This window comes from Paramisgurnus dabryanus, chromosome 21 (assembly GCF_030506205.2).
Source record: "Paramisgurnus dabryanus chromosome 21, PD_genome_1.1, whole genome shotgun sequence".
NCBI lineage: Eukaryota > Metazoa > Chordata > Actinopteri > Cypriniformes > Cobitidae > Paramisgurnus > Paramisgurnus dabryanus.
The window spans coordinates 19,356,480-19,428,568 of record NC_133357.1 but is presented as its reverse complement, the minus strand read 5'-3'; the positions used below and the strand labels follow the sequence as shown (position 1 = coordinate 19,428,568).

At 37.2% G+C, this 72,089-nt stretch overlaps 1 long non-coding RNA gene across 1 annotated transcript; it reads left to right on the top strand.

The window, feature by feature from the left end:
- The first annotated feature begins 33,569 nt into the window (after positions 1–33,569).
- Positions 33,570–56,338, top strand: LOC135775721 (uncharacterized). Its single transcript, XR_010543920.1, has 2 exons — positions 33,570–34,417; positions 55,183–56,338. It is a non-coding gene; the product is annotated as an uncharacterized lncRNA (long non-coding RNA).
- Positions 56,339–72,089: the final 15,751 nt, after the last annotated feature.

Genomic DNA, 72,089 nt, shown 5'->3' with positions numbered 1-72,089 from the left:
ATTACATCGGCGGCCGCTCCGTTGCTAAGACGACGGATGTAATTTGCTCATGTTTGCGCTGCCTATTTTAATTTTGGCTTAGTTACCGGGACACGCAATAAACAAAGAGTCCAACGTGCTTTATCGTACGTTGTGACTATAAATACTTGATCAAGTTTTCATCTCCTTAAAAAAAAATTGAAGTCTTACCCTCGGTGCTTTCAATTAAAAAAAAAAAAAAAAAAAATCCACGTACGTGAATAAAATGGAAAAATACAATAGACAGCTTCTCTAATTGCAAATCATTTCCTGGAGATTAAACAAAAAGGCCTTATCAGATGGGAGTACTCACTCGACCACCGCTTCGCTCTACATAAAGGAATTCTACTCTTTATTAGGCGGAATCAGACAGTAATGCAGCGTATCAAAGTGTTTTTAATACGGTTACCTTAAAGACTGCAGTTAGCTATACATAACAGGGGCGCGAGTCTGTTACGTCCTGAAAATGATACAGGAAAATACATTTTCATTCATACAAATAAAGAACGAAATCAGTTATAGCTGATAGTTCTTTTTCATTCACACAATGCAAAAACACATTTGATCTGTAACTGGTTTGCTCAGAAAATAATGTTTAAATCTGCCCGCGCGTTCTCCACCATTAATATGTAGCGATTCAGCGGGAGGAGGGGAATAAAGTTATTTGAAACACTATAAACCTCCGACTGTAATACTACGGGGATTCCCAAGAGAATCTTAGATTTTAGCTCAAAAGGGAATATTATGTATAACTTACTGTAATTAATTATACAAGTTTATCAGGTTTTACCTGGCGTAGCAGAATTAATAATAACAATTAATTAATATGTTCGTCCACCGAAGACATATATCCATAATCGTATATTAACGTCTAAGAAATGTTAATTTCATGGCCTTTAAAATTAACCTTCTTACTGATATACAGTGCTACTCGCAGCGTGTAGCTGGATCAAAAGGCAGAAATAGTGACTTTAATTTCGTGAGCATTGGACACAGAAACAATTCAATTGTGAAAATGCAAACCGGTTTATTAACTACAAAACGAAGTACACACAATGACTAACTAAACATACACATATACAATAACATAAAACATAGATGAGAAAGAAAAGACTGAAAAGCTAGAGAGAGAGTAAAAGATTGGCAAAAACACTATTGCTTAACATCTGCACAAACCATCGGAAAATCTCTAAGGATCGCCTTAATTTTCATAAGGGGTAAAGCTTAAACATCAGCGAGTAGAACAAGGTTAATACTTGCATTTGGCTCTTTGTGATGTAATACGAAGTGTCTGGTGCGCGCGGGTGCGAGCAGAGAGAGAGAGAGAGAGAAAATCCAGGTGTGCTCGTAAGTCCGTTTGGTTGTTCCGTATGGCGGAGTGTTCCGCGTAAATTGTCCGAACTCGAAGTGCAAAGTGCAAGCCAGGAAATTACTGTCCCGAAGAGTAGGACAGGGCTCAGAGAAAAGATGATGAATCCGAGGGACTCTGGGTGAGTCTCAGCGAGTTTCCAAACTGCGCTGACGAATTGAGCGATTGAGCGCTGAGCGCTGAGCAACTGAGCAACTGAGCTTGGACGATAGGCCGTTTTGACCTTTCACGCGCCCAGCCCATTTTAGGTGAAATGACCAATGTGCGAAGTGTTCGATCGCGCGGGAAACAAGCCTTTGTTCTTTCAGACATCACATTTGCGTAAATGCCAAATGATAAAAGTTTGTTTCCATAACTCTTCAAATCGATATTAAATGACATTGATGCGGCTTATGGTAATATGATACATAGAAATGATTAGGAAATAAAGAGTGGATTAATTTGATACTAGACAAGACATGGGTTTAAGATCACGTTGAATAATAATTTCATACCTAAGATATGAACCATGCTACAGTGAACAAAATCTAACTAGAGTGTTAACACACAGTTACATCACACATACACGATCATGCAGTAAAGGGATATAAAATATATACACATTTAAACAGCTCATTGTGATCTTTAAATGTGGTTTCATCAGAGACATATAGTCCGTGCCCCCCCTGCTGTGTCTCTGGCGACTGTGGACTCTGGTGGAATTCCTTTGAAGACGGCATTTGTTTTAATTGTCGCCCACTTTACAGCCTTGATAGGTGATAGAGGAGACAGGGTTATCTAATTATCACAATTTTAGGGCTGTTGAAATCCAGATGCCAAATGGCCCCAATCTGACTCCGAGCCATTTGCTACAGCGCTAAAAATAACCAAAGAGTTTCAATATTTTTCCTATTTAAAACTTGACTCTTCTGTAGTTACACTGTGTACTAAAACTGATAAAAAAATTCAAGTTGTGGTTTTTTAGGTAGATATGGCTAGGTACTATACTCTCATTCTGGCGTAATAATCGTGGACTTTGCTGCCGTAACATGGCTGCAGGAGGCGCAATGATATTACGCAGCAGCCAAAAATAGTCCCCATAGTAACTTTCAATAGCAGGGGACTATTTTTGATCATCTTTGACCCATTATCAGGTAGCACAATACAATGCACTCAATATAAATAAGACCACATTGGTTGTATCTTAAAATGGTGCATGAGATCCTAATGGAAGAACCAAATTATTAATCAATCTAAAAACGGCCTGATCCTAGCCTCCCTGACTCTTAGCATTATAACCAGATAATTGAATTTACCAATTACTTAAATTATTCTTGGATAAAACATCAAGGTCACAATACCTCGATAGTGTCTGTGTTTCAACAGATCGTTCGTCATTTCCTCAACTGCAACAAAATCCATTCATTAACCTGAAAGTGTTGCTTTGGCATATAGGAGATTTAGGAAGACGGGATATTTGGAGAGGCTCTAAATGATGGAGGGAATAAAAGGAGAAGATGAAAAGTGACACAGTCCTGTCACTTTCTTTAATGGAGCGTCATGCTCTGTGTCGTGCAGGCGGAGGGACAGAGAGAGAGGATGCAGGTAAGTCAATGCACTCTTGCTGTCGATGCACATTAGAGAAATAATCAAAACAGGAACAACACTGCTCCTCTGCTTTATGAGCACAATAACATTACCGTATTAAAAGATTTAAAAAAATCAATGGAGTTGTGCAGGGAATCATAACCAAATGGATTTTGAACATTTTGAAGGCCTACTTACTTTTCAATGAAGTGGAAAGTTTTCTATATAATGTTAATCTAAATGAGAGTTATATTTTGAGGTTTTTCTATTTATAAGTTTCACATGTGTGGAAAGTAAGGTATGGCATTAACTAATACTGAGTTCACACTGCATGATTTCACCTCTGATTTTCACTCCTTGACAGGTTTTGGGGAAATCACTGAAATGCCCAAAATAATAAATAATAAAAAAATGACTGAAAATTACATTTGCAGCCTGTGTAGGTCAATAAACAACAATAGCACAGGTTAACTTTATTTTTTAATTAAAACTGTAATTTTTAGGCATGCCATCTGCAACTGTGGGTGCCACCGGCACACCCATGGCTAAGCCATTGCATGCAAAAACTCCAGTTTCATGCATAATCTTGCATTATTTCCTGTATCACTTCTTGCGTGTGTTTGGTTATGAAACATGGTTTGAGGACCAGACAGAGCTGTCACTGATTTATCCTGTTGCAAAGTCATGCAATGTGTAATGCTGCGTTTACACCAGCCGCGTTTGAGGCATCAAAAATCGCGTCTAACGCACCTAGTTTGCCGCTTGAACATTTTGAATGCATTCACACGTCTAGAGCGAAGTAGACCCGCGAAAAAAGCAAGCGAAAATCCGCTTCTTGTGGGAGAGGGAGGTGCTATGGATTTTGTCTGTTTGCAAGATGGCTGATGTTGATTGTGCATTTATGGAGAGAGTTACCGGTTTGTATTTAGTCACCTTACTATAGGGGGAAAATAAATGGCACGGGTCGATAAACGTCACGTGACTCAAAAGTGAAATGTGTATTTGCAACTTACTAGGTTGCCCAATGTCTTCCAAGCGAGGTCCTTTTTATTCCTGTCTCTGTAGAAATAAGAACTTGTGTCATATAGCTCCGGGTGACTGCTTACGAACAATATCAAGCCTTCATGCTGAATGAGTGACTCCGGGCGGGGCTGCCGCCACAGCAGCAAGCAGGCTCCTGATTGGTTAACGCGGCACGAAAATCCGCCAAAGTTCAAAAATTTCAAAATGGGCGTCAGCTGCAAATTCGCATCAAACGCAAATAAAACAAAAAGCACCATTCGCGGAATCGCATCTTCTGTGCTGCGCTAAACGAATCATTCGCCCCACGAGACCTCCAGATGCATCAACGTTTACATTGACTTAACAATGAAATCACTCGCGCTTGACGCCTCTATGTGGCTGGTGTAAACGCAGCATAACTCCCTGTCGCCGATCCTTCGTGCAAAGTGCACACAGCAGCAACTAAATGAACAATGATACAACAACTTTGAAAATCATGCAGTGTGTATCCGCCTTAAAATACATTAAGCTAACAATGAGCAACATACTTTTACAGCATGTTATAGTCGTTTCTAATGTTAATTCAAATACTGTGTCCAGGATTGCGTTTATTCATATTAGTACAATATGCCTTAACTAATGTCATTCTGATTGTTATACCCAGATAACAACTGCCTGAAACTGATAACACAGCCTCATCTGGGTACAGGTCATCTTGACAGTTGTAATTTAGCACTTACAAAAAAAATTCAATATAAATAACAATTTAATAACATATATGAAATATAGAAGATTTAATGTGCATTTCTTACATATGAGCTAATAAAATATATTCAATCAATATTTTATGTCTGTATATTCACTCATGTGGAAACAAGCCAAGTACAGTAATAAGTGGGAAATTATTAGTATTAGTTAGCTTGAAAATGAACATCTGCACAAATCCTACTGTTATGAGCCATCAATGTCAGGATCCTGTCAGGACAGTACCATGTTTTGTGTGAAGACACGTGACCTTGTTTACTAGGCCATGTGCTCGTCGATGACCCTGCCTACTCATTCACCTGTTTCCCTCTTGATTTGCTCCCTTATTTAATGCCCTTGTGTTTGCTGTCCTGTGCTCGTTCGTTTTGTACTTTCCCCTGCATGTAGTCAGAAGTCTAGTCTTTTAGCCAGGTAGTGTCAATTGCCAAGTTAGGGTTAAGTCTATGTATTTGGTTCTACGTTGTTTGCCCCCTTGAGGGTTGTGTTTTCCTGTTTTGTCCTTGTTTAAATATTTAAAATAAAAAAGTATTTCTGTTATCCCTGAATCGTCTGCGCTTGGGTTCTGCCTCCTGTTCCTGACAATCAAAGTATGAAACGTGGTAAAATTTAGGTTGAGAGGAGATTGAATCAGTGATCAATGAAAACGATTGTGCAGTAATTTAACACCGTTCTTGTAGCCAAAATGAGCTGTTGTGTTTATACTTAAGTTCATTGTGTTCATTGTCGTCTGAGCTGGTGCCAGCATTTTTTACACTCTAAAAAATGCTGGGTTAATTTCAACCCAGCGTTGGATCAAAAAGGGACAAACCCAGCTGTAGGGTTAAATCAACCCAGAACTTGTTTACATTTTTAGCAACAATAGCCCAGCATAGGTTAGATTTGACCCTTCTTGCCACATGGGACACCTAGATATTTTAGGAGAAATTTGTGTTGGATGCCTTTAAATACTGCCTTTGTAGGCAGCTCGGTTTCAAAACAGAGAGAGAGAGAGAGAGAGAGAGAGAGAGAGAGAGAGAGAGAGAGAGAGAGAGAGAGAGAGAGAGAGAGAGAGAGAGAGAGAGAGAGAGAGAGAGAGAGAGCAAGAGACAGAGAGGCGTACACATGTTGCTGACTAAGCTCACCTCCGAGCTCTGATGGTTTCACTCGCACACATAAAAGTCAACGAGGTCACTTAAACAGATCAAGAGAGAAATAGTGAGATTGAGAAAAGAAATCTGACTGTACTCAAGTGTTTGGGCAAAGGGCAAAAGGATAGATCAGACAGCAACTTTACGACAAAGAGAGAGAGGGAAGACGCTTTCTCTCTCCAAATATGCAGTAAACGATAAAATGGGAAGTCAGCGCAAAGCAAGAAAAGACAGAAAGAGGTGGCAGCAAGGGCAGAGCGATAGAGACGGCGAGCACAAATAGGAGAAGGAATAGGTGCTTTCTGATAGATAATTCACTTCATTTTATACACTTTTGTAGTGATAAGAAGATGAGTCCCTGTGGACTGAGATGAGGAGGTTCTGTGAGGAGAGAGAGAGAGAGAGAGAGAGAGAGAGAGAGAGAGAGAGAGAGAGAGAGAGAGAGAGAGAGAGAGGATGAAGGCTCATGCTAATACTACTAATGAGAAAGAGGTTGGTGTGGATTAGACTGTTCTTCAAATGTGAGGAAGGATATTATTTAAGGATATTATTTATTATTTAAGGATATTATAGTTCCGCGGTGTACCTATAATTTTTGTATTCTCTAGTATTTTAAAGTTCCATAGTATATAAAATTGGTCCTATTCTGTTATGCATTGTACCTAAGCCCTTTTGAGACTATATTCACAACATATTACTGACTCACCTATACCATATTTCTTAATTAGGAGACATAAATATTTAGCATAGTCTCACAGGAGACACTACTACAATGTGAGATATTTTTGTAACAGTACTGCGTGAATTACACTTGAGCTTATAAGTTTTCATACCTCTTGCAGGATCTGCAAATCTTTATATAAAAGGGATCATATATATTGCAGTTTGATTTTAATGCTCCTGTATAGCCTAGTGGTAGAGCATTGTGTTAGCAGTGCAAAAGTCATGGGTTTGAACCCAGAGACACATACTGATAAAAAAATTATTATTGCTTATATCTTGAAATACACTGTAAATCGCTTAAATGTAAATGTAGTACAAGCTATTTCTTATAACATATGGTTCAAAAGTTTACATACACTTTACTCCTAATACTTTATAGTGTTACCTGCTCAATGACTGTTTTATGTTTTGTGAAAGTTGTTCATGAGGATCTTGTTCATCCTGAGCCATTAAACTGTCCTCTGGTCTTCAGTTCTCCACATTCTTTGCTTTTCCAGTATCTTCTGAAAATTTGACTCCTGTCCAACAGGGACTGTGTCATGTTGAGATTCGTCTTCTTACACTGAGGACATCTGAGAGACACATACAGTACACAACTGGTTATTTTTTGACAAAGCAGTTATTATTGTGTCATGTGGACTGGACTAATATAAATAATATGTTAAAAACAACATGGAACAAATACATTAATTCATGTACTGTATATTTAACCAGGCTTTGACAGTCATAAATAAAAGTCAAGTTAAATGAATACAACAAAATCATATTTCAAACCAGAAATGTTAAACTTCAAACTTTACTATTTAAATATAATTCAAACATATAAATATGCACATAAATGTGTGCATATAATAATTGCATTAATGCACCCATTTCAACACTGGAATGTTCTTCTACTTAAAAAAAAGAGGTCATTTTTTGCTGATATTGTTTTTCCTCTTATGGCCAGAGAAAAAGGCCCAGTAGACCTGATCCCATTATGGAGATGACAGATATGTAGAGTGGCTGATATGAAATTGACCCCCGCCTCCCCATCACAGTCTATAAAACACCGTCCCTGCTCTGTTGTCCTCTACAAAGGTGCCACTCTAAAACATCTGAACTATTTAATATCACATCCACCCATTCTTAAAGAAATGTCCACATCTTTATAGTCATGTAGAATTCATTATTCAATAAATTCATTTTAACAGTCCGTCTGCCATCCTGCAGAGCATTACCATTTTTGCAGTCCTCTTGATTCTAACAATTTGAGTTCTGGAAGACATTGAGGGATGCAACTATCTTGACAAGATTTTGAAAAATAAGATACCTTGCTTTAGGTCAGGGGCAGGTTTTTTGTCAATTTGTCTATGTCAGTATACGTCGCTTTAAGTGAGTCCATATGACCACATTTTAATGTTTTAAAGCCATATACCCATACTGTAATACAACATTTCATTTTCAGCTTTTGCCTGGCAATTTCTGAAATGAATGCAAATAAATTATTCAGAGAACAATGCATATGCTACTCGTTGGATGATATACAGCACATACAGTTCATGTAGCGACTATATAATCCCCCGAGATTTTGCATTTGCTTTGTTTCTCATTTGTTCTCGACATTTCAATACAATCTCAGTTTTTTGTTACTTCCTTGGTCAAATTTTCATTTATTATCTGCTGATTCCTCTTGCATTACTTTTATATTGTTAGCAATTTCCAAATGGACTTACAATAAGAGGGTTTTTGATCAGCAAATGTGGGACATACTATACTGTATGAAGAGCTCAGGTGCAAAACCATCTAAGTGCGTCTGACTCTCAATGGATTCTTCCAATAAATCTGTGTTTCTGAATTGCCTGAGGCCAGAATTAAGTGCATTTGAAGTGAAAGTGTTTGATGAACATTTAAACCAATTAGTTAATATCGTTATCCCAGACAATCCAGTGTAATGAACTGAAATAGTTTTCTTTATTCAGTAAAGTAAAATGGGATTAACAGTAATTAAGTATGTGATATTGTAGAGTAAATGTCTTAGACTGAAAGAGGAAAATATTTAAATGGTGTGGAATAAAAGAGCTAAACAAAAACAAGCTACAAAACTTATAAAGTCCCCTTTAAGAAGAATTTATTTGATGTCATTGGGATGTCACTAAACTCCCCAAACAGAATTCATTGCTGTCAATGTAGTGAGGTTTAATGCTGCTTGTTAAGGGAGACCCTTGACCCAAGTGTTTAAACTCTGTAATGTACATTTCCAAATTGACCTTCCCTCTCTGTCCTCTCTATATCAGCATTATAATTCATCATATTTTTGTGTAAATTGTATAAACTGCATTCAGTCATTATTATATGGGGCATTATGGCCAGTTAGATTTATACAGTCACTCTACACGTCACACAGCCTGTGCTTTCACTACAGAATATTAAACTCTTTTGCCTTCATAAAGGTCATAAAGGCAAAGGTCATCATACTTCTTGCGTTTTTAAAAATAAGGGATCCAAAAAGGTATTTTGTCCAGCCCATCCTCACCCCATGGCGTCAATATTTGACACCACTTGACCATGCGTCAATATGTTACGCGGAGGGTATACCCTTCGCGTCATTTTTTGACGAACTGGGGACTTCAATACTATTGAGTACGTTGCATTCTCTTTCCTATTTTCGTACCATTTTCTTACCATTTTCGCGTCGGTTTAGGGTTAGATTTACATAATGACATCCCTACCCAAACCTATCCCTAACCCCAATGTCAGGCGACAACTGTTTAATTTCGCGTACCTAATAGTATTGAAGTCCCCAGTTCGTCAAAAAATGACGCGAAGGGTATACCCTCCGCGTAACATATTGACGCATGGTCAAGTGGCGTCAAATATTGACGCCATGGGATGAGGATGTGTTGATTTTGTCAGGCTGTGTGGCTCCATAAAGAACCTTGAACATCCACAGAACCACAGTGTTGCCTTTTTGTTGTAGTTAAATGTTCAACAGACTATGAAAAGGTAAGAAATAAATGGTTATTTTAAGATATTTGGGGAACCAAAAATGGTTTACCTATAGCAGAAAAACCCTTTAAGAACTTTACTTGGTTTAATAATACAGCCTCTGGTGATTCTTTCAGTGTCATCCAATGTCTTTCATCCATATCTGTGCAAGTGGGCTTAGATCAGACAAGCAGACGTGACCTGGAGCGAATTGTTTAAATGAGGGACTCTTGGGTAGAGCATTTTTGGTTCCACAAAGAAACATACAAAATGGCAAAAGACAGTGTTTGCACACACCAACGTCTTCTTTTATTTTCATTTTCTTCCAAGAACAGAAAGCTAAGGAGCATTTCCTTCTGCATAATGTTTGATTCCTGTTCTTTGTTTTCGTAAACTTTGTTTGCAATGGTGGATCCACCACTTTTCTTCATCTATCCTAGAATGCGAATATCAAATGACGCGAATAAGTGCTGCTCTGAAAAGCCCTGATAAATTATTTAAATATGAAATCATTTGTACTGTGTATGTGTCAATTATCACGGTCGAGTAGGGATGGGACGGTATGAAAATTTCATATCATGATTATAGTGACCAAAATTATCACGGTTATCAATATTATCACGGCTTTGTTAAAATGAGATAGAAATGTTCAAAAAGAACTGATACACACACTGAAACATTTGAACAAGTTTTATTTTTGAAAATCACAATATAATAATTCATGTCCCTGAAATTATGTCTGTGGTAAAAAATTAATAAATCTGTCTAATAAGTTTACCGTGAATGAATACAATACATTATCCATTAAATGCCTTCTTGTGCAAAAAAACATATTGCACGTGCACTCCTGTGTCAAACTGATTCTGGTTGGACAGGATTTACCGCGAGTTTTCAGAATCATGGTAGTCAAACATGGTTGTAATGATAATACAATTTTAAACGATAATACTAACCATCAGGACATTTTATCATGGTTAATTGCGAAACCGGTAATCGTCCCATCCCTACGGTCGAGTATACTCTGAAAGCTGTGTGGACGCATGTATGCGCAAAACAGACAACGAAAAAAGTATACACTGGCCTTTGGACATCAAAACCCAACATCAGACTGACATCAAAACCCATTGTCTGACTTACATAAAAACCCTAAGCAAAACTGACATCAAAACCCAGCCCAATGTCTGATTGATGTCAAAACTCAACTTCGGACTGGCGTCAAAACCCAACTTTGGATTGCCGTCATACTCTAACACAGATTAGACGTCAAAACCCAACATCATACTGATGTCAAAGCCTAAGTCAAACTGATGTCAAAACTCAATGTCTGACTGACGTCAAAACCCATTGCTGACTGACGTCAAAACCCATTGTCTGACTTAGATAAAAACCCTAAGCAAAACTGACGTCAAAACCCAACCCAACCCAACGTCTGATTGACGTCAAAACCCAACCAAACGTCTGATTGACGTCAAAACTCATCTTCGGACTGGCGTCATAACCCAATTTTGGATTGACGTCATGCTCTAACACAGATTAGATGTCAAAACCCCACATCAGACTGATGTTAAGCTCTAATGTCGGTCAGACGTCAAAACCCAACGTCTGACTTACATTAAAACCCAATGTCTGACTGACATTAAAACCCTAAGCCAAACTGATGTCAAAACCCAACTTCTGATTGACATCAAAACCCAACGTCAAAACCCAAAGTCTGACTGACAACAAAATGTGACCTTCCTTACCATGTTTAAAAGATTTGGTTGCTAACAGCAGTTAACTTACAGGCTGTGAGTCCAAAGCGGGAGGAATTATGATAATGTCGGTCTTGTCTACATTACCAATCCCAGGAAGTAAACTGCTGCCTACAATCTGTGTGTTTGTTGTAGTCCAAGAAAAGAGATTTACGTTGGAGACAATAACTTGGGTCGCGTGTTTGTACCTTTTGCATATTGTTAACATGTACTAATAAACACTTACACACCAAAGGAAATCTAAAAACGTGAATCGGACAATAGGTGCTCTTTTAAACCCAACATCCGACTGATGTCAAAACCCAATGTCTGACTGACATCAAAGCCCTAAGCCAAACTGACGTCAAAGCCTAACATCTGATTGATGTCAAAACCCAACCCAATGTCTGATTGACGTCAAAACCCAACGTCTGACTAATGTCAAAACCCAAAGTCTGACTGACATCAAACCCTTAAGAAAATCTGGCGTCAAATCCCAACATTGTATAGAACGTCATGCTCTTAGTTTTGATTAGACGTCAAAACTCAAAGTCAAGACTGATGTCGAGCTCTAATGTCAGTCAGACGTCAAAACCCAACTTCCGATTGATGTCAAAACTCAATGTCTGACTGACATCAACACCCTAAGCCAATCTGACATCAAAACCCAACGGGTTGACATCAAAACCCAATATCCAATTGATGTCGAAACTTAACGTTGGACTGACATCTACGTCTAACGTTGGGCAGAAATTCTGTTTTTGGTTGTAAATTAAAATTGTGTTGATGTCAAAACCTGAAAAAAACAACATTTCATAATATTTTTTCATTACACTTTTTTGAAACAGAAAGATTTTCTGGATGTTAAAGTTTCTTTGTGGAACCACCCTACTGAAAAATCCAGCTAAGACCAGCATAAGCTGGTAGCTGGTTTTAGCTGGTTTAAGGTGGTTTACGCTGGTCCCCCCAGCCTGACAAAGCTGGTCATGCTGGTGGGCCAGCTGGTCTTCAAGCCTGACAAACTAAGTCCAGCTAGACCAGCTTAAAAAGTGACCAAAACACAGCTAGACCAGCTTGCTACACCAGCAAAACCAGCTTCATACACCAGCAAAACCAGCTAAAACCAAGCTGGAGACCAGCTAAAACCAGCTCACCAGCTTATGCTGGTCTTAGCTGGATTTTTCAGTAGGGCATTCAGCCAAAAATGGTTCTTCTATGGCATCATGAAGCACTTCAAGAGTAATGATTAAGAGTGTATGTACACTATCAGTTAAAGGTTTGGCAACTGTCACTAAATGCATTTTCTCATGATCTTAAATACCTTTTTGATATGTATGTTTATGCTTAAAATATGCTTAAAATGTATTATGTAGACAAAGAAAAATTGTTAATTTTAGCAAGACAGCTTATAGAAAAGTTAAATGTGTGCGTGTTTGTGTACCGGGTTCAAGAGGATCAGGATAGTGGCTGCAATGAAATGCGACAGGCCCAACTGTTAGAGGCCAGGCAAAAAATAGTTACCATACGGCCGGGACAAGCACAGGTTGACAGAGCTACAGTTACACTTCTGACAGCTCTCAGTTTATGTGTATGTGTGTGTTAGATGAGAAGAGGAAAGTGTAGAGAAGAGTTTGAGCTAAAATGAGAAAGTGGTGAGTACGTAAGGCAGAGAGGTCGACGTAAAAGGATAAGAGACGCGCAAATATGGTTATCTGGATGGCAGCAGCTTCATAATTGCATTTATTGACGATTCTTTTTTTATGTCTGCATCTCTCTGTCGTACAGCTGCGATCGCTAAATCTGTAGTCAGCTACTTTGCAAGAACAAAGTGTAACAAGTGAAGCAGAAAAGCAAGAGACCTTGTATCATCCCCTGAGGGAAAATGTGTTACGACGATCACTCTTTCTCGGTCAGCTTCACACAAGCAATATTAAGATGATCAAATGTACTGCACTACAGACAAGTTCTAATTATAATGGGTCAAAGGGGTTCACTTACTAACAACACAGATATCATGAGACTCTGTAGAAAAAACGATGGTGATTTATAAGACTGGAAAGTCACACACGTTTTCTGCATCGGTTGTGGTGAGAAAAGGTTTTTGAATACTTAAATGAAATGAAAAACAGTACAAATTCTGTCATTATTTACATGTAAATAACACTTCATGTTGTTCCTCAGTAGCCTCATGTTGTTACGAAACTTTATGCTTTATCTGTAAACAAAATATATATTTTTTTAAATAATCGTTGTAACTTTCTCCCAGTAATTAGTTACCTGTCAAGCAAAAAAAAACAATGTTTCTGTTTCGTGTTTTTCAGCATTTGTTAATCTTTGTCAATACAAATGTATGTGTTAGTTCAATTTAAAATATATTAGTAAATACTTAAATTAGCATGAACTAAGATTAATAAATGCTTTAACAGTATTAAGGGTGTCACGTTTCCGATTTTAAATCGATTGACTCTGTCTGACGCAGCCCCCGCTAGCTTAGCTTAGCACAAAGACTGGAAGTAAATGGCTCCAGCTAGCAAACTGATCTCAATAAGTGACAAAATAGCGCGAGTATTCTCCTATTTATGTGTTGTGATTTGTATAGTCACACCGTGTACAAATAACAAGGTGATATGAGACACAGCCGGAGTGATTTTTTTGCAGCACCCGAGAAGCCCCTGGTGAGGCGCAGAGAGTTCGATCAGAGTTGTGCAAATTAGTCCGCCCAAGTAGCAGTGCTTCACCTTCTGAAAATATAGTTCCCTGTATGTATACGGTTAAAAGATGGCCGTGTCTCATATGACTGATTATTTGTACACGCTGTGACTATACAAATCCCAACACATAAATAGGAAAATGTTTGCGTTATTTTGTCACTTATTGGGAGCAGTTTGCTAACTGGAGCCATTTACTTCCAGTCTTTGTGCTAAGCTAAGCTAGCGGGGGCTAGATCAGACAGAGTTACAGCACGCACGGAGATGAGAAAGGTATGTATGGACTTATCTAACTCTGGGGGATACAGTGAATAAGCTTAATTCCCAAAATGTGTGCGTGTTCCTTTAACACACCCTTACACACTAAAGAAAATGTAAAATCGTGAATCGAATAATAGCTGCTCTTTAATGTGAATTTTACACAAGCGTATAGAAAAATCAATAATGAAGCCCCACCCCTAAACCCAACCACCACTTGATTGTGGAATCCGCCACTGGAAAACAGGTTGTACTAAAACATATTGTACGAATTCAAACGAATTAGCCTCCTTGTAAAATAGTTACGAATTGCCTTGAGATTGTATTGGAGGCTTGAATTCTGAATCTCCATAGCTGCACTTGCATGCAGCGTGAAGTCCTATTACACCTAATACAAATGCAGCAGTCTTGACTTTAGACCAGAAGGCAGATCCCAGAACAATTGCAAAAAGATCGAAGGGTGATTAGCATTCTATCTCCCAGATTTGAGTGCATTGGGCTTGTTTATATTTCCTTTAGTCAGGGCATATTCTGTGAGAGAGAGTGATTACACACAGCTCAGACTGTAATGTGTTTTACTGTGAGCCAGCGCACTTGCTAATGTTTAATGCATGACAGAGATTAGAGGCTGGCCAGTGCTCCTGTGCTTTAGGTTGTTAGTGCAACATCATGTTAGGTTAATAACTGCAGTGCTGGGGCAAAATCCTCTTTAATCCTTCTAAATAACATATTCTGTTTGTTATGTATTTGTGTGAGTGTGTGTATTTGTTTAACTATATCAGAGCGTGGTATCAATGTGTGTGTGTGTGTGTGTGTGTGTGTGTGCATGCGCGTGTGTGTGTGTATGTGTATGCATACATTTGTTCAATCTCTAAATGCACAAGCACTATACAATACTATAACATATTTGAATCTGAATAATAAAGCTAATAGTTTAGAATCACATTTAAAGTCTTTAAATGTGCTCCCAACATATGCACACCTGTGTTCACCATTATTTGATTTCTGTATTACAGTCCCTATGAATTTTTTTTTGGCCTTCAGTATGAATATGTTAACTTTAAGTTAACTTTATCTTTATGTCTAAACTAAAATTCTGAAAAACATTGACAAATTTTGGTAACACTTTACTTGAAGGGGTGTTCATAAGACTGACATGACACCTTCATGATCATGAGTCATGACATGGCACACGTTTATGACAACTGTCATTAAGTGTCAATCCTTCAATTATGTCATTTTTAATGCAAAGATGACATTGTTTGAGATGTCTTTGCTATGACAACTTGACATTAACCAATTCATCATAACTTATCACGACAACTTGACATTACCAAGACAACATAACTGATCACTTTTTACCAGTGATACAAATCGAATTTGTCATTAAAATGTCATTAAATGTTAATACTCTGTCATATGGTTTTAAAACCGCATCATAAATATTTTTCTTGACCTCAACTACAGTGGTACAAATATAATTTGTCATTAAAATGTCATTAAGTGTTAATACTCTGTGAAATTGTTTTATAACAGCATCATGAATATTACTCCAGGCGTTTAATATATAAAGTCAATCATTCAATAATAATAATATTTAAAATTGATAAAATTATATTTTATTGCATTTGGAAACCTATTTTCCTAAAATTAAATGAAAACAAGTACAATAATAGGTTTAGACATGCAGTGTTGGGTCCATATCACTGGAAAACAGTTAATTTAATTAATTTATTAATAGACAATAGTTTTGTTAGTTTTTTCTTCCATGTCAGAAAATTTCAGAACCCTCTGTGTGTATTGTGCACATACGTAAAGTTAAGTATAATCTTTTGACGTGTCTGTTGCATTTTGTAATTAAAATTATTTAAATTAAAATTGAATCCACACTTACCTGTATTTACATTTTAATAAGTTCAATTTGTACCACTGCTTATGAGCGTCTTTGCATTAAAAATTACATCATTGAAAAAATGACACTTAGGGCCCTATCTTGCACCCAGCACAATTGACTTTGTCAGTGACGCATGTATCATTCGTATTTTGCACCGGCGCACAGCGGGTTTTTCCCTCCACAGACGCACGTCGGCAAACTAGGGAATAAACTTGCGCTCCCTGGGCGGTTCAGCGCAAAAAAGGAGGCGTGTTCCGGCGTAAACCATCCCTGATGCTATTTTGCAGTTTCAAAAAACAATTGCGCCACTGACCAAAAAAAAATTGTCTAAAGTCAGTGGCGCGTTGCGCGTGGTTCATTATGCTATTTTAAGGGCGCATGCTTGACCATAATGTATAGCGTGCACAACGCGCGCACACTTTGCTTATCTAATCTACACAGATGCAACAGTTATTTTTGCAAATCATAAATTTTTACAACAAAAAATATTAACACATGAGATAAGGGGAATCATAGTGGTGAGCATTGTGGTGAAAGTTTTTATTTATTGTGTGGCTGCGTTAAACAATTCTCATGCAAATAACGATTAAAATATTTTCATAAGTTTGTTGTGTGGCTGTATTACGTTTATTTTATGTAAATAATAATTAAAATGTTTTCATAAGAAACCTAAACTCTTTCCCCGCCATTGACGAGATATCTCGTCAATTAAGAGAAAACACTTCCCCGCCAATGAAGAGATTTTCCGTCTTTCCGCAATACCGCTATTATCCACCAGGTGGCGCCCTTCCACAACTTTTTAAAACCGGAAGTATTGCCCTATGGCAAGCTGCTGCATGTCTGTGTCTGTTTAAAAGATCGCTCTGAATGGGATCTCTATGAAAAGTCCGTCATAAAAATGGAATTATCTCTGATTTTTGCTCAAAATATGGTGTTTTTGCAAAAACCAACCCATATTCAAAAGCTGATTGCAAAAGAACCACTAAAGGTAGGATGAAACGGGTTTTTTTTTGTTTGAAAGCAGAGGGTCTGTTCTTTCATTTGGTATATTGTATGTTTATGTATTTAAAGAAGAACATTTTCTGGAAGGCATTAAACTTTGGTGAAAATCATGAAAAACGCTGGCGCTGGCTGGCAACTTTTTTTTTAAACGCTGGCGGTGAAAGAGTTAATGTATATGAACTTGATTTGTAAGTGTACTTTGGGGTTGGACCTTGCTTGCATTTCTTGGGTCCGATTTCAAAGCCCCCAAACCCTTTCAGCGGTGAGGGTGGACGCAGCGATGTCCTCTGCTGGCGTCAGGTCCTGAGGCAGATCCACCTCCCGTTACACGGCGTGCCCGATTTATGCTGGCAAGCTTGGGATTCCCCCGTCTCCTGACATCATTGTAGCACTTGGCGCAACCATGGGGATGCCAGCCGATGAGACAATTGCGGCTATTTCCTCTCACGCCTGTTTGTTTAACCTACACTGATTTGGGGGGGTTTCTCCCATCCCCATACAAAACAACTTCTCTGTCTTTGACTGCTCTTACAAGAACGTGGGTCTCCTCGGCTGTGAACCGCTCCAGGCGTGCGCCTGGTAAATCCGTCATAATAATAGCAACCCGCCATGGAACTCGCGCCCTTGCGTTTAAAGGGAATGTTGGATAGCGTTCTGATTGGTTTATTTGACGTTACGCCCAAACCACACCTATGAATAATGAACCTACTTCAGACCAACCCCTTATTGATTTGCGCCTGGCGCAAGAGTTATTTATCCCGCCGGGAAAATAGCAACAGCGCCCAAGATCCGCCCACAAAGTCACTTGCGCATTGCGCTTCGCACTTGCGTTTCAGATCGTTTAAATAGGGCCCTTAATGACAGTTGTCATAAATGTGCATAAAATCTCCTTCATGTTCATTACACGTGTCATGTCATGATTATGAAGGTGTCATGTCAGTCTTATGCACACGACTTCAAGTAAAGTGTTACTCAAATTTCATATGAAAAAGTTATAAGCATCCAACACTTACAGTCTCACATATTCACCAATACGGATTTTTAGGACATCATTATGCACTTCACCTTTTCATCAGATTTCAGGCTGTGAGATAAATGAAAATATATTAGCTATTTCAAACGGGGGATGAGCCACAATGTCACACCTTAACTTTCTGTTTCTGTGGAAATTATGTCAATGCATTGAACAAAGTTGCGCAATTTGAGGCACCTTAGAATGAAAATATAATAAAAAATATGTTTGTTTTTAAAGAAACTTACTTAACATCAATGTAATAAAGCCAAGTTTGAGGATAATCAAATTGCTTCTATGTCATGTTGATCATTCCAGCAAAAAGTGTTTATTACATCCAACCAGCATAATAAGTAATTATTTTACTTGAGAATTTGCCACATAATTAAATGACATTCATCTGATGCGGTGTTTGATTTTAATAAAAATGACATTAGGTCAATGTAATAAAGGCATATTTAGAAAAATCACATTTGTTGAATGTAATATTTTTACTTGGAAATTTGCCACGCAATAAAAATACGTCCAACTGATGAAGCATTTTTTTTACTGTACATTTAAAAATACTTTTAGCGGATGTTTTTTGTGATCCCATTTTTCAAACTTTAGTATGTAATGTTGCTGTTAGAGCATAAATAATACCTGCAAAATTATAAAGCTTAAAGTTCAATGCCAAGTTAAACATTTCCTTTAACAGATTAACCTTTTAAGGACTATAGATAAATGAAAAAGATAAATGACGTCAATATAAGAGTTTTTGACTAAACTCCGCCCACAGGAATACGCCAGTCAACGGCGAAGCTAAGCTGCTGTCGAATCACAACACACTAAACAAACTACACAATCAGAACTCATTACGTATTTCTGAAGGAGGGACTTCATAGAAAAAGGAAGTCATCAGCCCGTTTTTAGGACAGTGAAAACTATACAGCGGTATACAGATAAGTAAATTGTGTGAAAAATACTGAATTTTTTCACACACACACACACAAAAAAAAAACTTTATATTGTGCACTTTAAACACAATCAAAACTTCAAAAACGCAGAAAAAATGGGACCTTTAAAAATACTGTTAGAGGTTTATTGTACAAAACATAATATTTGACATTTTAACAAACACATTTGTCTCAAATCTTTGAATCAAAAGTATACAGCAGTCTTGCTTAAAGAAGATAAATCATAAAGAGACTGGGAGATTTTTTGTAAGATCTTGCAAAAGCACATCACCAGGGAAATCTAACCATTTCCTTTTTTTGCAGCTTCAACAACAAACCACACATACACACACATGCGCGTGCATGCGCGCACACACACACACACACACCAGTCATTCCCACTTGTGTCATTCCTCTATACGTAACACTATCAGTGTTTGGCTCCGGTCTCTGTTTCATCTCTATGCCTAGACCACAGTTATATTCTCCAGATACACAAAGTATTGGACATATAAACCTTACTCTCATCCTTCCATCTCTCTTAACCTGTCTGTATCTTGATCTCTGATGGCTTCAGCTTATTTCTTCGGACCTACAGGGGCCCTGAACTCCAGGAAATGTCATATGAGAGCATCACCCCAGTAATGTTCTTCACTTTCTCACCAGCTCAGCGCTCTTCACTAACCCTGATCATTAATCACACTGGTGGATCAACACACCTGAGATTAAAGAACAGAAATAAAATGGAAATGTATAAAAAATAATGAAATCACAACATTCCATTTGCTCAATATCAGCAATTCCTGACGCATTTCTTATGATTTCTCCCTAGTTTTCTCTTTGTCTGGTTTTCTCTCTCTCCCTTGCTGTTTTTCTTTACTTCGTATGTAGTTTCAATCTGCTGCTGCGTCTCACTAATTCCGGGACCTTGAATAAAATGTTGGCGATAAATCAAAGCTGCCACTGTAAAAACACACACAGATTCATCACGGGATTAGCGCTACACTTTTATTCATTTTTCTTTTATCACCGCCCCCACTCCATCTCGCTGCTCCTACAATAACCGCTGTATCCGAAAACACACAGACACTGCTTACAGTACACAGACAGCCGTCCCCGTCTCTCGACTGCCTGATGCTCTCTGGTGTTGCGCTTTTAAAGTTGTTTACAATGACTCTGAATAAATTGCTTGAGATTGCTCATACCGTTGGTTGTAACTCCTTTGTGCTCCTATTGAATGTTACCACAACTGCTTTGCTGTGGATTTAAGTTTATTTGTACTCAACGCAACTTTGATGCATTATCAACTGCACACTTATGCCACTTTAAGTCAATGGTTCTCAAACTACTAGTGGTTTATCAGACTACCTCTGAATGTAGTCGAAAGTGGACAAGTAAAAAGTTTTACACACTGTTTACACCTGTATTTAGCGTCGCCCACAGAAATGAAAATTCTGTCATCATTTACTCATCCTCATGTTGTTCTAAACCTGTATGAATTTTTTTTCTGATGAACACAAAAGAAGATATTTTGAGAAATGATGGTAAACACCAGCAGTAAGTGACCATAGACTTCCATAGTAGGAATAAATATTTTTGAAGTATTGTGATAAATGATGAAGAAAATATTTTGATAAATGATGGTAAGCACACAGTTGACGGTATCCATTAAATTCCATCATATTTTTTTATTCCTACTATGGAAGTCTATGGTCACTTACTGCTGTGTGTTTATATGATGAAATAGAACGGTTTTGACTGAAATTTGTACATATAATGCTGTCCCAAGAATTTTCGGGTGTTTGTTGTTTCACCTCCCTCGTCTACAATGGGTATATAGGTGCACTGGAACAATACTTCCTTAAACTTTCGTTTACAAAGACGTGAAACTCACCAAGTGGTCAGGGGTGTTCACTGATATGCTCACACAGAAACTGCTGCAAAATATGCTTTCCAACAGGTTTTATCGTAGTTTTGTCCAACTCCATTGACTTGTATTAGATGTGCTGTAAGGTACGGTATTACTCCGCCACCGGAAACTTTGTTTCTATTCTTGCAATTGGCAAAGGCGGATTATCGCCACCAACTGGGCTGGAGTGTTTATTATTTAAGCTCTCAGCGGAAAAATGTACGGGGGTGTGAGGCGTTTGGAAAAATAGGTCCACAAGTTTACAACGAAAGGTAAAACACCTGTTGGAAAGCATCTTTTGCAGCAATTTTTGTGTGGGCATATCAGTGAACACCCCTGACCACTCGGTGAGTTTCACGTCTTTGTAAACGAAAGTTTAATGCATTTTAGGAAGGATTGTTCCAGTGCACCCCATTGTAGAGGTGGGAGATGATAGAACAAACACCCGAAAATTCTTGGGACAGCATCATATGTCCAAATTTCAGTCAAAACCGTCCATTTTATCTTAAACAATCTGAAAACAGGGCTTTTAGTGTAAAATACCGAACTTGTCCTTTAAGTAAAAAGCGTTTTTTTTACACCTTAGATTATCCAACCTCCTCATTCACTTTTATCCAAGCACGATCCTTTTTATTCCTGTTTCTATAAAAGTATGAAGATGTGTCATATTTTGTCCTCCATTGTTGTTTTGTATTTCTGCTCGCTATGTCATAATCACGTCACTACTAGAGCAAGCTCCTGATTGGTTAACGCGACACAATATCCCCCAAAACCCAAAATGCTCAATTGCGCCACCGCATGTCTATCACATCTTTGAATTGACCTAACATGCAAATCACTCTCGCTTAACGCTTCATTCACATCATTAAACAGGGAGATGTAGTTCCAGCAGCTACCAGCAGGGGGGTTAATAAGGAACTACTGGGAACTGAACTGTGAAGTGAATAGAAAACAGGAAATCAATGTGGTCATTAAAATATTTTACTGATGTACAATGTTCACTGTCCGTGACAGAGTAAAAGCAAGATACACCAAGGAGAAAATAATGTCTCTGCTTAACTGAGTGAAACATCATCATTAGTTCTCTTAACTAATGGTAGCAAACTTGGTTCACAACAAAAGGTCATGAGTTCAATTCCAGGGAACACAAATAAAATGTTTGAAAAGATTGAATGCACTGTAAGTTGATTTGGATAAAAGCATCTGCCAAATGGATAAATATAATTGAAAGAAAACAGAAACTGTGTTTCCAAGAGAAACTATAAGGCAATATACTGTATGAAAGAAACAATGTAGGCATACACTACACACGCAACCTTCTTGTATGCAGTGGTCTGATAAAAGTGCTCCATGTGTTTAGTTACCGTTGGGAACAGATGTCTGTTGAAACCTTTGGGAAACAAGTAGCCATGGCTGTCACACTGAATTATGGTCTGATCAAAACAAATATACCCAACACCCCAAACACACACACACACACACACACACACACACACACACACACACACACACACACGAGTGTGCAGATCATCAAAAAAAAAAAAATGGCTGGTACATTTTTCATCATAGCCAATGTCTGAACAAGCCCTATTTCCACCCACAGCTTGTTGTCGGTACTCAATCTGGAATCACCACAGGAAAAAGCGAATCAGGTCACACAATTTGACTAACTGTGGTTCAGGTGGGGGTTAAAAAAGAGGAATTGTGGTGGATAGAGGAATTGTGGTGAACTGGAAGTCTGTGGAGGTTCAGACATGTGCTGCTCTTGAGAAACCAGAGATCTCTGAGAACACTCGCTTACTGTACCTCAGAAATCCTGTAGTGTACTTCGACTGGACATTCATTGAAAAGCCAGTTTTTTAACTCGGTTACAGAAGACAGGGCTATTTTTAGCCATCTTTATTGATTTAGCTCTGTCACATTACACTGATGTGCTATTCTCCATATCTCGAATACACTCCACGAGTCCCGACACTCTTCCTCTGCCATTAAATCAAGAAAAAGAGAGAAAGATGAGGAATGGATATAAAACAGCATGCTGTAGCATTATTGATTCGATTTGCAATCGAAAAAAGATTTGCGGTAAGAGAAATGCATTTTTTCAAGTGGTCTTAATCTCACACCTTCCCTTTTTCAAACGATTATCACTTCCATGCATCAGGGTGATGCTTTTGCCCTCTGAAATGCCTTGAGCTTTGCTTATGCAGTGGAGATTTATGGCGATGATCAGAAAGCAGTTTGTGACATGAATTCGCAAATCTACGTCTGTAAAGTTGTGTTAACGCAATTTAATGCTTAATCAACAACAAAGGGACGTTAAATATTATCACACGAGAAAACATAGTGCACGCTCTCGAAACTGACGGTTTAACTGTGCAGCTCGCTCGGCATGTCTAGCATTAAGCTACTTCAGGTTCAAACAAACGTACTGCTGTTCTGAGATCAGCCTAGTCCCCTACAGACTGCTTCTCTGATTGTCCACGACAAGCGGCAACTTTCCGATCTCTCAGATGAAGCCAACACGGAAGTGACTTAAACTGCAATTCATTGACGGGCCACAAGAGACAGGTTTAAAAGGGAGTCAATCCTATAGACCCCCATGTTGAACTACCCAACTTTACAGCAGAAATAAATGTTTACAACCTGGTACAAAAAAATGATTTTGGTCTATATAGCTAGTTTCGCACGTTAAGAGAACTGTGAGGGGGTGAATTTTTATTGTAACTCATGCGTTTAAATTATATTCATTATTTTGCCGCCATTGAAGAGTTATCTCGGCAATCAAGAGAAAACGCTTCCCTGCCAATGACGAGTATTTCCGGCTTGCCGCAATACCGCTATTATCCACCAGGTGGACTTTTTAAACCCTGAAGTATTACCCTATGGCAAGCAGCTGCATGTCTGTGTCTGTTTTAAAGATCGCTCTGAATGGGATCTCTATGAAAAGTCCGTCACAAAAATGGAATTATCTCTGCTTTTTGCTCAAAATGTGGTGTTTTAGCAGAAACCTACCCATATTCAAGAGCTGATTGCAAAAGAACTACTGAAGGTAGGATGAAAGGTTTTTTTTGTTTGAAAGCAGAGGGTCTGTTCTTTCATTTGGTATATTTAAAGAAGAACATTTGATATATTTAAAGAAGAAGATTTTCTGGAAGGCATTAAACTTCTGTGAAAATCATGAAAAATGCTGGCGCTGGATGGCAACCTTTTTTAAAAACACTGGCAGCGAAAGAGTTAAGTCTTAAAGATTTGCATAAAAAAGGGCGTGGCCACTTGAGTGACAGGCGAACTGCCACTGCTTTAACTACCGTTGAGCTAGGCATGCCGTTTAACCATTTTTAGTGCTATATAGCACCTACCTGTATAAAGCACCTATGAAGAACCATCCGGGGGTGATATAGCACCACTATAGAACCAAAATTGGTTCTATATAGCACAATATGGTTCTACACAGGTGCTATATAGCACTTAAAATGGTTCCCCTATGATTACTAGCCAGTGAACCACTTCTATTTAGCACCGCTTGGGTGACGTCACAGACACTACGTCTGTATTTTTTACAGTCTATGGTCCACTAGTAAATGCACTCATCCAGGATTAGCAACAGGGCTCAAAATTATCACCAATTTGGTCTCATATGCTTCTTAAATTTAATTGGCGCGACCTCAAAATATATTTTTGGAAGCATTTGTGCAAGTGCAAATGATGTGGTGCACCTGTTTTAATTTCTTTACGAAACGTTCGCATACACTGTGGAGTAATTAGCGACTGTCTCATAGAGACCAATGAAACTTTATACGGATGACTCAGTTTCGTGCTGTTTTTAGGATCCGATGGCACGAATACATGAAGTTCATATTCAGAGCTGCTTTCAGTGTTTCATTGAGAAATGCAATCATCAAATACACACTGACAACCCATCAAAATAAATGTTAAAATCTACTTTGAAAATAATAAAAAAGATTTGTACTTTATTTTTTTATTTAAACAAAGTTTTGTCATGCAGCACATTGACAAAAATAAAATGCAATGTTTTGATGAAAATTAATTTGTTTTGTTTTTGTTTTTTTTTGTTTTTTTAAATATGCATTTTTACATTTTATGAATTCGGTTTATTAAACATGCTGTTTGACAAGTGAAATGTAATTAACCATTATTAACCATACTCCTATCATTTTCAAAAGGATGCTCTTAAATTTTTGCTGGTCTTCCTAATTTTTACATTTAAGAGCATAGTGCTACCTACTAAATAAAGTTAATTTCAAGCCCTGAGCAAATAGCAGTAGTCACATGTGGACTGTGTTCTCAGTAGCATTTCCTTGCTCGGTTGTGTCCTCTGGCTCTGGAACGTGCCCAGTTTGGAAAGGCACCTGCCCAAATCTTACTAAAGGGTACTAAATCAGAGCAGGCCTCTACTTCGCACGCGGGCCATTTAACCTCTATTGTACTCACTGGTGCTTCTTACAAACACTAGCTGTTTCTTTACCAACACACACCCTGACAGCAGTCAGTGTTATCTTTAACTACGTCTTCACCAACAAATAACCTTTCCTTTTTTGCACCAGGTTTATTCAAGGCTATCATGCTTAAAATCCACACAGGGGGCAAATTTACTAAAGCAGTAATTTTCAAACTGGGTGGATGCGAGATGCCATGGGGGTTGCAGTTTATGACATTTTATAAAATACATTAGTTTATCATAAATTCAATGTAATTAAACCTACAAAAAAATAATAATAATAAGGCTGCTTACCAGCACTACATTGTAAAATGTAATATGTTTGTGCTCCATGCCCAAAAAAGTTTGAGAACCCCTGTAAGGAGTTTTGCCATCATTTTGCATATTAAAATATATTTTTTTAATTCTGCATATTTTATAAATCACTGCAACTACAGTAATGTTGAATTATTAATGTAGTGATTAGTGATTTGTCACATAATGATCAAATAATAGAGAAGAAGGTTAGGTGTTTAATCACAATTAAATTATTCATTGGATTAACTCAATTAAATTGTGGGAAGGATACTCATAAAAAACTGCTTTACACAATTAAAATATATTGAGTTTGTCCAACTCAATTTAAAGTAGATGGCAGTACTCAACTAAGTGTAGTTGCCTCAACTCAATTTAGTGTAGTCTAAATAACTCAATTTAGTGTAGTCTAAATAACTCAATTTAGTGTAGTTTGAATAACTCAATTTATTGTAGTTTCAATAACTCAATGAAGTGTAGTCTGAATAACTCAATTCAGTTATTTTATATAAAACTTTTTTATATTATACTAATTAGCATGAGCACATGTTTAATAATAACAACATATGATACTTTGGATAAGCATGTGAGAAGCGACTGATCTCCAAACAGGCATTTACACAGTTAGAGCTCATTGAGAGAAATACGTCAAATCCACAACTTAACCACAAGTGCCACTCTTCTGCACGATGGTAACCAAACAATTTGAAAAAATATAACACAAACGCTTCTAAATCAATAAGATAAATGAACATTAAACCTAAAGTCTTTCTCTTTACCTAAAAATGCATAAATTAACACTTAATTAAAAAACACCTCCCCAAAAGCAGTTGCATGCAAAGCATGCTGGGAAATACAGATCCACAGCCCAGTTAGTTATAGCAACAAAAATCATTCATGTTGTCCCAACATAAAATGATTAAGTGGACTGAACATGATAAAATTAGGTTGAGATAAAAAAACGGTATTCTTTTTCCAGAACCAAAACTCAAACTAATTGTGTTAATGCAATTAAAAAGAAATCAATAAATTATAGTACATATTCATTTTGTGTTAGACTAATTTAATATATATATACTTATTGCTCTTAATGAGATATTTTAAATTAATTTAACATAATTTTAATGTGTCATTTCTAAGACGGGCATGAATAATTTGAAGTGAATGGAATAATGCTGTAAAATTTCTTCTGAACTGGGTTCAGCTCACATTCTTAGCTCATATTTTGTTATAGCAAATCAGATGATGAAACAACACAGACAGTGCGTACAAGTGAACAAAGCAATAAATTAACGCAATTTATTCTAATTGAACCCCCATCCCAGAACCACTGTAATTTTTTGGCACTTGGATATTTTGGCAGCAACCACTAATGAAAGTGACACCTTTTGTATGAACACACTGCTAGAGAAACAGTTTATCACGCACAGAGAGAGAGAGAGAGAGAGAGAGAGAGAGAGAGAGAGAGAGAGAGAGAGAGAGACAGACAGAGAGAGAGAGAGAGAGAGAGAGAGAGAGATATGCATGAATGTATGTATCCACTGCTTCTTCCTGCCACACTATAATGCAGAGAAAGCATTCATCTCTTAGGTCATTACACATAGTCACTTAAGTGACGTTCCCTTGGGAAAGTTAACTGCACCCTGTGCAGAAACACAGAAATGCACTACACACACACTGGAGCATGTTGGAAAATGTTCTGCATTTAATTCTGTCTATTCAGTGTATCCAACATTACCTTTGCATCATAGTGATAAAGCAAGAAAATGTACTTGCAAGAAAAAAATATATAAAAGTTTAATTTTTAGATTATGAGTCTTCAGTCTGGATTTTACAGATAGGATCACATATTATTGTGCCTATGACCATATAAGCGTCTTCTTTGCATTTTAGTATCAATGTAGCTTCTGTAAGATGATCTTGCATTAACACTGCAGTCTATGTAACATGTTTTGCCACAAAAAAGATTTCTCTAACAGTATCATTTGAATTTTAACTGTGAAGCAGCACTTTTTATAATCTCTTTTCTATGTGAAAAATAGCATTCACAGAAAGTATACAAATTTCAGAGTTGCTGATTTGGTTACTCATTTAGCAAACCTTTTGATTCAAAGTGACTTAAAGGAAACTAATTACATAGACAGTCACCCGAGAGCAAACCCGGATTGAACGCCTTGCTCAAGGGCACAACTGTGGCAACAATCCTTTGGTAACTCTCCAATACATGTGTCACTCACACCCGGGATCGAACCTACGCTATTTGCATGATTAGCCCAGAGCTTTAACCACTGGTCTACTACTAACAAAGACACTTAAGAACTTAAGCACAAGAATCAAAGAAACAAGCATATCTGAATGTTTGCATCTTTACTTTACATATGTAGAGGTAATTTAATACGTATGATAGAGAGGACTGGAACAGAAGAGGCATGTTGTGTAATAATGAGAGTAAGAATAGATATTGGCACTGACTCCCTCTATCTCTGTTACTCTTTCTCTCACTTGCTGTGTGTGTAGTATTATTAGACGTTACTCTGGGTTTGAGTCATACTCCAGTCAAGGCTCAGTTGTCATGTTGTTTCTATCCTTTCTTTTCTATTAACTGTGGATGGATAGATAGACAGACAGACAGGCACAGAAACAATAGAATGATAGAAATATGGAAGGACAGACGGTAAAAACGATTAATAGACAGAACGACAGAGGTGGGAGTAAGTCACACATGTGCAAGTCACAAGTAAGTCTCAAGTCTTAACCTTCAAGTCTCAAGCAAGTCCGAGTCATTTTTTGTGTGAGTCGAGTCAAGTCAAGTCAAGTCACTGCTTTATGTCAAGCAATTCAAGTCAAGTCGTAGCTTGAGTCAAGCAAGTCACTGACAAGTCATACAGATGTTTGATGATTTAACTAAATGTATATATTAAACAAAGTTAAATCTACAGTAGTTATGGACTATGAGAGTTTTATTTGCAACAAAAAAATATTAAAAGCTGTGCGCCTGCAACAACTGTATAATGGCTGAATATAAGCAATAAAAACCTTTATTAAATAAAAGTGTGATTTTTTTTTCTTGTCACTGTTTTAGTATTATAAGTTATGTTTTATGTTAATATTATTCTGTTTATGTTGCGTATATTTCTAAGGTTGATTAATTTGATATACTGTTGAATAGTTAAATCTACATCAAAGTGTCATATATGTTTTTGAATAAATTGATATTTTTCTGATTCCATATTTATTTTAATAAGTCAGGAACGTCTCCGCTGTGTCCTGCTGACAGGCGCGGTGGGCGCGTGCAGCAGGTGACGGCCATTATGGGTCCTCCGAAGGTTAGACAGTGTCATTTCAGTTATTTCTTCGCAAACTTCTCAGGCTGCCACCTTGAAAGACAGAGTGCTCACCTTTCAAGGTCTAATGCTTAGAAGGTCGCAGCCCTTGAATTGGGACACAGCTACTGTTACACATGCGTTTTCTCTTTTAGCGGTTTACTTTCTCTTAAGATCTAAATGGCCATATTTATGAGGATACTTGCAAGGTGGGAATTTTGATGCATATGTGTATATAGGGCCAATAAGCAGCAAAAAATACTCACGAGCTTAATGAGCAGTGGATGCGCGACTTGCACGCTCCTCTCACACAGAAACAGCGTGCGGTGCTTAAATATGTGAACAAATGTTAAGTTTTCATGACCATGCATGCGCACAGCAAGTGACGTAGGCGCTTAATCTCGATAGAGACTATAGTCCAAAATCTCTGCTGGTTGACACATTTCTACCAGTTTATCATACCTACCCGTAGAATACATACATTTTTTTTCTCAATACCATTTGAGTGCCTTGGATTATTGGATTATTTTTATCAACTTCTAACATGGCAAAGATGTTACCTGAAAACAATGGAACAGACTTTGTTACTGTTTGTTACAGTGTTTTGTGTGATTTGTAGTGTCGAATGAAATTCGACGTGGTGCTGGTTGTATCGGATATATTGCGCGCTCTCCCCCTGCTTGCCTGCTGCGTCACGTGGTTAGATTACGCTCTTGCGTGCATTCAAAAAAAGATTTTTTTTTTGTTAAAAAACAAGTTATTTCGAGTCATTTAAGTCAAGTCCGAGTCAAGTCTCGAGTCATGAATGTCAAGTCAAAGTCGAGTCGAGTCTTTTTTTAATATTTGTCAAGCAAGTCTCAAGTCTCAAATTTGCGACTTAAGTCTGACTCAAGTCAAGTCATATGACTCGAGTCCCCCATCTCTGCAGAACGATGAATTGAAGATCGACAGAATGATAGATAGATGATCAACAGAATGACCGACAGAATGATCGATAGATAGAGCGATCGATTGGTAGAAAACAATAAAACGACAGACAGACAGACAGACAAGACAGACAGAATGATAAATCGATTGATTGACAGGACGATAGACTGCCTGTCTGTCTGTCTATCGTTCTATCGAGCAATAGAAATTGATAGAACAATTAATAGAACGATTGATAGATAGAACAATAGATAAACAGAACAATCTACCAATGGAACAATCAATAGAATGACAGACAGACAGAGAGACAGACAGACAGACAGAACGATAGAGAGACAGATACAATGATAGAGAGACAGAAAGATAGGTAGAGAGACATATACAACGATAGAGAGACAGATAGGTAGGTAGGTAGGTAGGTAGGTAGGTAGGTAGGTAGGTAGGAAGATAGATAGATAGATAGATAGATAGATAGATAGATAGATAGATAGATAGATAGATAGATAGATAGATAGATAGATAGATAGATAGATAGATAGATAGATAGATAATCAATAGAACAATTACTAGATAGAACAATCAATAGATAAATAGAAACGATAGACAGACAGACAGACAGACAGACATACAGACAGACAGACAAACAGTCAATCAATATAACAAACGATATAACAACCGATCAATTGATAGAATGATAGATGTATAGAACAATCGACAGATAGAACAATAAAATGATTGATAGAATGACAAAACATCAACAGAATGATCGATAAATAAAACAATCAAAAGATATAATGATTAGTCGATATAATGATCAATAGAGTGATCGATAGATAGAACGATCGATAGAGCGATCGATAAAGTGATCGATAGAGCAATCGATAAAGTTATCGATAGAGCAATCGATAAAGTGATCGATAGAGCAATCGATAAAGTGATCGATAGAGCAATCGATCTATAGAGCAATCAATAGATAAAATGATTAATAAATAGATTGATCGCTATCGATAAAGTGATCTTTGGATAGAATGATCAATCGATAGAGAGATCAATAGAATGATCGATCGATAGAGCGATTGACAAAAAGAGCTATCGTTAGATAGAACGATCGCTTGAACGATCAATAGATAGAACCATCGATAGAGCAATCGATAGATAGAATGATAGATATATAGAACGATAGATAGAACGATAGATCGATAGATAGATTGATAAAAACGATCGATAGAGCGATCTACAGATAGAATGATCGACAGAATAATCCGATCGTTAGATAGAACGATCGCTAGCATGATTGATAGATTGAACGATTGATAGAGCGATCTGTAGATAGAACGATCGACAGAATAATACGATCGTTAGATAGAACGATCGCTAGCATGATTGATAGATAGAACGATTGATAGAGGGATCGATAGATAGAACGATCGTTAGAGTGATCGATAGATAGAACGATTGATATATAGAACGATAGAATGATAGAACGATCAATATTTCAAACGATAGATATATAGAACAATAGATCAATAGATAGAGCGATCGATAGATAGAACGATTGGTATATAGAACGATAGAATAATAGATAGATAGAACGATGGATATATAGAACGATAGACCGATAGACCGATAGATAGATAGATAGATAGATAGATAGATAGATAGATAGATAGATAGATAGATAGATAGATAGATAGATAGATAGATAGATAGATAGAACGATAGATAGAACGATAGATAGAACGATAGATAGAACGATAGATAGAACGATAGATAGATAGATAGATAGATAGATAGATAGATAGATAGATAGATAGATAGATAGAACGATAGATAGATAGAACGATAGAACGATAGATAGATAGAACGATAGAACGATAGATAGATAGAACGATAGAACGATAGATAGATAGATAGATAGATAGATAGATAGATAGATAGATAGATAGATAGATAGATAGATAGATAGATAGATAGATAGATAGATAGATTTGCCCATCACGTGTGTGTTGCTCCTCAAGTCAAAATGTGTTCGGTGCGTCATGTAAATCTATGTGCATCACGCGTCATTTCAAAATATGTGCTGGATGGATGGATAGATTCAAATATCTACTCACACACATTGTACCTAAAACATTGTCTTTTCCCAAGAGCCATTGAGATGTGAAGATTGCCTTTTCAAGGTGGAAATCAATATCTTTCTTTTCCTGTCTTTAACTCCACTCGCTGTACTCCTTTCCTTCCCCCATCAGTTCTGAGAGAATCCCCAACATTTACCGTCTCCATCCTCTCTCTCTCTCTCTTTTGCGCGTCAATTGCCTGCGTCTCTTTATAGAAACAATTCAATTCAAATGCACAGCACTTTTTACAATACAAAATGTTCCAAAGATGCCGTAGAGGGAATAGTACAACACCTTACAACCACCTGGAGAGCAACCTAAAAGTGACAATAGCAAGAAAAGAAATCAAAGAGGTTCAGGTAAGTTAAAAAATAGAATTTGTGGGGAAGACTCAGCTGAGGATAACATCTTTTGAGCACCATACATTTAAACAAATGTATTCAACAAAATACTACACACACACACAGCGCTTTGCAAAGGGCAAGTGCGAATGTAAATAGCTCAAGTGCAAAAATCACTGAGCAAATGATTACACACGGCAACAATCAATTATTCAGTCAATAAATTAATAAATACACAAACAAGATGCTGTGTACTTGCACTACACATTACAGTGGAAATGACTCTTGCTTGATTATGTGACTTAATTTGAAACACTTCCCTACTATACGCATAACTTATACATCATCAAGAAGACATAACATTATATTATCATCATTATTTTCAATTTTAGAAAAAACATTTCCATTACTATTGTATTTACTGCTTGGTGTGACTAGATTTTACAGTGAAGGTCAAAAAACATGATAAATGCTTTGTGGTCCTGACCGAACCAGTTTATGGTTCAGATCTGGACCGTGATTTACAAAATGGTGACCTTTGCTCTATTTGTCTCTCTTAAAACACATTGACTCTGACCATAGATAGCAGAGAGCACAGAACGGCTAAACTACAGGGTGTGTGCAGTCTGCGAGCTAAGTGCACCTCTTTATTTGGCCTGCCTAAAAATACATTTAGAGGCCAAGCTGAAAGCCTGGAGGTGCACGCAGGTAGCCTGAAGGATTTAAGGTGTGCTTACTGTAGCGCAAGGTGGGACGGATTCTGTCAGGCAAGCTGAGAATAACAAGAATTTGGAGAAAAGAAAGAGAAAACGTAACGAGAAAGGCAGGTGTCAGAATAAGTGACTATGAGGTTAACCATCCTCGACATCCGCAATCCCCAACGGGCCAATCAATATCTGTCCCGCCCCTCAGTACAGGCCCCTCCTTCCGCTGGCCCCACCCAATGAGGATCAGAGCAAGCCAGCAGCACTTAAAGAGCTATTTTTTACCCTGCTTCACTAAATAAGGCCAGAGAGTAGGGGAGTGGGTGCAGGGCCAGGGGGGCGTCCTCTTTGCATTGACCCCTTAGGGGTATAAAAGGTTCGGAACAGTGGGAGGCTCCTCCGACCAGCCCCTTCGCACCCTTTAACCGTAGATACATTTGTTACAAAAACAATTTGATACCAACATATGACGTTCAGCTATTTTTTTAAGCCAACTTTGGCTGTTTTCGGTCATGTGAGGTTTTAAGTCCTCGCACTGGCGAATTCATGACGTCATTTTTGCCACCACGGTGGGCCTTCTCACGTGATAGGACGTTTTTGCGGGGAAAGTTATGGACAGAATTGTCTGGCTGATTGGACTATACAGTGAGGGCGAATGAAGAAGATATAAACAGACGGATGGCACGCATCACTTCTCATCTTGGTGACCTGCTGTACTTTGATTTCTCCGTCTTTCCCTCACCTTCATTTCCTCTGAACCTTTCCTGTCCTCCCTCGAGTGTCTTTCTCATTTTATGGCTTTTTCTCTTCTTCTTTCCCTCTCCGGTCGTCTCTCATTTAGTACAGTCAGCATACTGTCCATACTTTCTCCTACTCTTGTTTCAGCTGGTATTGGGCGTAGCTCTATCCCTGTATCCCTCTCTCAGGAAAGGTGGGGTTGCTGGTGCCTACTCTACAGAAATAATTCAAATTGGTTGGGTTTGTTTTAGGTGACCTGGTCACTTTCTTCCCCATATTTTTGCAATTCTTTTCGCACCGTGTGAAGATGCAAGAAGACGCCAATGCTCAGCATTCCTTTATATCCTCACCTCTTTCTCTGATCTGTCCATTCCACTCTCTCTCTCTCTCTCTCTCTCTCTCTCTCTCTCTCTCTCTCTCTTGCTCTCTCTCTCTCCTCTCATCCTTAAATTCTCAAACGCTGAATCAGCTGCTTGGGAACGGACGCTCCCCCTACCTCTTGGATCCACGCACGAGCCGCCTCTCCCTGGTGAGTATGTGTATGTGTTTGCTAGTAAATGCATATGTACAGTATGCGCGTAAGTGTGTGTGTGTGTTTCACTACGTATCCTCCAGTCCGTGTCTTTGCTTCTAATGATGTACCGTATCTGCGTGTGCGTGTGGATGAAAGAGGAACAATCGTAGGCTGCGTGTCCAACCATCCGGCTCTTGTCAAAGTACTTGTGTGTTAGCATGCAAAGCTAGTAACTCCACACTGCATTTCAGTGAGGTAGACCAAAGCTACGACCCGGGGCGTTGTGGAGCCCTTGCGTCAATATGCAAAAACACCCTAACCGGTTGTTTTAAACAATTTTGAGCAATATTTAAACTTTTTTATTTGCTCAATCAGATTTTGAAAGTAAGTGCCGGGCGTACCCTATATTGGCCCCTGACATTGATATTTAGCAATGCTGTGAGGGCCGCAAAGCTGCTTGCACCTCTTTTTCTAATTTTACTTTAATGGCTTGAGGACAGGCATTAGCCCCCGGGCTGTCAGTCAGGTTTAAATGTGGAGTAGGCACAAGCTGGGACAGATCAGGTGACATCAGCACGGCAGCTGTCGTTGGTCCTCGAAGCTTCATGAAACTCGGTTACGGGACAGGACAGGAATGGTACACCTGCTTCTGAAGTGCTTGTGCGTTGATTGGCATACGAGTCTATGGTATCGATGCTATCTATGGTGTTGAGCTGTTGGGGGACGAGGAGGGAGGGTCTTATTGAGCTGGCAGTGAATCTGGGGGTCATGGGGGTTGATTTTCACCAACCCCAATCTGATCCAGATAAAGAAGAGGTGGGTGAAAAGGAAGGAGTTTGATTCATGATGAGGACTTTTAGTTTAATTACTAAGAAGGCAGTGCTGATTCAGAAAGAAGAGATGCGATGTTCTTAGCTATTAGCTGTTAGCAACCAATCGCTGTCTGGCAATGAGCTTGACAGACAGAAAACGCAGCCAGACAGAAATTGAATTTCTAATCAGATTTCGATTCGTTTCTATTAAATTGTGATTGTCTTTAAGTGCATTATTGTTACTTATTTTGTGTAGCTGCTGTTAAGGTCGTTGGCTTTCGAAGGAGTCAAATTGAATTAAATACTTAATGGAGAGAAACTAAATGTATGGTTGCTCTACTGCCCCGATGTGACTATCAAAAACAAAAACAAAAAAACAATCTTAGTTCAACGATACAATAAATGTGCTGTCAATGCTAAAGTGCAAAATACTGCGCCACTACACATATGCAAAATTATTGCTTTAAATAGTTTTTCCCAAAAAGGAAAACAATTGCTTTATGTGGCAGAGATATTAAGATGTCCATGTGTGGACATAAGACAGACAGTGAGTGTTGAAATGTGGGACATGTTTAATGTAATGAGCTAAGCTACTTGAATCACATGCATAAATATGTCCTGCTCTGTATGCATGCTACGACTCGGTTCATGCGCCTTTGTATTCTCATCCGCAGCCCATGTAGCGTGTAGGCTAGTGTGTTTAAGATAACATCAGATCACTAATCTTTCTCTCTTTCCATGGTAACTATTAAATCTCTTTTTCATTTTCGGTCTCATCTAAGTAGGGTCAAACGTAATTAAAGCCAGTTGTTCCATATAGGATTTAGCCGTATGGTGTTATAAACCACATGGCACTGTTGGATCTGACACAGTGGTCTGTTCCTCCTCTGACTGCCCTCTGCTGTAATTATCAGTCACATATCATTCACACCCTCCCATAGGCACACACACACACACACACACACACATGATCGGTGCACATGGCTTCCCTATCTTTTTAAACTAAAGTAAAAGTCAGTTTCTCTGTAAATGTCTCTTTCACACACTCACACATAGGCCTATGCAAACTAGCTCGCTGCAGATTTGCTTAAGGTTTGCTCCTGCGAGGGGCTTCATTAAGCGGAGTGACATCAGAGATGGTCTAATTCATTAAATGGGCGAGTCAGCTGGGCGGCATTTGCTTATAAATTGGTATTGATCTAAATAGGATGAAGAGAGCAGAGGGGATTTTTAAGCGAAAGACGTCACATGCACATGTTTATCTAGCTATCTAAATATGAACATGGCATAGACTTCAATTGCTTTTTGTGCAAGTGTCCTCTAGACATCCCTGGGGAGGTTTTGGCAGATTTAGTTCACTTCTGGAGACAAGTGTGTCCATAAACAGTGGCTAACACAAACACATTTAGCCAGCTATACTGTAACTAAGGGGTATATCATATGCTTTTGTAGTTTTTATATGAAGCTTATTAAAATGAATGATAAACCCTAACCTTAAATGCGTAGTCAGTGTTATTTATTAACCCTTGTTGTTTCAAACCTGTGTACATTTGTCTTTCCTGCAGCACAAAAGGAGATTTAAGGCAGAATGGTCAGACACCTGACTTGCATTGTATGGAAATTTCCTCAAGTGTACAAAAAAACTGTGCTGGGAAAAGATTAATCGCGATTAATCGCATTCAAAATAAAAGTGATTTTTTGCATTATATATGAGTGTGTGCTGTGTGTAATTAGTATGTATATATAAACACACACACACATTCATGTATGTATTTAAGAAACTTTTACACGGGTATATATATTTCTGTATATTTTTATATTTTCTATATTATATAAAAAAATATATATATATATATATATATATATATATATATATATATATATATATAAATAAAAGCAATAAATACAGCAATGCAGTTTTTTATATTTTCTATATTATATTAAAAATATATATATATAAATAAAATAATCTGAAATGACTATAATGTGTGTGTGGTTAAATATACATAATAATTACACTCAGTACACACACACATATTATGCAAAAACATTTTTGCACTTTTATTTTGAATGCGATTAATCTTTTCCCAGCTCTTCAAAAAAAGTTAAACAGGCAATACATTACATCAAAGTAAAACACATCAAAAACAACAATTACATTTTTCAGTCAGGTGAACTAAACACTTTAATACCACCCCTAAAAAAATTCTGTAAATTAAAATGAAAAATTATAAAAATAATACATTATAAAAATAGCATGAGAGATATTTTTAAATACTCTGTTTTTTACATTTTTGTTTTGAACACAGCCAAGCCGTAAATGCGTTGCCAATACAAATGAACGCTTATGTGCCATGCCAATAAAGCACTTTAAAATTGAAACTACAACTGTATAGAGAGAAGGACAGAGTAAAATGCAAATAGAAATAGTGTGCCTTTAATGTCAAGGGTCAGAGAGAGCGAGAACGAGCGAGAGAGGGGGCAAAAGAGAGGGAGGAGTAAAGGTAGCAAGTGAATTAGGAGGAGGAGTGTACAGCTTCTATAGGCTGTGCATTATAGATGATCAGAGAGAGAGAGAGAGAGAGAGAGAGAGAGAGAGAGAGAGAGAGAGAGAGAGAGAGAGAGAAAGAGAGAAAGAGAGAAAGAGAGAAAGAGAGAGAGAGATGCAGAAAGGGCAGGTCAGCACCAGGCTCATTTAATCCATTCATTTCCAGACATCAGAGGACCAGATAGAGAGCAGCCTTACACTAAACCTAAACTTTCTCACTACACGTGTGCATACTGTATGTGTGCATGAGGTGTGACAGTAGAGATGGGGCAGAGCAGGGGAGGAGGGAACCAAACGGGAATGTAAGATAGAGAGAAAGTGAGGTAGAGAGAAAAAAAGAGAGAGAGAGACTGCAGAGGCAGCACCTGGGACAGTGAGATTGGAAGCTACTTCTTTCTGGTTGCTCTTTATTGTTTTATTCCTCCTTGTGGTGCATTGGCCCATCTGAAGCTGGGGAACTGTACCTGACAGCTACCCGCTAGGTAAGCACCAACTCTCTCTCTTTTTCTCTCTCTCTCTCTCTCTCTCTCTTATGCTGCAGCTGTACCTCTCTGGCTGACAGTCAAGGTGAATCTTGTGTGGCTGTGCTCTGCGTAGACTAAGTGAAAAACTGCTCTTCCAGTAAAACTAGCACATGCACAGTGTGTGTGTTGTGGGGGTGGGGGTGTGTACAGCAATGCAGTTTTTCAGGGTGAAGAGAAAAAAGAGAAAAACTGTATATGTTTATGATAATAAAGTGAGAATTACTTGGGGGCGTAAATGCATTTGTCGTCATATACGGACAGATCTTCCTGATGTTCTTTTATGTCTCGCGTGGTGTAATAGCGCAGGTGGGATGTTGAAGTGACAAGATATGTGTAAAACTCCTGACCTGTTATGTCACAGGAACGTGTGCCGCTTTCTGAGATATAACTGTTGAAAATAAATCACTTTTTGCAGTTACTGTACATTACTTTGCCAGTGTGACAAACTGCGACGCCCTGTGACATTTTGAATGCAGCGTAATTTAGGGGTAAAGTTTTAAAAATCGCGCAAATATAAATCGTGCTTGTGCATATATTTGTATGTAATTAATAATGACCTTTGCTTTTGAGATTAAGTGGGTCTTGGCCTTTAAATGTTTTATTTGCATTACAACGGTGTGAAATATATTTGTCCATGTGCCCACATACCCTGCTTGGTAGACATACTTCTTTATATGCCCATATGAAAAAGAGCAGCTATGGAATGTAAAGAAGTATGTATACCAGGTGTGGGAAAGAACGGGGCAGAGGAACACAAACTCATTTTTAAAAAATCTCTTTGAAGAATCATGTTTTTTGCAGTTTTTGTGCAATGTGTATTTGTGCATGCATGTTAATAATGTTATAAAGTTTTGGTGTTTTAGAGTAACGGCGTTAAAACTTCGTCGACACCCATTTATAATTTTTTTTTTGCCGACTTCAATTTTCCCGGGTTAATTGCTAGTGTATGCTACTTATAAATGAGGTATTAGAGGATGAATGATGTAAAGGGTGACGTGATGCAGAAGCTGCAGAAGCGCTTGGGTTTCTATGGAGTAATCAAACTGTGGTCGCCTCATGTTGAAAAGCACACAGACAGCAGTTCAGATGGTGCAGTGAACAAATGCTTACTAATGAATAAAATCAGGGAGGAAGAGAGAGAGAAAGAGAGAGAGAGAGGGCTTTCACATAGCATCAGTGTGATACTGATGAAGCCGGTCATGTGAAATGTCCTCAAATAATTTATAACATTGTTCAGTAGACTTGCTGGACATTAATGTCTATGGTAAGGTGTTCAACATGAACATCTCAGTTTTGATACGAATAATTAAGACTTTTAAGACTAATTAAGTTTTCCATGCAACATTTTTCCAAAACCTTGCGGTCAATATCACAGGATGTGCTGGCCGTGTAGGTAATTTCTGTCTAGTTATGGTTAGCCGGATTACCACTCATTCACAGCGTTTAAGTCAAAACTTACATTACTTACGTTTTTACAAAATTTGGGTTATGATAACCAAAAATCAAAAAAACGACTAACATGTAATCCAAATATGTTACGTGCAAAATGTAAGTATGCGCATTATGACTACAAAGAAGACTGCATACAGTAGGCAAGTTAAAATCTGGTCGTCGAAATAATATTGCTTAAAATCGCATGTTTACAAAACTATAAGAAAGTTGCGTGGAAAAAAAGCACGGAAAAGGTTGTACTTTGCAATTTCCGTATATGTGTAATTTATACCGCACCGCATATAATGATGAAGATGAAGATATGCATTTATTCATCACCCTTTTTGAGATTCAGAATTCTTTACTATAAGCATGTGCAATGTTAACAAACTATACTTTGAATAATGCTGTAAGACTCAAATAGCCGTGCACACTTAAAAAATAAAGTGTTGAAGGGTGCTTTGCTCTATGACGTAGTGTCCTGCCTGACCTTTCATTAATAAATGTATACATCATATCTCTAATGTATACATTATATCTCTACCATGCGTACACAGAGGAATCAGGTACAGTAGCTGAACTTTTGGATAGACAGGCCCAGCTGTCCTGATTTTGAGTATGTGTGTGTGTGTGTGTGTGTGTGTGTGTGTGTGTGTGTGTGTGTGTGTGTGTGTGTGTGTGTGTGTGTGTGTGTGTAAGCACTACTGAGGGATATTCACTTAGCTGTTAGTAGCAGGACAGAGCAGAGTCTGGATGTCTGGGTTCAAACACACACACACACACACACACACACACACATACACAGTCTGTGGACTGCGTTACGGGAAACTGTGTGATGGTCAGTAGTGGTCAAAACCCGGTAAAGCACTTCCACTGAGACCAACAATCGCATCAGAGAACAGACCGGCTACAGCAAACCCCACAGACTTACGTCTTTGTGTGAGTGTCTGTGTATGTACATTTGTAGAAGGACAGGGGTGTAGCCTATATATAATTTGAAAATGGGAGGCATGTTAATGTGCGCATAGAAATTTGAAAGACGTCTGTGTATGTACACTTTAGAAGGACAGAAGTGTATAATTTGAATATGAGAGGCGCATTAAGGTGCGCATATAGAAATTTGAAAGAAGTGGCGCTATGCCCTGACCGTCACGTTCTTTTTGTGCCCCTATGTTGGGTCGTGCTTGTAAGACAACGTTAAGCAAGAAATCACGGTCACAATCATGGAAATTTGGAAAGTGGGATAATCATCCAATGGGGAAAGCGGAGAGATACATCAAGTGACCGATATAAAAGCGTGTTAAGAAAATGTACAATATATACATACATTAACGAATTAATCACGGTTGGGGATTCATACAAAAGATAGGTCAGGCTGTGATGTGTGGGAATGTGAAATACCATATGAGATAGAGAGGACGGGAGAGAGAGGTCCTAGCTGGATTGATGACGGTGTTCCGGGCAGACTGTACTGTGGATCTGCCGGGATGGAGAGATGGAGGGGGTTGGGGAGGTGTATTGTTCTGTCACTTTTCCTGTGTCAGCAGGTGGAAGCGTTCATCAGGACATTAAATATGCAACAATGCTGAATGAGCCAGTGAGCTGAGACAGCCAAAGCCCAGCACTGAGGGGACCGTAGGGGCCAAGGGGCCCACTAGAATCCCAACACACTTATTGGCTTTGGCTTAAACCCAGTCTAAATACAGGACAAACCCACCACAAACACTTTGTCTCCGCTAGGTTTTCAACGACAAGCGATTTGTTTGTCCACGCCGAATGGGAAACAACTGTGTGACGTGACACAATGAAAGACAGTCAGAAGATGTTTGATGTTTAATGTGCAGTTATGAGGAGCGAGACTCATGGGGGGCGGGGCTAATCAATTGAAAGCAGTAATTTGGAAAAAAGTATTAGCACTACATGATGCCATACACTTTTAAGAATAAAGGTGCTTCATGATGCCATATAAGAATTTTTTTTTTTTTTTCATTTTTTAAGTTATATTTTTATGGCCAATTTGGCCTTTGATTAAGGAGAGGACAGGAAAGTACAGGGAAGATAGAGGGGTATGAGATCGGCAAAAATCCACGAGCCGGGAATCGAACTCGGGTCGCCGAAAGTGCAAAGCACCACATGTCGTTGTGCTGCCCACTACACCATCGGCTGCGACAGAAGAACCATTTTTAACTGAAAAGTTCTTTGGGGAACTAAAAATGGTTCCTCTATGGCATTGATGTGAAGAACCAACCTGATCTCACGAATTTCCGTATTATACCGTATTATTTTTACGTGTCCGTACCACAGACTTTCACATATTGGTTAATCAATTTTGTTTCTATTTTCTTACCATTGTTGCAAACCCAATTCTAACCCTAACGTCAGGCGACAACTGTTTAAAAATCTGGAAAAAAAATAGTAAAGTGACATCCTAATCCAAACCTTAAATCTAACCCCAAACCCAAGCGACAATGGTTTAAAAATAGGAAAAACTGTTGAGTAACCAATACGTGAAACTGACACGGAAAAGAAAGTCCGTGGTACGGACATGTAAAAATGCTGAGATCCGTGACAATGACATGGATAAATAAGCAAAATATTCCGTGATTATACCACGGAACTTTGTGAGATCATGTTGGAAGAACAATTTGTAGTACCTTTTTTTTTAAGAGTGTACACTAGTGAGGACAGGGGGGTAAACAAATTTAGAAACTGAATCCATATTGGCCAAATGAGCACCAATTATGTGTTAAAGCGAGTTAAACCATATATAAACATTCATATACACACATTCTGTAAAGGAGGAGACAAGAAGTACATCAAATAAGAAATAATTAAAGATAAAAAAAGAAGGGAAGAAATTAAACTTAATAAAGAGAGAAGAAAATAAAACTGCCTGAGGTAAAGCCCCAGAGTATGTGAGTCAACCACTAAAGCAACGGCGCCGAACTAAAACAGATTCAAATAATTCTAATTAAATCAAGTCATTAAATAAATAGTGTGTAATGACATTACAATAGATCTGAGAGCTGTAATATCCCAAAGTAAAAGAGCAAACACGCATTGACCTCACAGTAACGAGTAGTAAACTATCCCCATGCACGGTAATCGTTCCATACAATACAAAAATTTCCAAGAATGATTCACTTGTCATGTGTGGCAGGCAGAACAGCTGAGAGGAATGACGGCGGGAATAAAGAAATATTTCCGGGGTGGTTTGGGGATTTGTTAAATCATAAATCGATGTCTGATTTGCGAGATTATGAAAAATACGCCGGCTGATGGTGTCAGGTCGAGAGCGGTGATTGAGTGCAATGCGGTCTGGGAGTGATGTGGTGGTGACTGCGAGGAGGCAGATAAATCAAGGACAGTTTATCAAGGAGGCAATAAGGAGGCAGGTTACAGAGCATAACATTATTAGTCTTCCTAACATAACCGTACTGAAGGGTTAGCCTGAGCGCTGGCACAGAGCGAAAGGAAAAATGGAAGCTTTTGTGTTTTTGCGAGGTTTGTAATCGGAGGCATATGGATGGCCTTATGAGCATTTGCGATACATTTATAAACTCTGCAGGCACCCTCACAGTACAAAATGCAGCACAAGGTTAAAACAATTTGGTTTTGCAAGTCAATTCAACTTAATAGTAAGTTTTGGCTTGTGATAAGTTGACATAACTTACAGTATAAAAACAAGTTGAAATTGTTTAACGTAATTTGTTAAGTTAAAGTAACATAAAATATATGTATATTGACAAAAATGCTGCATTTTTTACAGTGGAATTTTTTATAACAAAGTTTTTAAACTTTTTAAATTATGCAAATACGTAGCAATCGATCTTGTCATAGGTGGAATTGGGGTCGAAGGTCTTGTCTCAAGAGAGTGTGGAAAAGGTTTGTTCCAAATCTTCTGTACCTTTAGTCAACCTTCACGTCCCATGCTATCGCCTAGAGCTTTGTCAAGCTGTCAATCAAACACTATGAGTGTGTCAGTGTGTCAACACCCTCGACTCGTGCAAAAAAAGGGTTTCTGTAAAAATGTTCACAGGGCAGCGGTACATATAAACTTATTTTAAAGGTCACGAATCAGCTGCAGGGCTTGTGCTTCAAATGTGGTGGTTTGGATCACGAAAGTTGCTTTGCAAATAAATATAGCCCTAAATAAACATATATGTATGACTATATAAGTGTGACTGTAAATTTTAAAGGCAAAATTATTCAACTCAAGTGACTGTCACAATGTTACACACGCAATATAAACAGCCTTGTGGCAAAGCTCTTTATAATGGGATTAAATTGCACTGTATATTTAGGAATGACCCTTTGAACAGCGTTCGCTTCCTGCAGTGCCCTTCAAGGGTGTAAAAATGCACTCTGAAAGTCGTTTTTAATGAACAAAAGGTCATTTACATAAACTAAAAGGACAGATCGCGCCAACATTTGTGACATTTTTACAAAGCCAGATAAAACGAGATTGATTTGTGATTATGAGGCAATACATGACCGTGTCCTTTAACAGCATACACACAGCATTGCGTCTCAATGAAGCCTAACAATTCTTTCGTTACGCACACACACAACTCGTTCATGTGCGACTCGCATGTAACACTCTTGAACTGAGGATCAATGCGTCGGTAATTTGTTTCAATCAATTAAAGCGACATCTGCTAGCATTTAAACCCCAATAACAGTCAGTCTTTTATCTAACATGCTCTCACTGCAGAAAAACAGAATGAAAGAGAGAAACATGTCCTGTAAATATAATTATGGTGGACCGGAGTATAGCTGAATATCACAGATGGGTGTGTTATTATGGGCTGTAATTTTTCTTTTAGCTGAGCTTAGGGCTTTCTCTGTGAGAAGTTCACCTTGTGACATCATAATTGCTTTTTCCCATCACTAAAGAGGTTAACGTTTTAGTGGCAGCACTATAAAAAGGGATATCAAATCAACATTTATATATTTTTATGTTACTTTAACTTAAATTAAGTTTAACAAACTACCTACTCAGTCAAATCATATACTAGGTTGAATTGACTTGCACAACCAAGTTGTTTTAACTTCATGCTGCATTTTTTACACCCATGCTAAAAATTGCGCAGATCTTACAGTATGTGGTGCATTCTGCCAAAAAGTACAGTGAGTCCGGCTCTCCCAAACTTCTCCCAAAGCAATATTTCCCCCAAAAATCTGCATGTAGAATAATTAAAATTCACTCAAGCTGTAAACCAGGAGGAAGTAATTAAAAGAACAAGGGCGCTCCCGTTGCAGTGTTCATTCCGTCAGTGATGGGAAAAAAACATAAATTCCCTGTATTTTTTCCTTTCTCTATTCTCATAGGAAATGGGAATCATTCCCTGGAGACTGCATGCTGCAATGTAGCTCGGCCTTGGGCATCTTCTTCCTAACTGAAATAAGCTTGTAGTACACGACCGCTGCAAATGTAGCAAATTCTTTACATACAGTTACTACACGGTTATTACATATTAATAACTGTGCTATTGACCTATTAATAGAATTGAATTTAAAATGGTGTAGATCTTCAGAGTTGTGGGTGTGTAAGAATGATAAAAAGCCCCTGCAGTGGTCTATCCTCTCTCTCCCAGGACACTCGTGCCTGCAGAGTCAAATTCACTACCTGAGAGCCCAACGCACATTCAGCAATACTGGCCACCATAAAAAACACATTGTATATTGTTAGTACTACCAGCAGGGACAAAGGAAATATTTATGGTCTGAATTAAAAGTAAACATAGGGTGTAAAAATGAACTCATGGGACAAAAACATAAAAAATGTGTGGGGGGGATATACAGCCTACATTAGGTGTATAGCATATTAGTATAATAGAGCCAGAGTGTAATAAAAGCATAATTATTTTGGTTGAGTTTTATACAAAATATCAAACACATTAGATTTTCTCCAAATATATTCAATCATAATCTAAAAATAAAAAAGTAAGGTTTGACAGCTTCAGTTGCTCACAAACTTCTGACAGTGAAGTGGCAACTAGTGTCACCTCCCATAAACCGACTGCAAACTTGGAAAAATGTTAGGGATGTGTATTCAAGTCTGAAATGGGTCACATTTAAACATAACCATATACCATTATGTAATCATTATAATAATATGTATTTGTTGATTCTATTCGAATGATAATAATGAAGCCATTTGAATCTCAAAAATGACAAATTTCCCACTTCATCTGTATTTTTACTAACAGGGAGCAACAAAAGTGTGAGACTTTCAGAACAGATGCACAGGTTAGCAAGGCTGTAGTTACACATATACACACATGAATTACCCACAGTTTGCACCGGCCCTTTAAGTGCACATATATTTCAGGAGCAGAATCAGGAAAGCCTAGTTTACATTCCAACAGGAGAGAGAGAGAGAGAGAGAGAGAGAGAGAGAGAGAGAGAGAGAGAGAGAGAGAGAGAGAGAGAGAGAGAGAGAGAACGCAGGCCAACAAGGAAGGACATTCGGGAAAAGAAAAGGGCAGCATAAGAGAGGTAAGAGAGACAGGGTAAGATGATCCTAAAGAGGCTTTAGTATGGACAGATTTGAAGTGATGTGCACACTGATCTGTATATTCATTACATGCACAGCAGAGTTTCACATAATCACTACAGCTGCGATCATTGACCTTATTGCATTTGCAGTAGAGCGCAACATTGGCTGACCAATTCTTTAGTGAAAATATTTTTCTCATTCATTTTCTCAGTAGGGATTTAAAAAAAAAATCTTCAATCAAGAGTCGTGATCCGAACCAACCAGCTCTGACGTGAATCACATTACTACAAGTAGATTTACTGTAAAACATAAAACTCATTCTGAACTACTCGTCTATTAAGCATAGTGAATAAATGCAGTACATACACATATGAAATATATCAAATTCATTTTTTAAATTTTGTAAAATTTTCAAATAAATAAGTACTGTATATCAATAAATACATAAAGTATGAGGAGCTCGCTAAACGCCACCTCAGTCAAAAATGAGATACTACTGTAGTCCCTTTCACACATATAGTCTTTACTGGTAATTTACTGGTAAATTGCAATTAACAGATCATGTGTGAACAGAACCTTTCCGGTAAATCAGTGCTTCCAATTTACCAGTAAGACAGGTTGTAAGATTACCAGTAATTTACCGGTAACCGCTATGTGTGAACGAAAAATATAGGATTACCGGCATTTAGAACGGACGACGTCAGGCCGCGCTGACAGCTTAGGGCCAATCATAACGTTTAAAACAAATGACGCGTTTATCCCCGCACTGTTTTAAGGACGTTTCCACACACACACTGCTTGAAAGTCGAGCACACCTGAAGTAAAACAGCTTACCACCTACTTGCCGAATTGCTGACGTCCTTAGCACGCCCTCTGTGAAGCCTAAAGTGCAAACAGGACTGTTGTTTAAAACGCATTTTCGGTTTGACGTCGCCTCATGCAATGTTGTTTGGTCATGAGCAACTTCGCGACTGTCAGAGTTTACCACAGACGTGAAAACAACAAAATACGGACCGTGGATATGAACGACATGGATTGTTTACAAATATAACACTGAGCTCAACGCACGCCACAGGTACTTCCACTTTCTCAACGAATTTACCGGTATTTTGATACTGATGTGTGAATGATGTCTTACTGGTAAAAAGACGAAACGTCACTGCGTGTGTGAACAGCACATTGTTGTATTTACTGGTAAATTAATTCTGGTAAATTCATGGTAAATTACCAGAATTACTGAGTGAAAGAGGCTAATGATATCAACCAAATGCTCTCGGCACGTATCATACGTTTTATTTTATTACTTGAGCTTCAAATCCGCTTGTCTGCCTCAGGTCATTCAGAAATACCGGTTTGTTGGCAGAAGCAATGAAGAGTCTGATAAGAAATGCTCATTTACAATAAAACATGTCATACGAACTTGCATATGAGCTCTTCATATATAGTTTAAGAGTTCAGAGAGACCTTACATTTCAATGGTAACATTGATTTCTCACAATTGGTGAATTTCTCTCTAGAAATATGAGGAGTGCAGTTTATCTAGAATTTTGACATATAACATGAAATTACACTGGTGACTTACGGCTTTTACAAAAATATATTTCATCACTTAATAACCATGGAGTCTATTGAAAGGTTTATACATGGTTAAAAATCAATTTCTCCATAGAGAAAATCAATGGGATTTTTTTTTAACTGAAACCCTAATTTTGCGCTCTATGAAGCTAAAAATAAAAGATCCATAATAAAGGTCTTTATTAAACTGTTACAACACAAAGAAAAATATATACATTTAAATATAATGATAATAACTTATCTGAGATTGTGTAAGGTGCTTTTGTATGATAATGATAATGTTATTGTTATGTGTGGGGGAAGAAGGGAGGTGTAAATAAGGATATCAGATATATACTGTATATATATAAGAGATACAGTATCAAAACATAAAAAAATAAATAAAACCAGAATCACACAGCATTTCATTATAATATCTGCCCTGTATTTCAATAAATGTGCATTTTCTTCTTTTTTTGTGGGTCTTGTTTACAAAACCGATGAACGAATTTACATATAAATCATTAGTAAATCTCTCAGTACTGAAATTACCCCACTGAATTGAATGCAACAATTTATGCAAAAATGATTTACTCACAAATCCTGTGTGACTTTAGAAAGCATGCGCTCAGTGACTTAAACACACATGAGTTGAGGTCATCTGTTGTACAAAGAAACAGGCGAGATTATGTCTCATCTATTCACCATGCAGGCGCGCATGCACACACACAAACACACAATGCCACCACAGGCCCCTGATCCCATTCTCACTGTCTCACAACTGGAGTTGTATTGTGAGTGAATGTGTGTATTTAAAGCTTCCTGTGTTGTGTTTCCACTGCTTAAAATAACTTGTGGATAGAGGTGGGGAGGCATGTTTATATATTTCACAATGAAATCAAAGGTTTTGCATGTAGTATGTAATATTTTTATTTTTTGAAGGACTTTTTTTAAATAGCCAATGAACAGTTACATCATACAGTCTCAGAAAAAATATAGTCTCAGAAAAAGGTACAAAAGTTGTCATTGTGATGGTACCTAAGGTACAGATAAGTATACACAGTGGCGGCTCGCGACTGCTCATCCGAGGGACACAATCATGTGTCATGTGTGTTGCTCGTGTTTTCAAAATGTGTGTTTGTTGTGTCATGTGAACCATGTGCATCACTTGTTTTGTTAAAATATGTGCCAGCTGCACACGCGTCAAACCGTTTATGATAAGAGAGACGCATGAGAGATCTGGCAAACGCAAGCGTCTCTTTTATCATAAACCCTTTAGACGCGTCTGCAGCAGGCACCTATTTTAACAAAACACGTGATGCACATAGGATCACTTGACACGCGAACACATATTTTGAAATTATGAACCATACACATGACCGGCTACATACATGTTGTGATGAACTTCGCATCGAGTGACCTCAAAAAAAAAGTCACCGGCCGCCACTGTGTATACATATGGTAGCAGTATGTACTTTTAAAGTAATAATATATGCATTCTTTCCCAGTCCCAGTGACAGAATCTGTATCTTTTTTTGGAAAGTGAAACTATGAATTACGATTTATAAAGAAAACGGGTATCATGCAGTTTTTGGCTTTTTGATACATTTATTACATAATATCTTGATGACAAATGATGAATGTGTGTTCGCTAATAGCAATATAGATCTGCCTGACAATTTTTCAACTTTTTCTTCCTGGTCCCTCTAACATCAATATTTCTATTGCATTTAGAATTAAGCATTTTAGGCAAATGCTTTTATCCAAAGCGACTTACAGTGCATTCAAGTTATATATTTTTATTGGTATATGTGTTTCTGGGATCGAACCCATGACCTTGGGGTTTGACGTCCTAACTATAATAAAGGGCATTAAGATGTGTTTGAATATTGTATATAACATAACAGCGCTCCCTTCAGCAGTCCTGTTACTCTTTTGTAGTTGTAAAGATTTCAACACTCTATTTCACATTCATGGTTCACCATCTTGAAAAAAAAATGGACAGACAGTGCAATAAAAAACAGTACGAGAAAATAACAGCGCTACAAACTAGAGTGGAGTGAACCTCCGAGCAATGACAATTAAGATGTTTCACTTTGAAAGAAAAATGACACAGCTCTAAGTTAAAACATCTATTAACCAAGATTAAAGTGACCCACAAGTAAAAAAAACTTTAGACCCTCTTACAGTAACAGAGGAGCAAATGATCTAGACAATTCGACAAATCAACAATCAGCTGGAAAAGAGAGAGAGAGAGAGAGAGAGAGAGAGAGAGAGAGAGAGAGAGAGATAAAGAAATAAAAATCACAATAGCTAAATCTAAATTGCTATTGATTTTCTTAAAAGGTGTTACCATTAGATTAAAAGGTTAAGAAATAAAACTGCTCCGGGGATTACAACATTCTGAAATTAAATCAAAGATTTGCAAAACAAAGATGGCCGTAATCTTAAAGTAACCAAAACACGATAAAACAATGTTCAATCAGATAAAACTATCTAAGAACTATTGTGCCCATATAAGGGCATATCTGAAGTTCCTGTAGCTTAATTAGCAAAATATTGCATTAACAAAAGTTCTTGCTGATAAAACGTATACCTTGTAATGCACTGTAAGTCACGCCAGTTAAAGCGCTGTCTGGCAAATGCATGAATGTAATGTTATGAATTGACCCCTTCAATTGTGCTAATAAAAAAAACATTCAGACGCATTGCCTCGTGGATCACCTGCATGCGCTGACGTGCATATGTGTGTGATAGGCCCAAGTTCGACTTGGGTTATTTCATGATCCGCCCCCAATATGCGACACGAAGTTCATAGAACGGCGAATTAACTTTCTGACACTTCGTACTGATAAACTTGAGTCAAAAAGCCAAACATACATTAAGGTCTACCGGTACTATAGCGGTCTGAATCAGCCAATCAGGGGCGGAAATAGTGCTGAGTAAGGGCCTGGGCCAGCGCTCACGTCCGAATGCAGAGGCGAGGAGAGAAGTCAGTACTGCAAACACACTGCAGCACCTCTATCCACATCCTCTGCCTTATCTGAGGACACCTCCAAAACTCTAGCCCCGGGCCGTTGCGCAAAGCCGGGCCCAAAGTTCTGGGTTGAAGTTGATAGGTATGCAGTCGTGATTCAGCTCTTTTCGCAGAGAAGTTCTGAGATTGGATTTACTATATAAAGAGAAAATAAATAAATACTAAATGCTAAAGACCTGGCTTAATGCACTACAGCAGAGTGAATTAACTCAATTAGTCGACCTGTTAATAAAACTCTTCACAGAGGCTGCTTGTTGTGGCATACACACCGTGTGAATCTGATGGGGTCGGGTCTGCTAAACAACTTCATTACCACAAAAACCTGAAATTTATATCGCTGGAATACAACAACATTCTTTGTGCAGAATGCAAGGGGTACACTGTAAAAAATTAGCTGTAATTATGCAGCTGGTTGCCAGTAACTTACTGTAGAAGATAAAGACTGAAAATGTTTCATGTTATTTAACTTTGAACAAATTGATGCCAGTAAATAACATAAATGTAAAATCTACATATTTTTTTACAGTGTATAGCAGGACAAAAGTCATCTTTTTTAGCTGCTTTGACTTTGTAAATTCTACACTGTAAAAAAAATCTTATCAAAAAATAATCAACTTGAATTTACTATTAATTTCAACTTTATTGATTTGTGAGGAGTTGTTATAAATAAGTTAATAAGTTTAAGTGCAACAAGATTTTTTGGCAGTGTGCCCAAAAGGGAACCAAACTGAAGATGCGACAATATGTGACCTTGTCTGTGAAATCCAGAGTTAAGTCTGTAAAATCAGAAAGTTTTATTTCACATTGATTTCAATCTTTGACATTATCTAATATTAAAGATGTCAAGATTGTATTTTGTAGAAAACAGTAAATCTAAAAAAAATTATTTTAGATGGGTATGGATCCCATATAGTTTTGTTTTATTATGGATTACTTTGATGCAATGTTTGAATCGTAACCATTCCTGTCTTGCAAGGGAGTGTCACTCAGGCAAATGAGAAAAGCTGTAAGCATGTGAAGACACAATGATATTTTGCAAGAAAAGGGAGGGTGAATGAGAAAATACATTAAAAAAATGTGTTAATATTTAAAATTATACATTTTTAATCATATCGCCTCTCTGTGTAGTGTAACTTACTATTTTAAGTTTTGACTTTAGTTGACATAACTTATAAAAACAAGTTGAAATTGTTTAACTTCATTTGTTAAAGTCGCCATGAAACGGAAGTATCGATTGCCTAATTTTCCACGTGGTGACGTGTATCCGAGTAAAACCGGCCTCTGAAATGAAATAAGGCAGGGCTGGATTTAAATTTGTCCATCGAGATCTGATTGGATCGTTTGAAGTTGGGTCGTGTTGCTAATTGCTTATCGCAGCGATCTTCTCCCAGACCCCGCCCACCTGCCATACAATATGACCGGAAGTTAGATCGTTTTGAGGAAGGGATGAGATTTGCATTTTTTGATTAAAGATTATGAGGGCACACTAATAAAAAAAATAATAATAAAGAAGCTCACAGATAAGTAATTTGTAAAAATTAGGGCTGTCAAAAGATTAATCGTGATTAATCACATCTAAAATAAAAGTTTGTGTTTACATAACATATGTGTGTGTAGTGTGTATAATTAATATTTATATATAAAAACACACACAGTCATGTATATATTTAAGAAAAATTGGTTATATTTATATATAAAATATTTATATTTCTATATAATATAAATTATATAAATGTTTATACAGTATATAAATGCAAATATTTCTTAAATATACACATGAATGTGTGTGTATTTATATATACATAATAATTATACACATTACACACACATATGTTATGTAAACACAAACTTTTATTTTAGATGTGATTAATCACGATTAATCTTTTGACAGCCCTAGTAAAAATACCACAATATTACAAAACATTACAGTTTTTTATTTTATTTTCATGGCGACTTTAAGTAACATAAAAATATTTGTTGATTTGATATAATCTTTTATAGTGCACCAGACCTATACTGTACACTTAAAGGTGATAAAAAATAAATGCTACACTATGCAATTTAAGAACCACTTTGGTTGTAGGATTTCATAAAAAAATTCACAAATTGTGTAGTGGAAAAAAGGTTGTTATTGTGTAGTGGAAAAAAGGTTGTTTAAACTATGAAAAGGTGTTAAAGAATGAACCTTTGACGTAATATGGCATCACTTTGAAGAACATTTGTGCAACTATGTTGAATCTTTATTTTTAGGAGTGTACAGGACCAAGACAACAGTAGATGTCACAGTGTGTAAGCGTTATATAGCAAGAGCACAAAACACGTGCACTCCACCGTCCTGATAAGCTAATAAATGTGACATTACTGTATAATAAACCCAGATATAGTGTACATTACAGTACAGTTAAATCCATTCAGAGAACAGATGATACATACTGTACAATGTAGCCAGTAAGAATTATTAATATTTTGCAGGTGTGGACATTGTTTGTCCCTGCAGCACACACTTAACACATTATTTATTTACACAAAGAAAAAGTTTAATTAAGTCTGTACTTCCTGTTTTTGTGTTTTTCCGCCTCATTTGTACAACATAATGCAGAAGCAATTCCTTCTTCTCTTAGCTTTACTAAACTCTACAGACAAACCATCTCATTTTTTTCTCTATCTTCGCTGCCTTTATAACTGATATAAACTGATCTGAGACAATACATCACAATTTACTGTATATTCCACTGTGTGAGATTTCTGCAGTTGTTAAACAAACAAACAAATGGAGCAGCGTCCATGTAGAGACATTGATTTCAGCCCTCCACTTGCATTTATTTTTAATGAGTCGCACGGCCGCAATGAACAGACGTAATTCTAGAGAACGTATATCTTATGTACTTTTATGTACTTGCAATGTGACTGTATGATACAAAAAAAAAACACATTATGAAATTGTGTGAAATTGTGAAGTGGTGTCGAATGAACAGCCCATTCTTATAATAATCCCATTGAATTCAACACACATTCACACTATGAATACAGACTTTTCTCTTCAGGCAATCCACAAATTGTGGTAGCCAACTTCCCTAATGGCGAAATGATTAGCTCATGCTAATTTAAAAGGGATCCTGAGAGGAGCCCGAAGGACAAACATAAAGAACCAAATACAATGAGTTGTCACTGCAAAGACCTGCCTTGTAAAAGCAAAGACTTTAGAGCAAATAGAGAGAGAATGAGCGAGAGAATTTAAGAGGCAACACATGGGCGATTAAGACATAAAAATAGACAAAGCGAAACAAAATAAAGAGCAGAAAGTCATTGGGCAAATGGGAGTTAAAGGGATAGTTTACTGAAAAATTTAAACTTTGTCATTTATTAACCCTCATGTTGCTCCAAACCTGTATACATTTCTTTGTTTTGCTGAACACAAATTAAGATATTTTTAGGAATGTTTGTACCAAGCAGATCTGGGGCACCATTGACTTACATAATACTATGGAAGTAAATGATGCCCCAGATTTGCTTGGTTACATTTGTTTATTTTTAATTATTTTTTTTGTAAATGATAACTAATTTTTCATGTTTTGGTGAACTATCCCTTTAATTGCAGTATTGTGCCGCCTTCTGGCTTCGATTTATTTATTTTCTAATATTTGTCCTCTGTCATCAGATACAGCAGCGGGCACTGGTGTTTCACTTAAATCATTTTCTTTTCCTCTTCTTTCCATTGCTCAAAATTGTGTTCTGGATTTGCCAAGCTTTGTCTTGACTTCTTAAATCTTGCTAGCATGTGTTGTCTAAATAGGCACAGGCTGTAATCTGTTTGTCTCTGGTCTTTGTTTTCTTTGCTGCTGCTAGGTAAAAATCTATGTTGCTGCTCCTTGTAAACATCAAGTGGTCGTGCCTCACTGCCATATTTAAAGCTGAAGTGTGTCATTTTTGTGCAACTAGTGGCAGCAATTGTAAAAGTGGTGTTTTTGAAAGCACTACACTGTTAAATCTATTAAGAGAAATCAGCCTAGGTTTGCTTAACAAGCCCATTAAATTAAAATGAGTTTTGTGGTTTTAGTCCATGTCTATTAGCTTTATCATCATCTATTTGCTAGTCTACTTTTCATTTACTTTTTGCAGATTGAGTTGTACAGTTTTTTTCTCTTGGGAAAATGAACCTAAACATAGTGATGACTCATACTGCACTTCCAATAAATTTATCCAATCAGGTGAATCCCAGGCCTAATAACAGAGAATAGCGCGTCCAGATGCCAATGAAACAAACTGAAACGTATTGGGGTCTATAAAATGTTGAGCCTTTAAATAAGCCCATTTCAATATAGGCATTACTTCAACACAGTCTTAATCAGGTTTTTTTTGCTTTCCTCCACAGGTGCCGATCCCGAACTGTTTTCCCGGCCTCTTTCTCTTTCCCGGATTCTTGCACACATAGAGGTCTTTTTCTAAAATGCTTTGCTAAAGCTGGTAAAATGGAACCAAATCAACTGTTTTATGGATTTGGTCCCCTTCAACCAGCTGTAGCTGTGCATTGATCAGCTGCGACAGATGGAAACGAGCACACGTGCTTTAACCTTTCCTGTCCCTCCATATTCACCTTTACGTGGATTTAAGCTTACAGCGCACACCGGCCATGTCCAACTCAGGACCCAGCTTTGAATGCATGTTTCTTAAGCACTAATATAATGCTTAAAAAGTCATTGTGCTTTTAAAACCCAGGTGAGTATTATATATGTCATGGGATTTATTATACATGAGCTATAATAATTGTCGATTATGTATTCAACCAAAATCACTATCATTGGAAAGTGGGCTCTTTATGGCCACCGATTGATTTCATGTCTCTCCCCTGGATGAACGAGAGGGGGATGAGCTGAGGTGGACGGATGTGGGAAATGAGTGAGGGGGTGCATGTCAATCTGTTGAATAAGTAAAACATTTCGTTCGACTTTATCCGTTACAATTTTTTCCTACTATGCTTGTCGTGATTCTTAATGCACACACCTGATCAATAAAAGCTCATCTTGAAGTTCATAAACTGCTGAAGTGGTTTTTGGAGTGAAACAGATTATTCAGCGAGAAATAATGTTGGGAGGGGACTTGATTTTATCTCTTGGGATTTTATTGGATGGAAACATTATGCTATGATGCTACTGGCTAACATTATTTTTGTCCTGCCCATATGGCCTCAGCAACATCAACAGAAGAGCTTCAGAGCTGAAGAAAGGTATAAGTTAAACTTTGAGAACAAAAAAGAAACATTTTATTATCTTTAGATCAACTTTAAATCGGGTACAAAATGTACATTATGTTAATGATTCGCCACATGGCATGCAGAATCAGCGTTTTAATGACCAGCTGGAGGGTGTGTCCTGTGCAGCTGAGACACTTATATTGTATTTTTCAACTGATGGTGCTTGTGCTGTTACGAACGATGTAAAAACTGTTATTTCCTACACTTGCTTTACTGTCTTGTCAGCCTCTGTACAACACTTTGGTGTTTTTGGTTTGTAAGTAAACATTCAAAAGACCATCTAAATGTGTGTTCACATGTGTGTGCAAGTTCTTATGCTGTACCTGCAAAGGTTTTATGTGTTGATCTGCATCTTGTACCATGAGCATTGAGCAAACACAAAACGCTCCAATTTCAGTCCATGTTTTACACTTTATATCTTCTACTTTACAGCCATAAAAATGATATACAAACCCATCAAATAGTCATTTGATCCACACAGGCCTAAACATCAAGTGTAGAACCCCTAAGCACACACATCTGAAGTTTTTTAATATATAAAATACTTTTCCACTCACAGACATGTGTATATTTACAGTATGCATGTTGTGTCTTACTCAAAAAAATGAACTTTTTCCTTTGCCAGTTTTACTTAATCCTTTCATATTGTGATTACTTAAAAAAATTAATTTAACAATGTGAACTTAATTTAATTGAGTTTATTCAACAAAAAGGGGTGTCTTGTCAGCTTTACTTAAAAATTATTTGTTCAGCCAACATAACAGTGTTGTGTAAAATTAACAGATTAATAAAACCAATACAGACTGGCATCTCATTGGCTGATGATGTTGCAGTGTATTATGGGTAATTGTTGTTGTTCTGGCACCCTCTTGCAGAAGTGTAGCACCATTAGATAGGTACCTGTGGTCAACCATTCACATTTTATTCAATTATTCAAATTTTTGCCATCATTAATAAAAAAATTTATGTACAATCAACTCAACTATTGTTTGTTAAGTTTACTTAATCTTTTTTTGTTAAATGAACTAAATTATTGTTCGTTGAGTTTACTTAACAAATTATGTGGAACCTGTTGACAAAATATTTTTAAGTAAATCCAACATTTCATTTTTTTGAGTAGTGTAAAAATTGTGGTGCAAAAATGTCCCGACCTCAATAACCAGTAAGTTTGGCCACATAAAACTACAGTAGAGTGTAGTAAAATAAATACTAAAGTGTTTTTTACCATACCATTATAAATATTGAAGTTTACTAATGCACTTACTACCAGACTTTATCAAATCACAATAGTTAATGCTGAACAAAATGTAACAATTACTGTAATGTAATACAGTTGCCTATTACAGTTTAATATAATAACTACTAAAGTATACTACAATATTCACCACACATTATTAATTCACTATAGTTCATAATGTACAAGTGTAGCAGCAATTACTATAATACACAGTATACTACTACAGTAAGACTTTAATTTACAATGTCTCTCTCTCTGTTACAAGTTACATGTAAAACAGTAAATTATGCATCATTCCATGCAACTAACCCTTAACCAAACCCTAAGCATACAGAATAGAAAGTACATTAAGTATTATTATTACTCAGTATTTAAATGTATAATTACACTGTAAAACACGTAAAAGATAGTGTAACCCACTACAATTTACAACAGTTTAGTAAATACTTAAGCACTGTATGTAACTGGGGCATCTCTTTGGTCAACCAAGTGTAGATGAGCAGAGCATTCAGGAATCCTGACTAAAGGTAATTCTTGCAATTCTTAAAAGTAAAAGAAATAACATTGTATAAAAGTAAAATTAATGTGCCACTACATTCTAAGAAAGGATGTGTTATTTTTTTAAACATTGTTTTGTGTTAAGCTATTTATGTTATTTTAACATATTTTGTAATTTTATGTTCAAATAAATAAAAGGGACAACACAAGATCTGTTGTTCCAATAATAATACATTTTGTGTCTAGTTAAGGACAACATATTAAATGTGTTGTTCTTAACTAGACACAAAATGTGCTGTTTTAACACAACCGTTTTAAGAGCGTAGTGATACCAGATTTTCTAATAATTATTTACAAAGAGGTTTATCTAACATTTTCCCCATCTGCTATTTGTAAAAGTCAAAATTTCACATGCTCAAAAAGCAATTTTTTGAAGAATGCAACAAACCCACATTGTTTACACTTTTGTTTATAAATGGCACAGTTTTCCAATCTAAAATCTTTTTTAATTTAATATTACAGTATATATGTTTGAGCATGATCTGTTTGAGTAAATGATAACAGGCTGTCAAAAACTGAAAAAAGCTTTGCTCTGAGAGATTTAAAATATTCAAATCTTATATTGTTGTTTTATAGCACAATAAAAAGAAGTCATTACTGAATAACTACATGTGGCGGCAATCAAAGAGAAATTTACTCGCTTCTCTTTCAGTACACGCTCGAAGCTATGAATATACAAAGCCTTGTTTACTTTTCTTAGATTATTGTCTCACACACACATCAGAGATAATGTTTCTGTTACAACCACAACCCCATAACCATGGTCTGTTATTGAAAAAAATAATTTATAAGAGAACAGCTGTATACCTCACTAAATGCTGTTTGTACTCAAAAAGTCAAGCAATCGTATCTTTGTTCATTTAACTTGAAATTATCAGTTCAAAATGCTGTGAGGAATACCCATAAGCTATTGCTCCAACAAATTTTGAATGATTTAATTTTGGTCAAAGAAAAACAGCTACTGGGACATATAAACAGTTGGAGTTTTACACTTGTATAGCATTATTGATGTTTTTTTCTTTTAAAGGTGACATATCATGAAAATCGGACTATTTCCACGTTTAAGTGCTATAATTGGGTCCCCAGTGCTTCTATCAACTTAGAAAATGTGAAAGAGATCAACCCAGTAACTTAGTTTTGGTAAACCATTCTCTACAAACATGTGAAAAAAATAGGTCATTGAAAGTTGGTTCTTCTTGTGATGTCAGAAGGGGATAAAACCACCCTTTTATCTGCACTATCCAACCACAGCACTGCTATTTAGGGCGCATTTACACTATCCAAACCGCGCTCGGGCGCGTTTGACCCCCAAAGCCTGGTTTGTTTGACTAGTGTGATCGCTCTGTTCCGAGCCCGAGACCACCAAAGATTTATTTATTTTACATTTGAAAAAAGTCTTGTGAAATGTCCCCTTTAAGTGTTTGGGAGACCCATAACTTGAGTTTACTCAATTTAATGAGTTCAGTCAACTTATTAGGGTTTCAGTGTTTAGTGTGTGTTACCGTATATCATCACAAAACCTGTTATGAAATGTGTCTCACTAAAACCCTAAAATCTAGTGTCATCCGTTTTAAAAGGGAGCACACCTAATTTGTATATAAATAAGTGCTTATTATTAAAACCAAATATATTGGATACAGTACAAGACTGAGCCATCCTATTACTCAATATGGCCATGCTGGAGATGGAAGTACCACCTTACAGTAAAAAAGAACCAATCATCAATCGATAAAGACTGATGATTCTCTGGAGATGCATTTATTGAAGCACTGTAAATGCCTAAAGCAATTGTTACATGAAACTTTATTTAAAACAGATGTCAATACTCATTTTCTATTCTACTGTATTTCTTTTTAAAGAGCAAATTCATGACCATCTATTACAGCATTTAGATACAAATATCTTTTTGTGAATTCAGCACTAAAACACTGCAAATAAACCTGTTTAACAGCCTACAACAGGTTCAACATTAATTTTGTATTTAACCAATAAAAATTATTCACCACAGCTGCCATACTGTACGCATAATCAAGCATATAACAGTAAAGATCAAATGGATCTCCTTAACCTCAGCACTCAACCGGACACCGCACTCACGCTCACAAACACGACAACTCTGCCATTATATAATATGATAAGGCCTTTTCTTGCAGAACCGAGATTTATGTAGCGGATGACATTGGAAAAGCGGAGAGCGAGTGCCAAGCAACAAAGTAATAGCAGGCATTTTAATATTGAGATGGAGAGGGAGGGCACTGAAGGGTGCATGGCAGGAAAAAACAAAACGTCAACATGGCAGCCTAGAGAGTTTGACATCTTAACTTAAACTGTATTGATGTTTGAAAACATTCATAACCTGCATTACAGCATGGACCACTGAACTATGAGAATACAAACACAGAAACACACATCTCCTCACTTCTGTCTGCATCATAAACTATTACCTTGTTAAATGTTGAAAACTATTAGTAGGGCTGTAAATATGTATTAAAGGCAGGGTATCTTATTTGATCCAGAAACATGTTTATGTTATGCTGGTTAAAAGTCTTCTCACATCCTGAAGGCAAACACTATGTTAAAGTATTTAAATGTATGAAAGGGATAGGACCAAAACATTTTCAACAAACCATTGAAGTTGGACCGAATGCAATAATTGGACGCATTAAACAATTTCAAAGTCACAAGTCAAAACTTAAAATAGTAGGTTGAATTGACTTGCAAAAAAGTTGTTTTAACTTCATTCGGCTTTTTTTTTTAAAGCGCATGCAGTTCAGTGCAACTTCACACATCATAGTTGAAAGTAATTTTTTCTGAGGAGAGAGAATAAAGAAATCACAAAACAACTTCGATGCTCAGTAAACAAAACTCTACAGAAGTAAAAATAAGTACAATTGTTCTTCACCATCTGCTTGGCCCATAAACACACCACTTTAGAAAATCTAATGCATGAAGATATGAGCACATCACAGGCAAACGATTTTCACATTTCCCTAGAAATGAATATTTACACAGAGCTGACAATGCAGAAAAATGACATAAACGATAACATGAAAACGCCCGTGTGAGTTTAAATGAGAATTCACGAGCCTGATGAAGCATCAGACAGAGATGACGGCTCTATAAGGGTCTGCATTCAGTCCAGGGATCAAATACCTGCAGCCGTATCTCTTATTCAATCAAATCCATTTATCAAACTAATCATCACATCACTGGGTCTTTCGGGAAACATGAGGGGAGAACTTCTAGGCCTCGGCCAATGAAATGGAAGTTGCTGATGCTGCAATGGTCAATCGCTCCAGTCATCATCACAATAGTCCGGGCAGTTTGATTGCATTTAAGTCCTCTGGTATTTGAACAAAGCGGTTTCATACAGTAACTATATGTCACATCAGAGTACTGTGAACTCTTTCTGCAGAGTCCACTTTGTGCCATTCAGCAGAAAGATATACAGTAGAAAACTACTTCAGATACTGAAATAAGATATCCGCTTTGCTAAGTTAAAGCACAAAAGCACTTTGCATATTTCTTATAATGCACTTTAAATGTATGTGAAAAGTTGAATTAAAGGCAGGGTCCATGATCTCTGTAAGCCAACAATAACATTTGAAATCACCTAAATAAACACGCCCCTACCCCAATAGAATCTGGACCTTCTGTTGATAGACCCGCCCCACACATACGCAACCAGGCAACGATGTTGTTTAGTAGACACGCCCCTTACTGCTGATTGGCTCAAAGTGTGTTTTGGTAGTCGGGCCGACTCTCTTTTCCAAAGCATTTTTCAGATATTGTGCACTCCGCCTTTAACGTGAATTTTAAAAAGAGTATGACTCCTTTTAGGAAATGTCCCTTATGCCTAGTTCATACTTCTTTATAGTTACCTGTTATTTAACATGACAGCTTCTTGCTCATTTCCACATATTCACAAGAGCTACAGAGAATTACAGTGCCTTACTGTAACCTACTGTCATTTGATGTACAAGGAATTACAATACTTGTTACTGATATCTTAAGTAACTGTAACTGATGACAAAACACCTATATTGTGATGCAAATCTGACCAATTGGTTTGAAAGCAACAGAATTGACTTTCTTTTTGGTTGCTTTAATTACCATCATTAATGTTTCCTTCAGCTAATTCTATTACTGTGATTAACCCCAGTTAGCCTCGCAGTTTGGCCTGCATGGTGCTCAGTGTAATTTAGTACATAGACTTTTATACAGGCTGGAGTAATTGAATAGTAACTGAAGTCCACATTAATTAATTTTGCATTAGCTTAATGTGAAAATAAATTGAGAAACAGCTGGATACAGCTTGTATTACTCAGCAGTGTTTCCCATACATAGGCTCTACTTGGGCGCTGCGCCCAGGTAAATTGCGACCCGCCCAAGTAAAAAAAAAATCACTTTACGAATTTCCGTATTTCTGAACTCGACTGGATGACCCGTGTTTTGGAGAGAGAGAGAGAGAGAGAGAGAGAGAGAGAGAGAGAGAGAGAGAGAGAGAGAGAGAGAGAGAGAGATAGAGAGAGAGAGAGAGAGCGCGAGAGAGAGCGCAAGAGAGAGGTGGGGGTCGGGTGACCGTGAAGATGATGCACGCGTCATAAACTCATCATCCAGCGCGGCAAACTGGATCAACTGCAGCAGCACATACGGAGCAGCCAGGGAACACACTGCGACCAAAATGGTCGCATATGCTTATGTGCATATGTGTTTATAGCATCTAAGTTGGCTTCATTTTGCGTGCAAGCACGTTGTGTCTCTCCGGTTGAGTGTCCGTTCACGTGCTCTCTGTTTCTCAATGAATTGGGCGCGACGCGAAGCAACCTCAGTGTCACATTGTATCCTTTCATGTTTCTGAACTTGAGCAGAGTTTTACCATTAGAGGTCTTTCTTCACTGAGGACGCGGGACCCGTACGGTTCCGGGTTTATATTTTAAATGGTCAGATGGGTCCGGGTCGGTCCTAGTTCATTACTTCGGGTCCAAGTCTGATTAATATTGTGTGTAAAACCCGAGTCGATCGGAGAACGGCCGTGAGCGCTACCGCGCTAAAGCTCGAGTGCTGTTTTAGCGTGCCTCCGGTTTCTATGGCGATAGCAACTGGCTCTTGTCACGACCACGCGCCGCTTCATTTTCTTTATCCCATTTTTTAATAGTCTTACTATTAATAGACAATATCTTTACTAAAATCTAAACAGTTTGCACAGAGATTGTAGCAAAAAGCAGTGCTAATACTGAATGAGCAAAGCTCTAGCTGACTCAGGATATAAAAAACGCAAAGCTGTAATGTAAAGTCTGTCATCGGGACAGCACAGCAAGTAGACTTTTAAATCTGAAATAATTAGTGGATTAAGCTTTTTTTAATCGGCAAAAGAGAAATAGAAAGCAGTAAAAGTGCCTATCTTATAGAAGTTATTACCATTATAACATCAGTCACATTTATAATCTATAGACCTGCACTGTCTATATAGGCTATAGTATACATAGTATTGTATATAATTGAGTTTGATAAAAGGGGTCATCAAATTGCTTCATATATCAGTGCAAAAACATCAAGTTTTTTCGTGGTGCTTTGACAAACAGTGTCAGCTTTGTTTATGGCAAAAAAAGTTTGGGGTGGTTAGATTAATGAACTATAATGTGAAATTAATATGAATGTTTTATAAATCAAAGTATTGTGTTGTGTCACACATTATTAGTTCTTTGTTACATGTATAGTAGACCATTTTTTGTCGGTGGATAATAATGATTGCCCTTTTCACCAGCTACCACCACAAGTAAATTTCAGATCTGTGGGAAACACTGCTCAGAATAAGCATGAAGTTTCATCAGCAGAAAAAAAGTTTGCACTTCTGGTAGTAGACACTTAAAGTGCACCTATTTCTAGGGCTGTTCCGAATACCATTTTTTGATAAATATATATATATATATATATATTAGGGGTGTAACGGTACGTGTATTCGAACCGGACCGTTTCGGTTCAGGGCTTTCGGCACGGTGCACACGTGCACCGAATGGCCGAATGCATTTTGTGTGCGCCTGTGCGGAACATAATACGTGGGTTTCCGCACGAACATATTAAGTGGCGGAAGTCTCCGCGTTCAGTGCAAGTCTTCTATCAAACACATAACATAGTTCGGCCCGCAGAAAGATTTTTATTTACTTAGTTGTATATCCGTTTGATTATTGATGTAAATGTTTACGTGTCGTATCTAAAAGCGCATGTTAAACGCGTGTCAACGCGCTGCTTTGTTCTTTCAAAATGCGTGAGAGGATGCGCGTCTTTCGTTGCTACGCATTCATGAGATGCGCTTTCTGTGACAGCGAGAATAAGGCATGCGTGATCAGATTTTTCATCTGCACCTCACGTCAATCATATCATTGTCACAATGCGATCAGCTGGTCGGGACAGAGAAGAGCTGTAACCCGGGCTTACTCAGCTGTTACTCAGCTGCGGAGGGGTTCGTAAGTAAAGTCACAGCTTACATTGACGACACAAGCAAAGATTAGGAGAAACGTGCAAAAGATCAAAGATGGCTATGTATGCAGCTCACTAATCTCAAAATGAGTGTATAATAAGTATATCATCATGTTGCTTGCTATGCAGTTACACATAGAGCAGTAATATTATTTTTATACAGAGATGGTTCAATACTGTGAGGTTAAACAATCCAAAATAAATCAAAACAGAAAATTTTTGGTGGCAAAAATGTAGGCTAATAGTTCATAAATGTATTCAGGAATTGAATTTGTTAGTTCAAGGTTTTAGTAGAAAAAGTTTAAGAGAAGGTTAAGAAAAGAGTTACCTACTGTTATAAAATAATGTAAAAAAGAACTTTGCAGTAGTCTTTTATTTATAATTTTTTCATTTTATATATATTTTATATGTTATATTTTAATAAAAAGTGTTTAAAAAAGTGTAAACAAATTGTAAAAAAAAAGTTTATAGTAATAAACAACCTGCAGTTTAATGTTTGCATTTCTCCCTTACTGTACCGAAAATGAACCGAACCGTGGCTTCAAAACCGGGGTTCGCACCGAACCGTGATTTTTGCGTACCGTTACACCCCTAATATATATATATATTAGGGGTGGCACGGTCCATGAAAAAAATCCGAACCGTTCGGTTCGCTTGTCTCGGTTCGGAGCGCGTGTGTACCGCACGGTTCAACGGTTCATGGCATGCGCAATGTAGTCTCATGCCCTGTATGTGACCTCAGATAGCGTGTTTCCCTTTCGCGCGAAAGAAGAGGTGACTGGTTTGGAGTATAAGTAACTGCGGGTTATGTTACGTGTAGAAATGGCAAGTGGAAGAGAAAAGGAAGTCTGCCCGCAGTTGGAGGATGCGCCAGCGTCGTATAAGTTTGGTGTGTGGAAACATATTTTTATTTCATGTTACTTATGATGACAGCGGAAATAAAACAATAGATAGAACTGCAGTCTATGGGTTGAATGTGCTCAAACAGCCACAAGAGATCGCCTTCTCTCCGACCATTTATCTAATCTGAGGTACTGACAACAATGTTTTACGTCTTTTCATATTCAGCGCTATTTTTAGCCTTTCATTGATAAAATTAAAGCGGCTGATTTCCGCGTAGTTTCATTTTGCTAGCGTGTGAAAGTTGCGCGATCTTATTTCAGAAATTGCCCCTCAAAGTAATCAGAAGTGGACAAAAGAGACTTAAAGAGATTTTAATATTACAGGTGCAAAGGTTATGTTTCTCTCTCGTCCACATAAACTCTCAGTATTAAAGCAGCCTCTCAGTGTTAAATCTAAGAGCTACACTGAAGTTGGCATTTTAATAAATGCAAGTTATCTTTGTGTGCTAAAAATGCACATAAAGTTTATGTAGATGGCAATACACATTCTCTTTTTTGCCAATTAAATGAAAAGCATGTTGAAATCATCAATGTCTTCCCTCTTGCTCTATCAAAATCTCATCTGGCTTTCCTCAGAGATGGTCCAATGTGCTTAAAGTCAAATTCAGTTTGTGCATGATTACATGATATAACTTTTTTTAATACTGTATCCTACATTATGGATAATTAATACATTAATAAGATAATACATTTCTGGAGTGTTAAAAATTTAAAGAAAAAATAACAACAAGAACCGTACTGAACCGTGAACCGTGACCATAGAACCGTGATACGAACCGAACCGAGGGTTTTGTGAACCGTGCCACCCCTAATATATATATATATATATATATATATATATATATATATATATATATATATATATATATATATATATTCGAATCAACGAATATTCGAATAATCTAATATTCTGGTCCAGCCCTACCTATTTCATTGCTAAAAACCGACGTTATTTTTTTGTATTTGGTGTAATACAATGTGTTAGCATGGTTTATGGTTAAAAAACATTTTTGAAGCTCCAGATATACTGCTATCCTCAAACGCACTGATTTTGTACAAAACTCATCAATCTGAAAAGCGCTGTGTCCCTGATTGGCCAGCTAATCTGTACGTTGTGATTGGCCTGAATACCTCTGATGTCAGCCGGAAGTGTGACACTCATAACCATGTCTGAAAGATTCGCTCACAATTCAATGCTAACAGCAGTTAAAGCGGGAGGAATTATGATAATGTCGTTCTTGTCTACATCACCAAACCCGGGAACTAAACTGTTGCCTACAATCCGTGTGTTTGTTCGTTGTAGTCCAAGAAAAGAGATTTATGTTGGAAACGATAACTTGTGTCATCGTTTGCCCTGGGATTTTTATCTTTTGGATATCGTTAAAATGTACTAATACACACTTACATACCAAAGCGAAAAGAAAAATCCTGAATTAGAAGATAGTTGCTCCATAATTGAATGTTTGGGGCATACCAATATGGCGCCACGGTGGCTTCACAATTATGATGTTATGGGCAGCAGTGTTGCTTTTGGCAGCCCTTTTAGTTTTAGTCTTAGTCTTTTGGACGAAAATGCTTTTTAGTTTTAGTCACATTTTAGTCACTTATAAACTTGATAGTTTTTAGTGGTGGACAGTAACGAAGTAAATGTAATTCGTTACTGTACTTAAGTAGTTTTTTCGCGTATCTGTACTTTACTCAAGTACTTTTATTTTGGGAGACTTTTACTTTTACTTTACTACATTTTAAAGTCAAATATCTTACTTTTTACTCCACTACATTTTAAAAAATCGGTCGTTCCTTTTTATTTATCAGTGGATAAAAAACGTAACTGGGCAAACTAAAGCTGCAAAAAAAAAAACTAAGATGCACACGTGATGCGTCAAACCACCAATCAGGGTACAGCATGCGCTTCGTTTTAAACTTGTTTTGGTTGCCGCGCTGTTTTACGTAAGCTACGCGAGTCACGCAAGTGCAGCAGCTAGCCAATGCATCGTTTGGAAAATGAAACTGCATTCAAAAACAACGGAGGAGATAACTGACCCGTCACAACAACAATGGCCTTATTAACGCGAGTTTTTTTTAAGTCCTTGAATAAAAGAACGAGTCATTCGTGTCTTCTCTGCCTGCCTTGAAACTGTGCTATTTCGTTTTAAAATAATACTCTTTCAAATCTAAGGAAACGCGTAGAGTTAAGCCATTTTTATTCTGGTTATATTTTTAAATGAGCAATCTTAACAGTAGCTTGCAGAAAACTGTTAATTGTGTTGCTAAAATATATAAGACGTTATCATGAATGAACTGATGCAGGCTGAAGCTATTTTTAGCCGTATAAGTTAGTTAACTGTTTCACTTAAGTTCATTGTATTTGAAGCTCAGTGCTCTGTTATTTTGAAATGACAATTAATCACTATCAACACTGTTGTAAAATATAAATGACATTTTGACTAGCCATGCAGTGTATGATGCTTAAACAGGCAGGTGGATTGGAGTGCTCCCTATTAACTGAGATTGTTATTAATATTTTCAAAAGTTTTGCTAAAATATATAAATACATTTAATTATGTATTACAATATACATATGACATGCTAAACCACATGAAACGTTTCTGAAATTATATTCTGTAAGGCTTGTTTTATTTGTCAAAGAGAGGGAGACTGATTTCTAGATAGATAACGTTATGTATATGTTTTGAAAACTATTGTGAACCTGTGCTTAAGTCAAGTTTTTATTACACTTAAACTGATAAATTATTTAGCAAATAAATCTTGAAATGAGACTTACTGCTCTCAAATCCTATTATTTCATTTGATGCTAAAGGAAATTTTTTGTTTTTAAGGTTTTAGGCTTATGATAATTTTACTGTAATAGACATCAGTGTCTGATTTATTAATGTCCTTTTATTAATTGATTGGTTAGCCAAGAGAGTTATTTCACATAATTTGAGTTTTGTGACAAAAATGATACGGCCATAATAAATCACAGTACTTTTGTACTTAAGTACATTTTGAGGCAGATACTTTTGTACTTTTAGTCAAGTAAAAATTTTAAGCAAGTACTTCTACTTTTACTTGAGTAATATTTTACCCTGGGTATCTTTACTTTTACTCAAGTACACGATTTGTGTAATTCGTCCACCACTGATAGTTTTAGTCAAGATTTAGTCGACGAAAACACAAAAAGGTTTTAGTCAAGTTTTAGTCCATGAAAACGCAAAAAGGTTTTAGTCAAGTTTAAGGGCTCACTCACACTATCCAAACCAAACCGCGCTCGGGCGCGTTTGACCCCCAAAGCCTGGTTCGTTTGACTAGTGTGAGTGCTATGGCAAGCGAAAAGGGTCATATTTACGCAATAAATGAATCGCGTTTGCATCCAAACGCCGTATTTAACGGCGTTTAAAACAGAATTTGCGCCGCTAAATACGCCGTCGCGATTCCAAACGCCGTAAAAAACGCGCGAAAATCGGCAACAACGCCGTTATTTACGGCGTTTTATAATCCAATCAATGACGCCGTTTTGTGACGCCGTTTGTCTTGCCATATGACGCCGTAAATAACGGCGTTATCTTCTCCCAAAGACGGCGTAAAAAGCGGCGTTTGCTAGTGGTATAATGAGCCCCTCCCATCAATTTCCACAGCCAGTAGGTTTGAACCGTTCTTACCCAATCAATGATGAACTGAGTCAGGCCAGAGCAATTCATACTGATCATCCATGATGAAATAAGTGTTTAAAGATTACATGCATGCGCAGCATATCATAAATGGGCAGCAAATTATAGTTTTTTTCTCTAACGTTACTAAGATTAAATATATTACTATAGTAGCTTAAGGAAAATACTGCATCTCTGTATCATGTTAAAATAGGAGCGGTAATAGCACACCAACCTCATTTAAGGTGTCCCAATTATTAAGTAAATACCTCGACATTAAGTAAGGGGTTGAAATATTTCACAGCTTTGAGTAAACATGAAATCCCACCTGGTGTAACAGAGCCCAGATCAACTGTATAAGTCGATTAGTTATGAACCGTCTCAATTAGCCTGGTGGTTAGAGCATTCGGTTCAAATGTCGAAGCTGCTGCGGTTCAAGTCCAGTATGGAGCGGATTGAAATTCTTATAATTTTGTTTTGTTTATCAACATCGCTTATTTTTTAATGAGACTGTCAATAAGAAAGGAACGCATAGAATAAGTATAATATAGTTTGTATATATAAGTGATATTTCAAAAATATGTTATTTATCATACGCAAAAGTTAAGGCTACTGTCCACCGACATATGCTGTTTGAAGACAATTGTACGATTTTTGGAATGAAATACTTTTGTTGGTATTGCTTATTTCTTATGGATCTTAATCTCCATACATAAAGCCGTAAGCCGTGTGAAAGAGAGAAAGAAAGATGGAGAGAGAGCAAGCTGTGTTTACATGTGTTTGTAAGAGGCTACAAACTTTGTATAATAATATAATGAGAATATTTATAATATTTATCTGCGGCAATAAATAATCCATTTGAAATATATCAACATGTATTTATTCATTTGCTGGATGGTATCAGCACTAAGCGAAAAATTACTAACACTGAACTGCAATAAGTAAATGAACTAGTGTGCCCCGGCTATCAGTGGTTAATTCGGTCTCTTTTTCTATTAAACAATTTTATTAATTCACTGTATTTATTTCTATATTTGTTTTGGAAATGCTTTATTTTATCAAATGAATCTGCATGTTTTTATTGATTTTAAAGTTTGCCATTTAAATGGAACGGGCGGACTCGCAGTGTGAGGATTTGCAGGACAGATGAACCCAAATGCAGACGATGTCGGGGAAAACAGAAAACACTTTTATTTAACACTTAACAAAACAAAGACCCACGAGGGGGTGCACAACATGAAACATAAAACTGACAGATAAGACTGAGACTATGACTATGACTATGACTATGACTATGACTATGACTATGACTAGATTGCACACGAAACACGAGCACACAACACAATGATCCTGCACAGAACTAAAGATACACTGACATTAAATAAGAAAACCAAACAAGATAACGAGCGGGAACAGGTGATGGGAATAAACTAATGATTACCAATAAGCAGGAGAACGAAGGGGCAGGGACAAAAGACAAGACACCGGAGGGACATGCAAAACACAAAAACTAGGCATGAACCTCCACACAAGGCCAGGGACTGTCAGAACTCTGCCACCATGACAAAATACAAATTTAACAAGACTTCAAGGCAGAGTCCTGACACGCAGTATTTCTGTCATGTCAGTTAAACTTGATGGAAATATGCGGTCCAGCAAAAAAACTAAATATTTTTAGATCATGTAGGCTAATATTTTAATTATTAAGTGTATTTGTTAAATAAATGCATTATCTGACAATCAGCATTTGTGATGGGACGCATCTTGGTTACTTTAATCATTTCCGTAAGTACAAATTATTGCTACAACATGATATTTCACACATCGTATGTGCTTCTTATTTTATAACAACAATATATGGCCCTTTTCTATTCTAACACGGAAGGTTCTATTATACAAGATTTAAATTTTTAAAAAGATAAAAAATGTGATTGATTGAGTCTGTGAAGAACTGACATTCATAAAACCCAGCCCTGGGCTGAAGTTTAATCGATCAGCGCTGCGGATTATTACTGCAAAGTTTTGAGATTTTTCAAAGAATAGCCATTTGTGTAATAGTTTTAAATATCATTGCATAGAGCATTTTGTATTATCTAGCAATTGGATGGAAATGTGAAAATATTACTCGTGTATTACTCGGAGAGCATTAGAATATAACAAAATATGTTTGCAGTTACATATTAACAATGTCATAGTCATGTATATTTATTTACACTCTTGTGAGTTATTGACAACAGCAAAAATATTCTCTGTCTAAAACATTTTCTTTTAACATCACGTTTTTTCTGAAAAATTGTACTTTCGTCACTGCTCTCCCCTAAATAAAATCCAAACTTCATTGAACTATTTAAAAAAAACACAGCAGACTGCTCACAATATGGATAATTTATGGAGTCCACCTGTTTAAATACTGTTAAAATACATGGGTTATTATTGTACAATAAAGTAATACTTTTGGTCCACATATCTTTGGTCTTTCCGGGCAGCTTACTCGATTACTTGTAAAGTAGGCTACATTTCTTGTATTTTAATCAATATATTTGAGAATGTCACACTTAGCCTATTTAAGTTTTAAAAACTGTAATAATTGCTTATTTAAAATCAATATTATTTGTATTTAACATCAACTTAAAAAAACTTTAACTATGATTTTTATTAAATATTTTTGGTTAAACATGTTAACATTTTATTATTTGAGTAAATGAAGGAAGCAAAAAAGTAGATCATATGTTAATTTAAAAATCACATCAGGGCCAAAGGTTTTTAATCAGCAGCAAACTGCGCCTCTTGCTGGACAACAAACACCGCAGGAAAGTAATTTTACCCTTACAATATGTAGTCTATTTTGTTAATGAAATATTGTCTGTTTCCTTGCGTATACAACATAAGGTGCATTTATCTAAATACTTTCGGATTCTGTAATATTACCTGTACAGTAACAAGCAGCTTTTTTGCACATACTGCTAGAATAATCGTTTTATTTTACGTATATATTCAGGTCACCAAATTGTTAATACAGCTGTGCTACTTAAAATGTGTGTCAAATAATCAATTTCTGATCGTTTTATTACTGCACAATGTGGCTGTATGCAGCTTAAGGATTTTGGACAAATATGTTATTTAATGTTAAACTGTGAGAGTGGCGCTCTGTGGCGCTACAGGGATTTGAGCAACGTCCAGAATCACAACAGACAGCCGCCG